Consider the following 69,718-nt stretch of genomic DNA (forward strand, 5'->3'; position numbering starts at 1 on the left):
GTTCCTCCACAACCGTGTTGGGATTATTTGTTCTGACTGGTGTTATTGATGCGGATTATAAAGGGGAAATACAAATCATGGTTTACACCCTTTATCCTCCGATTAAAATTACAAAAGGACAACGCATCGCACAATTGGTACCACTATCACAAATGACATCGGGAATACAATCATTTACTGGTCAAACACGGAATGAAAAAGGTTTTGGCTCTACTGATGTTACACTTTTGACTGTGGATTTACAAAAGAGACCAAAGCAAAAAGTTGAAATTACTTACGGGCATCAAAGCATAACCCTTTATGGATTATTGGATACAGGAGCAGATACCAGCATCATTTCTCCAGAAGCGTGGCCACAACATTGGCCTCCATTTCCATCATCAAACACAAGCATGTTTGGCTAAGGTTTTGTATGTGATTAATCATTTATGCATTTTTGGGGAAGAAGATCCCTCCTGCAATGAAACATCATCCGAGGTCAGGTCAGGAAAATACTAAGGAAACAGAGGTCTGGGTTAAGTATAAGAACCCGAGTACAGGATTATGGGAAAAACCTGCAAAAGTATTATATTGGGGTCGGGGGTATCTTTGTGTTTCCTCACCTACAGGGCCTTTGTGGGTGCCTGCTAAGTGGACTAAACCTGTTCTTGATGCAGCCTCTGGTGGATCGCCTTACGGAGGAGGACAGGGAGCGACTGGGGAAGAAACTGCTTCTAGTCCTACAACCACTACTGTTACAATTGAAGGGGTACTCAGAAGCATTGGACAGAGCACTGACACGTCACTATTGGACAGCCCAGAAGTTGATTGGTTTTATTGACTCATTATCAACTTTTCGCTTAACAAATCCAGCAAAAGAACATTGTCTTGACTGTCACAATCCACATTGTGCTGCCTGGATAGCTCTACGTTGTGGGGGTTGTGAAAGAACTTTTTGGATAGAACAATCATTATTGTGGGATTTGTGGTGTCACACTTGTGAGCACAAGCACACGTGGGGTAAAAGCTGGCAAGATGAATTAAGGAGACAAACAGGGCAAAACGCATATATAGCTTTAAATCTTTATGAGTCTCCTGAACAGAAAATTCTTGCTTATTATCGGTGGGAGGTACAATGTACTGTGAATAGAATTAAGGTTCAAAGTAAATCATGTATAGTTTCTATAAGGTGTAGGAAATTAGTGCCTTTAACACAGCATTCAATTGTAGGACCCTTCAAAGGGAATCCTGATAGAGCATTAGATTGTTGCATTGACAAGTTGCAAAAATTGAGTTTGCAAGTGGCAGGACCAGTAAAATCAGGAGCAGCAAGATTGAAGACAGATAAGAAAAAGAAGGTAAAAAGGGAACGGTCTCATTTGAATAAGGATATCAGTGATTGCTAATTAATTTTCTATGATTAGAACAATTTTACAGTTGTGGGACCCTCGGGAGGATATAGTTGTTGAGGAGGGTAATGAACAAGAACTACGATTACGAAATAAAATACGCCTTGTATTAAAGAAAGAGCTTGAACTATTAGCCTCATATAGTAAAAAAGCTGAAGAGGCTTTGCGATCACCACCATTGAATTGGTTGCTTTGGATTGAAGAACCAGACTTTTATACTGGTCCTTACTTATATTTACTTCCTTGTTATGTTTGCAAAAAGGATAAAGGTAAGTGCTATGCATGGGTAGCTTTGCATTGTGCAGATTGTAATCAGGTTTATTGGTATTCACAGAGGTCATTGGGATATTTATGGTGTGCACCTTGTTCTGGAAGGTGGATTCGAAATTTTTTCTGGGTTAGAGCTCTTGAACAAAGTACTGGCCTGCCAGGACGGACAGGCTTACAGCTTTTTGAGAGTGCAGAACAAGTGGTTATAGCATATCTTAGGTGGAAGTTGCAGGAAAACCTTAGAATATTTGAAATTAAAGCCTCACGCATCATAGCAGCTCACTGTAAAGCTGAATTGCCTTCAAACTTATCTCATGCTATACTTGTGAGCAAGGATGCTGATTTAGAATTAGATCAGTATATTCAAAAATTGACTCAGCCTTACAATAGACAATCTAGCAAACCAGGGAAAAGACAACGAAGAAAGGAAAAACAAAGCAAGCAGAAAGAAAGAAAGGAGAAGCAAAGCAAGCAGAAAGAAAAATGAGGTTTGTTCTTGTTATACTGTTCAATGCTGTAGCAAGTGAAGCAGTAGGAATAACACACTTTAGTCAACCAAGGGAAAATTTATGGGTGACACTTGCTAATCAAACTAACCAATCATCTCTTTGTCTTAGTCTTGGAGGAGTCACTAACCCATTTCGAACATGCCTGGTGGGACTTCCGGTGTGGTCTCCTGGAGAATTTTGCAGTTTGATAAACAATCAAACCTTATGTATGTCTAACATGTCAAACATCACATTGCCAGTATAACAAGGGTATACTGCAGGTCAGAGTGATGGCTATCGTCAATGCTTACTAATCCAATCACTTAACACCTCTTTGCATTCTCCTCCTGAGGAATTGGATCTTTTTGGAAGTACAAACGCCAGTATATCTAACACTACAGCTGGCGGATGGTTTAGCTTCAAATTTTCGGCTGCTCAGAATTTAAACCAACCTAAAGAAACATGGGCCACCTTAGATTCATCCCTGCATGTGAGTGAATTCTCTCCACAGCATTACAGTCAATGTAACGGCACAAATATCACAGCACCAGTGAAATTACCCACAGGAATATTTTTGATTTGTGGAGACAGGGCGTGGAATGGTATACCAGCTAAACCACAGGGTGGACCCTGTTTTTTGGGAAAATTGTCACTGTTTCACCCTAATGTATCCTTGCTAATGCAGCTGAGTCAAAATTCAAACAGGAAAAAACGTAGCATACATGACTTAGACTGCAGCCAGATAGGAGATCCACGGTTTTGGGGTACATTCAAACAAGTGGTGGTTTCAACTATCTTGCCAGGAGGATCTGCCAATAAAGCCATGAATTTAGCAAAACAATTAGGATGCTGGGCAAAGAATGAGCTGAACAAGACATCACAAATTCTAGACATGCTAACTGCAGATGTGCAAAGTGTTAACCACGCTGTTTTGCAAAATAGAGCTGCTGTAGATTTTTTGCTCTTAGCACAAGGGCATGGATGTGAAGAGTTTGAGGGAATGTGTTGCATGAATCTGTCTGATCATTCGGTGTCCATTCACACGAAGATAAAAGAATTGCAACAGGGACTTCACAAACTTAAGGAAGAAGACGGTTTAGGAATTGACGAATGGCTTAAAAGCTTAGGACTTGGACCGTGGCTGAGGAACCCTGTGATCTATGCTATAGGACTTCTGGGTGTAATTTTACAGTTTTTGCTTATTTTGCCTTGTATCTTTAACTGTATTCAAAACATGGTCAGCCGTACAATAGCAAAAACATGGCAAACTAATCTCCTTGCACAAGAAGAAAATGGGGGAAATGTGGAGAGTATTATTAAGAATTGGTTAACTGAGAAAGGCCATACTGAAATAATTCCGCTGGTTAAGCTGAAGGAGAAAAGTCAGCAGTCAGCAAGCTAAAAGGAAAGGTCAGCAGTGACCTTGCTGCAACATGAGGAGAGGGAGTAGAGATTAGTCCTGAATATATCCTGAGAATATGTGAAAAGTATCAAAAGTAGAACCATAGGAATGCAGAAGTAGGCGTAGGTGCTGATATGTAACTGACCAATCCTGAGCTCAACTTTTGCAATATGTATGAAGCTCATTATTAACTGTATTTAACCCGCCGTACTGATCAATAAAATTGGGCCTGTGATGATCAAATTGATGTCTGGGTCTCCTTCCGTCGACACTCAGGCGCTGTGCTCGCAACAGGCTCGTCTGATGCAAAGCTGTCGGAGCAATGTGAGGGCAGAGCCAGCCCAGCTGGGCCCAGGGCTGAGCCCAGCAGAGCCCTGGCAGAGCCCAGAGCAGCCTCAGCACCCGCAGAGCCCGGCTGCAAGGAGAGAAAGCAGAAAGTGCCTGTCAGCTGAGGGCTCCTGTGCCCTTGTGCCAAGGCCTGCGGTGCCCAGGCCATGCTGGCTGTGCCCAGAGCTGTGCCCAGAGCTGCCCATCCCTGCTGCCTTTGACAGCAGAGCAGGAGGGCAGGACATGTGCCCAGCCTGCAGCCAGCCACGGCACATCCAGCCCTCAGCAGCTGCCCAGAGCAGAATGCTCCTGTGCTCGCTGCCAGCTCCCAAAAGCTCTGATCCCACCCTGCCAAGCACACAGGGACCCACCTCACGCCACCCACGGCTGCAAGAAAAGCTGCTCCCAAACCATGGCCTCAGCCTTCTCCAAGGGCACGGCCCATCCACGCCACAGCTGCTCCCAAGCACTTCCCCATCCACACTGGACCACCTGAAACATTTCCTCTGGAAAAACAAACAACACATTATTGAAAAGAGGTTAGATGCAAAAAGGGAAAACAAGACAAATGGTAAAAACTCTTATCTCTGTCAGGGCCTTGAGGAAGGCCCAACCCCTGCATGCCAGGGAAAAACACACCCACTGGTGAGGGAAGCCCACACTTTCTCTCTTCCCCCCTGCACTGCCCCCCAAAATCACGGTGACCCCAAAGCAAATAAGGGCAGTGGAGAAACCCAAGCCCTTCCTTGCCTGCACAGCAAAGCAGCTGTGCACAGGTTCTGGAGTGCCACCTCTGCTCCCACCATGGGCTTTGTTTGTGTTGGGCTGGCTGCCCCAGCTAGGGGCACGGTGGGTGCTGGGGGCTGTTGGCAGGGCCAGGAGCCCACTCCCATTTTGTACCCACCCCAGCCCATCCTCCCAGCCCTGCCAAAAGCAGCTGGGCAGCGACTGAAGAATGAGTTGCATCTGCCCCAGCAAAGGGGGAGCCTTTGGTTCCCCGCCACGCTGGATCATGCCCACATCTGGCAGAATTTCCCCAGATGGGGACTCATCTGCAAATTCCCTGTGGAGTTTGGCTTTGAAGAAGGTGCCAGAATCAAAGTGCATCACCTTCAGCCTCCTGTGGCCAGGCTGAGGAAGAGCTTGTCATCCCTGATGTCACCCTCGCTGTCTCCAGCAGCAGCAGCAGCAGCAGCAGCAGCATCCCCACCTGGTACAGCTTCTCCAGGGGCTCCTTCTCCTTCCCTGGGGGCAGACCAGGCTCTCAGGGCTTTGCCCAGGGCCCCAGCTGTCAGGGAACCAGGACAAGCAAAACCAGCTGGGATGGTGGCCACCAGCGCTGGGCAGAGCAGCTCAGCTCCAGCACAAGGGCTGCGTGTTCCCATCCCATGACCCCGGTGAAGTGACACTGGCAGCACAAAAAGCTCTGGATCCCTTTGTTTCTGACTGCCAAGGCATATGTGGAGCAGGAACTTACCAGGGCTCTGGATCAAAGTGTGCCTGTGGCTCTCTCCCTTCTTCTATGGCAGAGGAATATCCCACATCCAAGGATCACAGAACAGGTCTTCCAGTGTGGGTCTGTCCAAGGAGTTCACGGATAAACACCACCTGATCAGGTCTTTGCACTCTGGGGAGAGAAAGCAGAAACTGCCGGTCGGCCAGAGAAGGCTCCTGTCTGCTTTACCCCACTATTCCCGTGCCCAGGCCATGCTGGATGTGCTCAGAGCTGGGCCTAAACTTTCCCATCAACTCCCTGTTTTGGAGGAGAGCAGGACATGTGCCACCTCCTCAGCAGCTGCCAGAGCGGGATGCCCATGACCCCGCTGCTGGCTCCCAGCACTGGCATTCCCCCCGTGCCCAGAGAAGAGGATCCACCTTGAGAGAGCCGTTGTGGCAGCGGGAGCTGGCCCCAGCTGAGGTTCTGGCCCCTCCTGAAAGGGTGCTCCCCGCAGACCATCTGGTGTTGCAGGATGCCCAGGGACCAGACCGTTGCTGCCTCGCCATGGTACCAGCCAAAGTCGTTCCATTCCGGGGGGCTGTACAACAGTGTTCCTATGGAATACAGATGGAATTCATCAGGGGGATGCTGCTGCTCCCAGAGCCTGGCCCCAGCATCCCTGGATGTGCGGGGGCTGCATCAGGGGCACACAGGGTGACCACTGCCCTCTCGCCAGCACCTGGGACTTGTGCACAAAGTTAGGGTTGGAAAAGAAGCCTCTGGTGCTGGAAGAGGGCAGCCCTGGCTAGGCCCGACCATGACATGCAAAGGAAAAACCCACTCCATGCTGAGGAAAAAACCTGCCCTTATCCTCCCTGCCTGCATTGCCCCAAAAATATTATGAAGCCAAGGGAAACAGGGCGAGTGGAGCAGCCCAAGCCCTCCCTCTTGTCTGCACACCAAAGTGGCTGGGGCACAGGTTCCGCCCTCCCTCTCTGCTACCCCCACCCATGGGGGTTTTGATCGGGCTGGCTGCCCCAGCCCTGCCCTAGTCCTGGGCAGAGTGGCTGGCAGAGTGTGCCAGCAGGGCTGGAAGATGGCTGCCCACCCAGCCCTGCTCTAAAGTAACTCAGCTGAAATCTCAGTGCCCTGACTGGCAGCAAAAGGGAGAACTCCGGCTGCCACAGCCAGCTTGGGCTGGGAGATGTTGGGCCATGAGATGTCAGCATTGGGAGCGCAGCCCTGGGTAGGCTCACCTGCAAAGTGAGTGTAGACTGTGTCCTGCAGGTAGGTGCCACAGCCAAAGTCAATCAGTTTGGCCTGCCCGGTGTCCAGGTCAACCAGGATGTTCTCTGGCTTGATGTCCCTGTGCAGGACCCCGCAGCTGGTGCAGTGCCGCATGGCCTGCAGCACCTGGCGAAACAGCTCCTGGGCCACTTCCTCGGGCAGGAACCGCCGTGCCCGAATGAAATGATGCAGGTCCTGACACTGCTCTGGCCGCTCCAGCACCATCACAATGCAGTTGGGGAGCTCGAGCCACTCCAGCAGCTGGACCACACCAGGGAAGCCAGTGCACACCTTGGCCAGCAGCACGACCTCCAGAGGTGCGCTGGTGCCGTCGGGCTGCGGGAGGAGCACGATGCCGTCAGTGGGGCCGATGCCGTGCCAGGCCTGGGGAAGCCCTCAGCCAGCCCGGGATGCTCTGCGCCCTGCGCTGGCCCCACGCTCGCTTTCCCTCGGGGCGTCCTGGTGGCTCCCACCCCGGCTGCTGGCCCCGCTCACTCACCAGCTCGCCCCAGTGCCGGACGCGGTTCCGTGGCACCCTTTTGATGGCCACCTGCAAGCCAAGGGCAGCAGCGGGGTGAGCTTGCCGCCCGCACTGCGAGCCCCATCCTCTGCCCTCCTCCTCCTGCATCCCCTCCTCCTGCGCCCGCCGCCGGCCCCGCCGCTCACCGGGGCGCCGTCCGAGAGCCGCGTGGCCGCGAAGACTCTTCCGAAGCCGCCGCGCCCCAGCAGCGATCCCAGCCGGTACCGCTCCTGCAGGGCCTCCTGCGCCGTCCCTGCGGGCGGGACGCGGCTGTCAGCGCTCGGCCCGGGGCCAGCCACGGCCCCCGAGCGCCCCTCACCCACCCCGGGCCGGCCATGCCCAGGCGTTCGCTCTTCGGAACGCGGCACGGGAGGCTCGGGGCCGGCGGCCGCGCTGCCGAGAGGCGGAGCTCGGGCCGGGGAAGCCGCACCGGAGGCGGCGGGAGCGGCCGCGCCGCGTGTGTCCTCCGCAGGCCCCGGGAGGAGCACAGGCCGGGGCCGGGGCCGGGGCCGGGGTCGGGACTGGACCCTGCGTCGGGTCTGGGGCCGGGCTCGGGCCAGGCGGAGCCGAAGGGCGGCGATGCCGCCCCCGCACCAGGCACTGATGCCCGCCCAGCAGCGCCACCGCCAGTACAGCCAGAGCCGGGCGGAGGCGAGACCGCGGCGGGACGGTCGGGGCCGGGCACGGGGCAGCCCCGCCCGGGGCCGGGGGCGGGCCGGGAGCATGGCCCGGCCCGGCAGGGGAGAGGGAGGCGGGGAGAGGAGAGGGACGCCGGGCAAGGACCCCGAGAGAAGGGTGCCCGACAGCGGGAAAGGGAGAGAGAGAGAAAGAAAGAGAGAAAAGAAAGAAAGAAAGAGATTATTCCAAATATCTCTTTGCTGCCGCTGCTTCTGCTGAAGCCGCTGCTGCTGCCGCCGCTGCTGCTGCTGCAACTGAAGCACCGGGGCCGTTCGTCCCCGTGTCCGTTCCCCGCTCGCCCCACGAGGCCCACGTTCGAGCCCCGCGCGCCCCGGGGACAGCCCCTCCGTCTGCCCAAACACGGGAACTTTGCAGTGCTGAGCCCAGATGCAGAGCCCTGACTCCTGCACACCGGCACAGCGATCCCCTCGCTTGCTGCTGGGCATTGTCCTTGCTGAGGGTCAGACACTGTCGGGCCACCTTCCCTTGGGGAAGGATTCCTACCTGACCCAAGCACTGCACCTACATCTCCAGTGTTGCTTTCCTGTAAAAACAGGGGAAGGAAAATGTGTGTGGCTCATGGTATTTTAGAGTGTCTAAAAATCCCTAAGTCAGCGATCTTAGAGGTGAGGTACATCTGGAATTACTGGGTTGCAACATGGAAAAGGGAAGCTCAGAAATAAATAAAGAGAAACATCTTTGATTGTTTCTTTAATTTTCATTTCACTTCTGGGAAGCTGTTTCAGTTTTCCAGGAATCTTCTCCTGTCTGCTCTTCCCAAGAACCTCTCATGGAGAACAAGGTCAAGCTTCTGTCACAAGAATTTCCATCAGGAAATTATGCCACTGGTGCAATTTTCATTGTGACTGTTTGTGCTGGTTTAGGGCAAATTTTGGGAGGAAATCTCCAAAAGGGGTCCGTCTAGAAAGCAAGTTCAAGCAGCCCCTCTTCCTACTAGTTCAGGAAAAGACTCGAGAAAAGTGGAAAAAAAACCAGTTTATTTAACAAGTAAAGTATTCACAAGCAAGAAAAATGAATAATATTAAATAAAACCTCTGACAGTGCTGAAGAGATGGCAAATTCAGAAAGTCCTTTTTGTGGGTTGTAGTTGACTCACTTCATCTCTTCTAAGTCCCTCTGCTGCTGGAATGCAGCGTCCCAGAGCTTGGGGGGGCCACAGGTGTGAGCTGCTGCCGGTGTTTTTCTGGGTTTTCAGTCCAGAGCAGGTGTAAACAGTTCCAAGAAAAAGGAAAGTCACAGTCGAAAGGAACTTCTCTGCCTAAGCTAGCTAAAACCAAATTGCTAGACCTAGGCTGTGAAGGCACCGGGAAATTTCCAAATCTGGGCACTGGCGGTCCCAGCAAACACTAGATCTGGATGGTGCTAGAGTCAGAACCTGCAAATTTCCAAAATTTTAGATTTCTGTGCCAGCAAATCACTGGACTTGGGCTGTGCAGGCACCAGGAAATTTCCAAATCTGGGTACTGGGGCAGCAAACACAAGATGTGGGAGGTGCCAGACCCAGTAGCAGGAAGTTGCCAGGTTTTGGATTTCTGTGCCAGCAAATGGCTGTACTTGGGCTGTGCCAGAATAGGGAAATTTTTGGATCAAGGCACTGGCAGTGCCAGAGAAGCCCACATTTCAGGAAGGATTGGATCTGGACCCTTCCCTTCCCTTCCCTTCCCTTCCCTTCCCTTCCCTTCCCTTCCCTTCCCTTCCCTTCCCTTCCCTTCCCTTCCCTTCCCTTCCCTTCCCTTCCCTTCCCTTCCCTTCCCTTCCCTTCCCTTCCCTTCCCTTCCCTTCCCTTCCCTTCCCTTCCCTTCCCTTCCCTCCCCTCCCCTCCCCTCCCCTCCCCTCCCCTCCCCTCCCCTCCCCTCCTGTTCAGAAGCTCCAGCAGCCCAGGTCCCTCAGCTTCTCCTGCCAGCCCCAAAGCCCATCCTGTCAGTCCTGCAGAGCCTCTGCAGCTCCTCCTCACTGCCCAGAACAGGGAGCCCCAGAGCCAGACACAGCAGCCCAGATGTGCCCCCCTGCCCTGGGGTGACTCTGGCAAGGGAGCAGCACCAGGCACTGCAGGAGCATGCAGACAATTCCTCCAGAACTTGTAGGATGATCCTGCTCCCTAAGGGACGTTCCCATGGTGCCGAGTCAGGAACTGCAATGGGGAGTGGGGCCAGAGAGGAAAGGGCAAGAAGGAATGGGCTGTTTGCAGGGAAGGGAACAGGGGTGGGCAATGGGAAGACATTTGTATCAGGAAGAGTAAAGAAAGCAAAGGTGAAGCCAAGGAAATGCTGAGGGCAGTTTGGGGGTGGCTGTCAGGCAGCCCTGGCCCTGAGCAACAGCGTCTGCAGTGGGACAGGAAACTCCCAGCTAATGCGAACAAACTTTCTGGCTGACTGCAGAGGCCAGGACAGAGCTGAGTAGTTTCCCTGGTCCCCCAGCCCTTGCTGGCTCCAGGGGCTGATTGCATTTGTGCTCCCTCAGGTTCAGGGGAAGCGGGGGCTCGGAGCCAAGAGAGTTCGGTGTTGAGACCCCTCGGCCCCAGGGGGTGTAGAAGAAATGGGGGGGACAAAGGTCCCAGAGATGAGGCTGTGCTCTGCTTGGAATGAGACGAGGCATCCTTAAAAAGGTCCACCCTGAAAGCAGGCCTCTGCCTCATCCCATGCCTGGTGGTGAGAGCACCTTGGCATGGAAAGAAGATGTCACGAGATAGCAGGACTCCGGGCGGTGCTAATTGTGACAAGAAGTCCGTGGCACAAGGAAGGACTCCATCTACTCTTCATGAGCTGAAGATTTGATTTTCTAAAGGGTGGTGCCAGACTGATTGTGGATAATTTTGGGAAATGTAAAGGAGGAGGGGGAAGTGTTTCTGTGTAGTTTTCATTTTCCTTGTGTTTTTTTTTTTTTCTTTGTGGTTTAGTTTTTTGTAGTTTAGTTAATAAAGTTTTTTTTCCTTTTTCTGTAAGCAGGAGCCTGCTTTGCTTATTTCCGGGTACCACCTCACAGCAGATGCCAGGGAGACAGAATTTTTCATGGAGGCACTGGCATTGTGCCAGTGTCAAACCATGTCAGTTATACAAGGCCCTGCAGTGTCACAATGACCCCTTGGTTCCAGTGGTCCTGAAGTGTCCTAATGGTCTCCATGGTTCAATGAGGCCCCACAATGTCACAATGGACTTTTGGTTCCATGAGCTTTCGTACTGCCAACAACAGTCTCCTTGGTTCCACAGTGTCACAATGGACCCTTTGCTCCATGAGGTTCATTGGTGTAACATGGACACCTTGATTCCATGAGGTTGTGTAGTGTCACAATGATCTCCTTGGTTCTGGGGCCCTGCTGTGGCTGCTGTGTAACAATGGACCTGTGGTACCATGAGGTTCCATAGTGTCACCATGGTCCCTTTGGTTCCACAAGGCCTTGCTGTGCCACAATGGCCCTTTGGTTCCATGAGGTTCTGTACTGTCAACAATGATCTCCTTGGTTCCGCAGTGTCTCAATGGATCCTTGGTTCCATGAGGAGCCTGTCGTCCCACACCCCCTCACAGCTCCCCATGGCCCCTCATAGCCCCTCGTGGCTCCCTCACAGCTCCCCATGGCCCTTCACAGCCCCTCATGGCTCACTCACAGTTCCCCATAGCCCCTCACAGACTCTTACAGACCCTCTCAGCTCCTTGTAGCCCTTCATGGCCCTTCACAGCCCCTCATGACTCCCTCACAGTTCCCCATGGTCCCTCACAGCTCCCCATGGCCCCTCATGGCCCCTCACAGCCTCCCACAGCTCATGGCTCCCTCACAGTCCCCAAGACCCCTCACAGCCCCTCACTGTGGATGCTCTGGAAGAGAGAGAGAAACAGCAAGTGTTTCTCACAGCAGCATGTGAGAATTCTTAGGGTATTGTAGGGATGTGATAACTTGTTAAGTATAAACAATCTGCAGGTGGTATTCTTCTACTTTGTCTTTCTGTTCTTCTCAAGGACAGTGTAATGCATTTTTGTTAACCAGCCAATCAAATAGAATAAATCATCTCATGCTATAAAAACCACAAGGTTCTCTTGAATAAAACCTTCTTTCACTCTCTCTACAAACTGCCTCCCGCCTGTTCCTGTGTCATTCTCGACTCAAGAGTGACACCTCACAGCCCCTCATGGCCCCTCACAACCCCTCACAGTTCCTCACAGCCCCTCACGGCCCCTCACAACCCCTCACAGTTCCCCATGGCCCCTCATGGTCCCTCACAGCCCCTCACACCCCCTCACAGCCCCAGACGCGGGGCGCCTCCCAGAGAAGGAGGGGTCGGGCCCTGCTTGTTCTCCCTTCATTTCATTCCCTTCATTACAGCGACAAGTAAAGAAAGGCTGAAATGGAGCCTTTCCCCAGCGTTTCCCTTGGGGTTAACTGCGGGCTGAAGCTCTGTGCTGGCCCCGGCCCCAGCGCCACCATCCCTGCAGCCGCCAGGCCTTTGCTGTCCCCCCGTGTCCGTTCCCTGTCCCCGAGTCCCGCCCGGCTCTGGCAGCAGCAGCAGCCACAGGGCAGGGGGCGCCGGCCCGGCCCAGCCGGGGCTCCCGGCCCGGAGCAGCAGCAGCGCCGGCCCCTTCCCGCCTGCTCCTGCCTCGGCTCCCAAGGGCTTTTTCCAGCTCAGTTCTGGAGCAGAGCAGCCAGCACCCACACACAGCCCTGACTGCTCAGGGCCTGACTGTGCTGCCCCAAGCCAGACCTCAGAGGAAGAAAGGATCGGATTCCAGAGCTGTTTACAGCACTGTTTTACTCACCCTGAGGTGGCAGCAGGAGGCTGCTGGTGCCTTTGCCTTGGGAATTGGGGATCATGGCTGCTCTTGGCCCTCTTCTGCTTGCCACCTGAATTTTATCCATGAAACTGCAAGTGCCGCTTTCAGTTGGTGCTACCCACGGTGCTTTCATGACAGTGAAGTCAGTATTTTTGTCGCAGGCATAAAGATCAATAGATACTGGAATGCTCACCAACCTCAAGCTCTAAGGTGAGGGGAATTAAAGCCTCACAGGCCACATTTGCAGTGGTCAAACACAGCCCTGTTGCTGGCACTGATGAAATAGAATAAGCTGACAGAGGCCATCACAAAAATTGCCTCTGCAGTGTGGAATTAAACTAAAAAATCCACCAGGAGAAACAGAAACCAGAACTTCTCGACTCGCTTCATGGCTCCTTCCCAGCAGCAGGAAACAGAGATGCCCAGAGGTGTTTTGCAGTGCTGCTGCCCCCAGTTTACAGCCAGGCTTGTATTCCCTAACAATTCCTGGTACCACCTCCTGTTTTCTTAGCCTGGAACAGTAACAATGAAAACCTCACCAATGGCACAACTCCCCAGTCCACCAGCAAAAGAAAGGATAAGTTGTCAAGTTCTCCAAACCTTTGTCCTGCTTTGCTGCAAGAGTTCTGCTGAAGGCACAGTGTGGAAAGCCAAGAGAAGCCGTAGTTGGTGGCACATCTTGTGACAGGAGCTTGACCTCATTCTCCAGGAAATGTTTTTGAAAAGAGCAGACAGGATTACAGAGAAGATTCCTGGGAAACTGAATCAGCTTTCTAGAAGTGAAATGAAAATGGAAAGAAATAATGTGAAATGTTTTCCTCAATTTATTTCTGTGCTCCCCTTTTCCATCTTACACTACTTCTCCATGCCATTAATTCCAAATGCATCTCACCTCTAAGATCAATGACTTAGTGAGTTTTAGACACTCTAAAATACCATGACCTGCACAGTTTGCCTTCCCCTGTTTTTGTTGGAAAGCAACGCTGGAGACACAAGTGCAGTGCTTGGGTCGGGCACGAATCCTGCAGGTAGGGAATGTGGCCCGGCAGTGTGTGACCCTCAGCAGGGACAATGCTCAGCAATGCTGCAGGCAGGGAATGTGCCCCGGCAGTGTGTGACCCTCAGCAGGGACAATGCTCAGCAGCGTTGCTGTGCTTGGTCCCCATGGAACCATGCCAGGAGCAGCTGCTGAGCTCAGAAGCCATCGCAGCCCCCGCCCTGCTCCAGAGCCCCTTGGCAGGGTGGGCTCCTGCCCTGGCTCTGTGTGCCAGGAGCCGGTAGCGCTGGGTGCAGGGAGCCCAGGGAGGGCACAGAAACGCTGGGTGAGAAATGCTGGGGCACAGCGAGATGGGTGAGTGCAGCTGGCCAGGGCAGAGGAGCAGCACGCACAGGGGGCACAGCCTGCAGGACAGATGACCAAGGAGAGAAAACAACAAACTTCTCAGGAGGGTGGAGAACAAACTTTTAGTGGCAAACTTCAGAGAATGAGGTACTTGGGAAATCTTAAACAGCATTGAATTACATTAAAGCACTTGACAAAGCACCGACTTCGCAAACTCTAACCCGTCCAGCTTCAAGTTATGCAGATTTTGAGAAGAGGAAGTCAGGAGAAGAGAGAGTGGGAGAGAGAGATCCACAGTCAGTCTTGGATCTCAGCTGCTGTGAGCTCCAGGGCCGTGGGATGTGTCAGTGTCACACCCGTGTCACTGCCTGACCTGCTCTGGTCCCTCTCTCAGGTGGGGTTTTTGGGGTGCCGGGTGCTTGGCAGCCACTTTGGGGCTGCACCAGAGGCTGCAGTGGCTGGGGTGTGGCAGTGACCGCCCCACCTATGCAGAACTCTCCCTGCCCCCAAACACACACTGGAGATGTCTGGGGCTGTTCATCATTTCTCTGCTCTCCAGCACCAAGGCAACGGACTCTGGCTACAGCTCTGAGCTCAAGCCCAAGGCAACCACCCCTGGCAATGGGACTCCATAGAGCCATTCCCAGGAACCCCCAAGAGCTGGGGAGTGCCCCAAAACTGCCTCAGAAACATGAGATACCTCAAAATCTCTTCAGGAATGTAGATTATTCAAAAACTCACTCAGTAATGGGCTCCCCCTCCCTTCATCATCCCCAAACTTTGGCTGTCTCACTCCAGACCCCAGCCCACCTCCCCAATCCCAACCCCAACTCATCCCACCACTCCTGGACATCATGACCCCCCCGGCCCCAAGCTGTACTTCCCCAATTTCCCACCTCCCAAACACCATCCCACCCTTTCTGCCCCACCCAATGCCCATGTCACCCCTCCTGATTTGCAACCCACTTCGCCCAATCCCTTTCCAACCCCATTCCACACCAAGGGGCTGTGGAATCAAGGAATTTTGGGTTGGGAGTGAGTAGTTTCAGTGCTATTGAGGTGACAGATAAAACCCTATTGTCTCTTTGAGTGCCAAGAAAGGGAGACAACTAAACCAAACACCTCCAAAACCCCCAAACTCCCCCAATAATTTCCCTGAATCCCAGATTCCTCTGAAGCACATGTAAAAAGTGAGGCTATAGATGCCTTTGATGAATTTATTGATTTTTACCCCAGTTTTCTGTGTTTTAAAGGGATGAAGATGAATACAAAGAAAATTAGGGTCAAAACAAAAGAATACCCAGCCATCTTCCCAATGCAGATCACCGGGAATGTGGATTGCCAGGGCTCTGACCAACATGGGTCCTCCCATGGGGGATGAAGCTGGAGCAGAGCATGAAGCTCCTCCTGCAGCTGGGGCACTCGCAGGGCTGCCCTTACCGGTGCCTCCATTGGTGTCGGGTAAAGAACGAGCGGTTTGAGAAGCTCTTCCCACACTGGGGACACTCGTAGGGCCTCTCCCCGGTGTGGATGCACCGGTGGGTGACGAGGCTGGAGTTGTGCCTGAAGCCCATCCTGCAGTCAGGGCAGCGGAAGGGCCTCTGCTCTTTGTGAATCCGCTCATGTACAAGGAGGTGGGTGCTGGTGTGAAACCTCTTCTGACACTTGGGACACTCTTAGGGCCCCTCCCCAGTGTGGAACCTCTGGTGGACAACCAGGTCAGACCTGTGGCTGAAGCTCATCCCACATTCCGAGCACTCGTAGGGCCGTTCCCCCGTGTGGATCCTCTGGTGGCAGATCAGGTTGAATCTCTTCCTGAAGCTCTTCCTACACTCCAAGCACTCATAGGGCCTCTTGCTGTCATAAAGCTGCTCATGCGCCACCAGCTCTGAGTTCTGGCTGAAGCTCTGTCCACCTTCCTGGCTCAGGCTGGGTCTTTCCTCCTCAGAGCACCATGGGCTGGGTTTGCAGCCCCTCTTCCTGTGGAATCTCTGGGGATTTTCCTCCCTGTTGGATTCCTGCACTGTGAAGCCACCCAAAATGGCCTCTTCCACGAGGTTCTGCTGTGGGGATTTTTCCTCCCTGGTCTCCATCCTGAGCTCCTTCCCTGGGGGAGGAAGGACAAGGAGAGGATGGGATTTGCCTCCGTGCCAGAGGGAAGGGGAAGGAGATCCCCCCGGTGCATCCCCAGCAGGACAGCGTTGGCAGAAGGGCTGTCCTGCAGCCAGGGGCTGTGCTGGGCTGGGAGATGGAGCAGGAGAGAGGGGGAAAGGGGCACTGACTTCCTCCTCACCTGCCTGGCTGTCCTGGTGCATCTTCCTCTTCCTCCAAGCCTTCTCCTCTTCCATCCAGCCAAGGTTTGGGAATGGGAAATCCTGGCATTGGGAAAAACAAGGTGTGAATGCCTTGGGTTGGGGATTCCTCCCACCCAAGTCTATCTCTAGAAGTCATCTGGTGTCCATAAAAACCTCCAAAAATCAAGAGTGAATAAAAAAAAGCCATCAGGAGTGTCCCATTTCCAGTCTTATCCCTCTGGAGTTCTGGTGGTCCCCTGTCTCAGGGCTGCTGAGGATCCCCCCTCTCCAGGGTCCTGCTTAGGGATGCTGGGGGGTTTTGGGGTTCCCCTCTCCAGCCTCCCTCTGGTCCAGCTACTTGGGGCTCCCCTCTCTTCCCACCACTCTCTCCTGGTTTAGGGCAAATTTGGGAGAAAATCTCCAAAAGATTTTCCTCTAGAAAGCAAATTCAAGTGGCCCCTCTCCCAACCAGATTAGGAAAATATTTTCTCAGATAAAAGGAGAAAAAACCTGTTTATTTAACAGGCAAAGTATTCAGCAGCACAAAAAAATTACCAATATTAAAAAAAAAAAACCTCTTGCCACTCCAAAATAGATGACAAACTCAAAAAGTCCCTCTGTAGGCAGTAGCTCGGCTCCCTCAGTCTGTTATCAGTCTCTTATCAGTCTGTTATCAGCTCCTCCAGCACTGGAAATGCCGCGGCCCAGGCCCGGCCAGGTGGGCCACAGTGGAAGCTGCCAGTGGTGTTCTGGGTGTTCAGTCCAGAGCGGGTTTAAACAGCTCCAAAGAAAAAGAAAAATCACAGTCCAGGGAACTTCTCTGCCTCAGAGAGCTAAAAACGAACTGAAAGCAAAGGAGAGCTCTGTCCTGCTGTCTGTCCATCCACAGACAACTGATACCTTAGGTTTTAAGTTTTTCTGTTCTGTTTTGATGTGCAGCTTTTAGCTTTATATTAAGTGTTACTGGGATCTTTTCTCAGGGTGGTGAAGACAAAACAATCCTGGAGACTCAAGGACAATCTCATCAAACTTCAGGCCCAAAGCATAAACAACATGGAAAGAAGATAGCAGGCAAGCAAGCAAGGAAGATGTAACTTCATAATTTGAAACTATTAATCGAGCAGTTAACTTCTATATACAAATGGACTAAAACTTATAAAAATGTGAGATCTCATGACCAAGCCCTCTTTTGCTCCCATCTTGGAGCCATCCAGGCAGAGCCACAGTTGTGGCTCCTGTGCTGCCAGGGTGTGGCCTTTGAAGGCATTTCAATAAAAATCAACTTTATTCCTCTTAGCTCCATCTGGCCACTGTTCCAGCTCCTTAAGGCACCACAACAGTCCAGGAGCTGGAATGTGCAGGATGAGTGCAGTTTCTGAAAACAAACTGCTGCTTCTCCCTCCTCCCCTTCACTCTCAGAACCAGCCTTAAAGGTGCAGAACTCATTTCTGTGCTAAACAGACCGATGGGGGTACGAGCATCATGAAGTCACCCCAGGACACGCCCCTGTCAGGGTCAGGGGGTCCCGTCCCTGCCTCATCTCCGGGCTGCCGGGGGTCCCCCAGCTCCGGTATCGCCCCTTCCCCTCTCCCCACCCCGGGGGTCCCCCGTTCCACAGCCCCGGCTCTCACGGGGATCCCCAAAACCAATGTCCCGCCCCGTCGGTACCGGGCCATCCCCACGTGGACCCCCGGGACCCTTCCGAGGGGCGATCGCGGCTCCTCTCCCCCCGAGAAAGCTCCTCTTAGGGAGCCCGGAGATATCCGGGGCTCGAGTCCGGGATCTGCCGGCTCCGAACACTCTCCAGAAAAATTCTCCTGGAGACCCCTGGCTGGAGCCGGGGCGAGCTCGGCCTCCGCCCTCACCTGCGGCTCGGGGCTGGGGGCGATGCTCCCGGGGCAGGGGGTGATGCAGGCTCGGCGTGCGGGCGCTGCGAGCGCCGCGATTCTCCCGCTCCTGCTCCTGCTCCTCCTCTCCCTCCTCTTCCTCCCGCATTTCCTCCGCTGCCAGCCCGGACCCCCTTTCCCACCGCTCTGCCCCGCGGCCCCGCAGCCCCGGCTGCTGGGTGGGGGAGCCCCCGATCGGCCCCGGGGCAGGGCAGGGGGCTCGGGGACCCCCCCGGGGCGGATCCGTCCCCCCGGCCCGGGCCCCAAATTCCGCTCCGGGGCTCTGAGGGCTCTGAGGGCCCGCCTGGCAACCGGTGAGTCATCGGCGAGAAAGGCTCTGGTTGGCTGAAAATTGTTTAGCGCCTCTTCTGATTGGCTGGAATTATGACAGATGCTGCGCCCTGCGGGTGTCCCTGGGAGCTGCGGAGTCCGGCCCAGAGCCTTTTCCTATTTCTATCTGTTCTCTGAGACCTCTTTCCTTTTTCTTTCTCCCTCTGAGACCTCTTCCCGATTTCTTTCTCTCCTTCTCTCTTCCCCATTTCCTGTTCAGTTCAATCCAAGTTCGAGCAGATCCGCAGGTTGCGTTCCCATGGTCTCATTCGCTCCTTCCCTGGGACAGAGGCGTCTCTCCCTCGCGAAATCGTAACCCATGGGCAGGGTCCTTTCGCAGCCCAATCCTTCCAGGATTTTGTTGGGGACTCGCTCCCATTTCCTATCTCTCTCTGCTTCCAGCGGGGAAGGTGCTGGAAAATGCCCGGCAAAACCACCTTTGATATGTGCTCTGGGAGCCCACAGAGCTGCTGGACCTTGTCCCCTGGCCCTGCACAGGTCCTTGGGAAACACGGCAGGAGCAGCACCCTGGGAGCCTCGGGAATGCCCCTCTGGCATCGATGGCACACACTCCCATGTGCTGGAATTCCAGTTCCCAGCCAGGAAAAGATGTTTCTGGCCTGGAAGGCAAAGCTCTCAAGAAGGGACCAAAGGCCAAGTGGAGCAAGATCTTACAGTGACATTTCACTGCCAGCCTTCCTGACTTCACCCATGGCTGCTGTAGCTCGTGGATTGGGAATGAAATCATGTCAGCGTCTTTGGTGGGAGCTGCCCTGGGTCAAGGGAGACACTGAGAGAGAAACAGAGCTGGGAAAGAGAGGCAGGAGAGAAAGGAGGGCACAAACACAATCAGCTGAGAAGGTGGCACTCTGAAAACAAACCAGAATTGATTGAAAATGAATGGGACAGAAAGTAATAACTTTGCACCTTTTATTTCCTATCAAAATACAATTTCTTCATTTTCTCACAAACCTCCTCCCCATGTCATTTAGCAGGGCTGTCAGAAAGTTCTTTGTTCTCTGTCAATGTTCCAGGCTGCAGGCACAAGCAAACAGGGAATGGGGATTTTCCTGCTCCAGGAGAGTTTGACATCCTCAGCTGAGGAGCAGAGGAGGCACCAGAAGGAAAGGGCAGCTGGGCTTCACCTTCCACAGGAAAGAGAGGGAGGGGAAATCTCCCATCCTGTCTGCAGCTGCTCCCACAGAAATGTGAGGGCTGATCCCAGAGCCCCAATGGTCACAGTCAGGGCTGCCCTCAGGGAATGCTTGCCTGATATTGAGGGGCAGTGTGGGAGCACCTGGATCTTGGGGCACCCAGCTGCCCCCCGTGTCTTGAGGTGCCTGAGGAGGGCTGGGATGATGCCAGGGACATCCTGCAGTGACATCCCACCTGTCCTGCCCTGGGTGAGCTCAGTCCCAAACCTGACCCTGATCCTGGTCTCAATCTCACTCCATGTTTAGACACACTCACAGTTCTGTATTTTATCTCATCCCAGTCCCAGACTCTTTAGCCCCAGACCCAATTCCAACCCAAGCCCTAAAGACAATCCCATGTCTAGCCTTAACCCCAATCCCAGCTCTAATCCAAATCTCAGCCCCAATTCCAAGCCCAGCCCCAATTCCAGCCCGTTCCTAAATACTCAGCCGCAGACCAAATCCCAGATTCAACCTTTCTGAGGGTTTGGGGGTGTCTCTGTCCCTCTGACCCCGATGATGTTTGGGTGGGGTCACACCAGTGCTGAGAGGGACAGAGACACCCCTGGCCTCTTCAGGTGTGAGAAGGTCGGAGAGCCCCCCAAGCCCTGAGCACCCTCAGCGGTGAGAGGGACACAGAGCCCCTGGTGCCCAGCCCTGCACAGGCATTGCCTGAGGCCAGAGGGATGGAGACCCCCCCAAGCATCGACCAGGGTGAGGGGACACAGACTGCCCCGAGCACCCCCTGGCACAGGGGTGAGAGGGAGAGAGACCCCCCAGCCATTCCCTGGGGTGAGAATGATGGAGACCCCCTGGGGAATGGCCTGGGGTGACAGGGACAGGGACAAACCTCCCAAGCATCACCCAGGGCGAGAGGCACAGAGACCCCTTGAGCATCCTCTGGGCACTGAACAAAATATACTAATTTCTGGTCAGAAATCAAACTTAACCCTACATAAAATGCCTTGAATTTGCTCTTCCAACAAGAGGCTTTTGATGGAAATGCAAAAAAAAACCCAAACTTTAATAAACTGACAAAAAAAGCAATTCTGTGGTAATTCCAAGTTTCATCAGTCCTGCACAGCTCCAGCTCAGCTGCTGGCACATTCTGATAAAAGAAATGTGGAAATTCGGCCAAATTCAGGTTATGAAAAGGAAGGTAAAGCTCTGTGTAGGTGTTCACAAAGGAGACAGAGACAAAGAGACAAAGTATTCTTATATTTGGCAAAGCCCCCCAATCTGTGAAAGAGAAAATGTGGCTGGAGAAGTGAGTGACAGGGACAGAGGCCTCCCCTGGGGAGGCAAGTGTGACATTGTCCCCTGTGTGTGTGGCCTTCCTAGAGTGGGGGTTTTACACCTGAGCCAGTTTGGGTAAGGGGGGTGGTGTTCACCCCCTGAGCAGGGATTACCCCACTGTTTCAGGTTGCCATGCAAGATGTAACCAAATGCATGTTTTCAATCCCCATCTTCATCAATGTCTATAAAAAGGCAGGGCAGTGCTCTTTATCTCTTCCATGACTCAGCCCTGATAACGCCCTCCAGGGGAGATATCTTCTGTGAATGGGCCATTGAGTGTCACTGCAGGACTGATAAAATTCCATCATCCCATTCCACAATGGGATGCTCCACCCAGGGGGAGGATCCAAGCATTCCTACCTGGATATAAGCTGAGGTTTTCAACACCAGGAGCAGCTTGCCTACTGGATTCCCAGAGGACAAGAGCTCCATAACCACCACTGGACCTTCAGAGGAAGACCAGACCCTTCTACAGGATTACTGCTCTGACAGAATCATGTTCATCACTCCAACAGAACTGCAGTCACCATTTAATGTGACTGCTGCCACCACCCTGACCAACAGGGTGTCAGGTTATATCCTGATTCAGTTTAAGGCAGTGTTTCTGTATCATTGCCTTGATCCTAATTTTCTTCTTAAATTGTAATTCTGGCTTAGACTCTCCCCCAGGATAGTCTTCAAACCAGTAGAAAACTCAATTTGGTCATCCCTTTTTTTCCCCCCAAAACAGAACTTCCCATCCCCAAACTTTCACCAGACGGAGGAGGAGGCTGCGAGGAAGAAGAAGACGCCCCGGGATACTCAGGCAGGTGAGGAGGAAGTCAGTGCCCCTTTCCCCCTCTCTCCTGCTCCATCTCTCAGGCCAGCATGGCCCCAGCTGCAGGACAGCCCTGCTGCCAATCCCATCCTGCCAGGGATGCACTGGAGGGATCTCCTTCCCTTCCCTCTGGCCTGGAGGCAAATCCCATCCTCTCCTTGTCCTTCCTACCCCAGGGAAGGAGCTGAGGATGGAGACCAGGGAGGACAAATCCCCAGGGCAGAACCTCATAGAAGAGGCTGTTTTGAGTGACTCCATGGCACAGGAATCCAACAGGGAGGAAAATTCCAGAGATCCCACAGGAAGAGGGGTTGCAAACCCAGCCTGGGGTGCTCTGAGGAGGAAAGACCCACCCTGTGCCAGGAAGGTGGGCAGAGCTTCTGCCAGAGCTCGGAGCTGGCGGTCCATAAGAAGCTTCATGATGGGGAGAAGCCCTACAAGTGCTTGGAGTGAGGGAAGAGCTTCAGGCAGAGCAGCACCCTGATCCAGCATCGGATGATCCACTCCAGGGAATGGGCCTACGAGTGTTGTGAGTGCCAGAAGAGGTTTCAGACCAGCTCCCATCTCCTCCTGCATGGGCGGATTCACAGAGAGGAGAGGCCCTTCCGCTGCCCTGAGTGTGGGTTGGGCTTCAAGCAAATCTCCCACCTCATCACCCACCAGCGGATCCACAGTGGGGATAGGCCCTTTATGAGTGTCTGGAATGTGGCAAGAGCTTCAGCTGCAGCTCCAGCCTGCTCCACCACCAGGGAATCCACACTGGGGAAAGGCCATACAGATGTGGAGAATGTGGGATGACCTTCATTTGGAGGTCACAGGTGATCATCCATCAATGCATCCACACTGGGGAGAGGCCCTACAGGTGTCCAGAGTGTCAGAAGAGGCTTCAGACTAGCTCCAATCTCCTCAAGCACCAGTGGATTCACACCGAGGAGAGGCTCTTCCACTCCCCTGACTGCAGGAAGGGCTTCAAGCACCAGTCTCACCTAATTACCCACTGGCACATCCACACTGGGGAGAGGCCCTACGAGTGTCCGCAGTGTGGGAAGAGCTTCTCCATGAGGTCTCAGCTGACAAAACACCAACGGACGCACGGGTAAGGGAAGCCCTGCGAGTGCCCCAACTGCTGGAAGAGATTCGTGCACCACTCCAGCTCCATCCCCCATGGGAGGATTCACATTGGGCAGAGCCCTAGTGACCCACATTCAGTGATCTGTGCTGGGAGGACACCTGGCTGGTTATCCTTTTGGTTTGGCCCGAATTTCCTCTTCATTTGTCGTTATCACTTAAAAACACCTGTAATAGGACAAAAATGAAGGAAATTGATCAGAGATGTCTAAAGTTCCATCACGTAACAGATACTTGAGCAGGAATTTATGGTTTTGGGACATATTCAGGAAGATTTGTGGGTTCTTGGGAGGTTTCAGGAAGTGTTCTCCATGTCTTTGCAGTCCAAAACTCAATATAGATTGATCTGTCACCTCAAAACCACTCAGTCCCACTGAAAATATCACAATCTTACCCCAAATGGATCAATCCCACCTCAAATATGCTTGTTCCAACATCAAAAAAAATCAGTCCCACATCAAGACTATTTAATTCCAAAGCCTTCAGGGTGAGATGGAGTTGGAAGGAGATTGGCAGAAGGGGCATCCAAATTCTCCAAGTGGAATCAGGATTGTGTGGGGCTGGGTGTTTATTTCATAGTAAATAAACTTTCAGAATTATTGATTTCTGTCCCATGCATTTTCCATCAGTTCTGGTTTGTTTTTCAGAGTGCCACCTTCTCAGCTGATTGTGTTTCTGTCCTCCTTTCTCTCCTGCCTCTCTTTCCCTGCTCTGTTTCTCTCTCAGGGTCTCCCTTGACCCAGGGCAGCACCCACCAAAGACCCTGACATGATTTCATTCCCAATCCACGGGCTACAACAACCATGGGTGAAGTTAGGAAGGCTGGCAGTGAAATGTCACTGTAAGATCTTGCTCCACTTGGCCTTTGGTCCCTTCTTGAGAGCTTTGCCTTCCAGGCAAGGAACATCTTTTCCTGGCTGGGAACTGGAATTCCAGACCCTGGGAGTGTGTGCCATCGATGCCAGAGGGGCATTCCTGAGGCTCCCAGGGTGCCGCTCCTGCCATGCCTCCCAAGGAACTGTGCAGGGCCAGGGGACAAGGTCCAGCAGCTCTGTTTTTTCTGCAGTGCCACAAGGGCCCTTGGTTCCATGAGTTTCCCTATTGACAGCAGCAGTTCCTTGGTTCCCATGATGCCCTGCTGTGTCACCATGGATATTTGGTGTCATGAAATTCTTCAGTGTCACAATGGCCTCCCTCCCTCCATGAGCTTCCACAGTATCAAAATGAACTCCTTGGATGAGCAGTGTCACCATGGACCATTGGCTCCATGCAGCCCCGCTGGGTCACCATGGCCCCTTGGTTCCATGGCACCCCAGGGTCACAATTGGCTCCTTGCTTCCAAGTCACCCCCTCAGTGCCAAAATGGTCCCTTCATTCCATGAGGAGCACAAAAGTTTTGTAGAAACATGGAAAAATCCTGCTTAATACACCTGGGAACATCTGCTTGCATTCAAGAGAGATCTTAATGGTGAGGGTGGAACCAGCAGGTTCTATCTGCAATAGAGATCCAGGGAAAGGACAGGGACAGAGAATTCAGCTGCAAGACTCAGAGAATTCTGCTCCCAGAGATCATTTCTGCTCACCCTGTCTCTTGTAGAAAGGTGAGACCATTCAAGGCAGCCTGGATGGAGCAGGTGGTTCCTGAGTGGGGCTTGTTCTTCAGGAAACCCATTCAGGCTTTTCCATTTGTTCTGTTTTGAAAGCAAAACCGGTGAGAGACTCCAAGTCAGAAATACAATTTATTAGGAAAAGAAAAAAGTAATAAAACAAAATGCATGCAATAAGACAAAAGAGAAACCACTGACAAAGTCAGAATACAACCGGACACCCTGTTGGTCAGGGTGTTGGTAGCAGTCCAATTGGAATGGTGGCTGCAGTCCTCCTAGAGTGGCAGATCTGTTTATGTTGGAATAGTGATCCTGTAGTAGGGTGTAGCCTTCCTCTGAAGATCCAGTGGAAAAGGCAGTTGTTCCTCTGGGAAATCCAGTGAAAAGGCAGCTTGTTCTATCTGAAACCCCAGATAATATCCATGTTGGGATGCTTAGCTCCTCCCCTCTGGGCAGAGCATCTCACAATGGGCTGATATCATTCTATGAGTCATAAGGTGGGTCCATGAAACAGAAATGGCTCCCAAAGGAAGGTCTCTCTGAGTCATGTGGCAAGGCATTGATAGGCCCATTACCAGCAGATAAGGAATAAAACAATGCCCCTCCTGCTTTCAACTGCTCTTGAGGATGGAAATAGAATACATCTTTATATTTTAACCTAGGACATCTATCACCGATGGAAGGGTGGGACGAAATAACTTCATCTTCGGTGTCATTTTCTGCTCTGCTCGGAGTTTCCCGAGGGCTCGTAGTGCTGTTGGCTTCAGGAACAGTTTGGGCAATAGCTGTAGGACTGAGGGCTTGGTGGGAAACGAGAACTGTTGTTATTCTTGTATTTACAGTCTTTTGCTACATGTCCAGTTTTCCTGCAGTTATAACAGTTTCCACTGCCTTTATTACATTCTGTATTGTGGGGAAGCACGTTTACTGCAACCAGTGCTTCCATTGTACCCTGGCCTGTGGCCTTGGCTAGGCTGGAGTCACAGTCTGAGACCGCTTGGTGGGCGCAAGCATCAACCATCTGAGTGATGGTCAGCTCAGGGTCAAGGGGGAATGTGTGCAGAACCTTTCTGAAGTCAATACTGGCATTACAGAAAACTAATTTTTTAATAAGATAGTCCCAGACCTTTTGATTGTTTGCCTGTTTTTCCAGTGCTTTCATAAGGTGCTTTAAAAACTTGATATAGCTCCTGTCCAGGCATTGGCAATAGTCAGTCAAGTCAGTGTGGGATGCAGAAGCCTCAGATGTTTGGAGGGAGGTAGACCATGCAGCATGTTTGAGATCTTACAGTATTGACTGGGGGAGGACTTCAGCCTGATATTGCAGTCTAGTACAGTCTCCTTCCCTGGTAATGCGGTCCATCATGAGGTGTTGTTGCCCTTCTTCCTTAACATAGCCTTTTGGTAACTCGTTAAATTTATTTATCCAAACTCCTTTCCACAAAATAAATTTGTCAGGTGACAATATGAATTTCATGCACTGTTTTAAATTTTATAGCACCATTGTGTGGGCAGTAAATGGCACATCCAGCAAATTGTTAAAATAGGGAGAAGCCCTCCCATAATCCTTTGCAGCCTTTACTAAGTCCTTCATTTCTCTGTGGGGAATAGATTCCAATTTAGGTTTTGGCCCCTGCTTATACTGCACAGGTGCCACCTGAATCTTGGATGCCACCTCCCAGTCCCCCTCCTTTGCAGCTTTTCTCCGCATCCTCTGCCAAGAATCCTCCGGCTCATCCTCACTCTCAGATAAGCTATCGCTCTCTTCCTCTGTGGAGGAAGCAGGTCTGCTGGCAGAGGTGCGGGCCTTTCTGCTGATTGGCAATGCCCGGTGTTAAAAGCCTTTGGTAGCCGAAATGGCTTCTTTGCGGTTGGCCCCACATCCAGTTCCGGTGATGTGGGAACTGGAAGAGGCTGGACTGGAGAAGGGGCCTGGAAGTGGAGAGGTGGAGCCCGCACTGGGGAGGAGCTTTCCCATGACAGGGGGGGACCCAACATGGGGGCAAAACTTGACGTCAAGGTGGGACCCATCACAGAGGAAGCACCCAGACCAAAGGCGGGAAATGGGGATGAGGGCAGGAAAGTATCTAAAATGGCGGTCTCTCTCACAGGAGTATTGCCATCTTGTGATTTATAGGAAGGGCGATTAGGACTAGAGGGTGAAGGAATGTGGGCGAGGGAATATCTCAGGGTAGACTGGCCACTACCACCCTGAGGAGAGGACAGAAAAGGAGGGGGGATGGCAGACAGCAGATGGCTTGTCTGTTCCAAAGGCCAGGCTCCATCTCCCGTCCTGTTCTCAGGGCACGTGGGTTCGGGAACATGGGGGGAGGATTGAATAAACCAGGACAAAGGGTTGGAACCATGAACTTGTAAAATGATCCTATAAATTAAATGAAACAACAGATAAAATTTCCCAACTTTTAAAACCCCTTGTGTTTGTAAAATATAAAGCTTTTTCCCAACAGCATCCACAAATGGTAACTGATAGATAGAAAAAACAGAGATATCAGGAAGCTCCTCAAATAACCATGAACAATGCCTTTTAAACTCCCCTCAAAAAATGAACTCCCCTCTAAATTTAAAACTCTCCAAAACTTAACAAAAACATCCTTTTCAGCTTGGGACTGATTATTTCCCAGAGTTGCCCCCAATGGAAGAGGGAATTCCCACCCACTGGAACAGAAAATCAAAAGCCCAAACCCCTGGGAGCTCTCTGCCACTCAGTCAGTCACTCAGTCTCACAGGCACAATCTTCAGCCAAAGTGGTCCTGTGGGGCTGTCAGTGAAGTTGGTCCCACAGATGTTGAAGGGTGTGGGATCTCAGCACCTCAGGATGGAGGTGCAGAGTGGCCGAGACCACCCTTGGGGGGCTCGGGAGTCCTGGAATGTTGCCAGAAGTGTCTGGTGGCAGGGCTTTGATCCTACACAGGAAATGACACCTGTATGAGGACTGGGAGGAATTCACTGGGTGAATGGTGAAGGGATAAGTTAGTTAAAGTGTAAAACATAGGGTTTAGGATTTTGGTACAGGGGGGTCTAAAGAAGTAAGATGGTGGAATTGGGGCGTGTCCTGTTCTTCTTCTTCTTCTTCTTGGCCTCCATCTTCTGTGGTGATGGTGGCACTTTGGGATTGGTTATTACTAGAAGTGCACCGGTTAATAAGGGTAGAAGGTATTGGGGAAAAATTATAAATATTGTACATGTAACTTCGGGTATAAAGATAAGTGACCGCCCCGGGGGCTTGCGGAGTGTGCCCATGGCTGACTTGCTGTGCAGACCTCTGTCGGGCTGAAAGAAAATCTTTTAGATAAACAATTAATAAACACCGAGACCAAGACAAGATCAGGAGTCTCTCCTCGTCCTTTGAAGCGTCGGGCTCTTCAAGGCCATCCCTGGGCCTTTCCAGGCCACCTAGACAGCACAGAAAACTTACAAGTGGCGTCCCTGAGCTATCTCCGGTCATAAAACAGCAAAGAGAAACATGAAATCTACAGAAGGGATTGTGAACTTCTTCTTCAGTGAGATTTGATAAAACTCGAGTCTCATTTCAGTGTTGCGGCTGACCCACAGGGGTACAGCTTCCAGTGGTGTCTGACTGGCAGGATCACCACTGGAGAAACTCACAGGGACCTCAATGAATCAGGTCCCTGTTTGGGTGCCAGGTGTGGTGTTGTGGCACTACTGAGGCTCTTGGAGTGTCCAGCACTCATGAGCCCAAAGCTCACTGCTACCTTAGAAAGCCGAGAGAATAGGCAGGATGGGTCTTCATATGATCTCCTGCAAAGTGGGTTTATTGGTACAGGAACAGGGTACACAGCTGAACAGGCCCCAGGGACGAAGACAGAATGTAGGCTGAGGGAAAAGGGCCTTATATGGGGTAGTGAGGGTGGAGCTGAGGGTCAGGGCACAATGGATATGGGGGAAAATGGTGCAGAGGAGAGGTCAGAGGTCAGGTCAACCAATAGGGAAACAAGGGTGAAGGAACACAGCAAACTAGGGCCAATGGAGGGACAGAGAGAAAAGAGCATTCTAGGGCTAAACAAATGTAGGCAATAGGAGTTGAACTAGGGTAATTAGGCCAATGGGCCAATGGGGTAACATAACGTGACATAGATCATATGTCTGCAAAGATCTATGGGAGAAGAAAGTGTCTCACCCTAACCTGAAAGCCTATTCCTCTTATCTGGAACCAGTCCTCCATGTTTGGGAGATTGAGACTCTGATGGCAGGGCTCTGGGCCTCCACACATCCTCACAGCTGGCCCAGGGCAGGTCTGGAGTGGTCTTGGTGGCAGATTGGACTTGGCACAAACTTGAGGAGGGAGTCTGTTTTCAACAGGGAGCTTAGGAGTTTCAGATTACTAAAATAAATAAAGAAAACCCCCTCTTTGCCTGGCTGCAGCCAGTTCTCCAAGCTAAGCTGACCCCAGGTGAGTGAGGAGAGACAGGATGGGGTTTGGAAATGTCGAGCAAGGCTCTCCACACTGGGTCAGATCTCAAGACACAGCTTCTCAGAGCAGGCCAGACCTCCTTAGGAAAGCCCCTGGGTCTATCAGTCACAGAATGCTGCTAGCATTTCTTCTCTAAAGAGAACATACACCCTTAAAACAGGAATGTGGATTTATTAGAAGCTATTTGAAATATTTCTCTGTAACAATAGAAAAAGAACTTCCTAGTGAACTGCACTACAGTTGAGGGAAATCAAAGCAAAACCATGATTTGTCAGGAGTGCTTGATCATAATGATCCCCATGGTGCATTAGGAGCTGAGCCCTGGAACCTCAGGGCCTGAGAGGAGATTGCACAAACCTTTCCAGGAGTCAAAGATGGACAAAAACCCCAAAGTTTCTTGAGGCATGAATGGGTCCCTCTGAGGTCCATCCCCAACACAGGCTCCTCATGGACTCCTTGGAGAAGAGAATTGGAGGCCAGGATTGCATGAAATCCTCTAAGAGACTCCGTGCAGAAAGGAAAATCCAAAGTACCTTAAAAACCTTGAGTATCTCAAAGTATTAATGAGCACTACTGGGTGTCAGTACAAAGCTCTCAAGGGACTCATTAAAGAAGAAAATTGGGGACATGATTGCACAAAACTCTCACAGAGTTTGTATCAAAAGGGAAACACCAAGTACCTTAAAAAATCTGAAGTACCCTGAAGTATTAATGAGCCCCACTGAGTTTTGTTACTGACAAAGCCTCTCCAGGGACTACTTACAGCAGATAATTGGAGGCTGTAACTGCACAAACCTCTCAGAGACTCCAAGGCAAAAGCAAAACCCAAAGTCCTTTGAAAAACCTGCACAGAGGCTCCTGGCCCAGAGGCAGCTCCTGGCAAGGGCAGCGCTGCAGAGAGACGGCTCTGCCCAGGGGCAGCTCCTGTGCACAGCCCAGCAGGGCTGGGGCACTGCCTGCAGCTCCCCTGTGCACAGCACAGGGGCACACAGGGGTTAAACTCAGCCTGGGCTGGGAGCACAGAGCAGAGCTCACCCAGGGCTCACTAGAGCAGAAATCAGCCCAGGTTTGAAACAGTCATTCCCTGGCTGTGGGAAGAGAAGCTGCAGTTCCTGCAGGGATCTCCTGGAGCTGGCACATCCCACAGCTTTGAGGACCTTTCAGGAGGACTCTCAGGGCTGCTCCAGGGCAGGGCTGTGGCCCTAGGGCAGGGCTGGCTTTCCCTGCTGCCCCAGCCCAGGCACAGCACAAGGCAGCTCCTGTTGCCAGGCTCTGCTGCAGGGCTGAGCAGCCGGGGCTGCAGCCAGGGGTGCCCAGGGCTGTCCTGCAGAGCAGGGTCCTGCAGCCCAGGGTGCTGTGCTGGGGCAGGGACTCTGCTGCCTGCCAGGGACAGCTCTCAGCCAGCCCTGGCAGCTGCTCCCAGCGCTGGGGAGAAGCTGTGGGGGGAAGGAGCCACCTTGAGGAAGGCAGGGGCTGCTGATGAGAGGGGCTGGGTGGGGCAGGGCTGCTCCCAGCTCCAGACCAGCCTGGGTACATCTCCAGAGGACACTTCCCAAAGAAGGTAAGCCTGGGATTGCTGTAAAGATCAGGAGCTTTCCTGAGAGTGTTTCAATTTTCTTCTTGGAGAAGGATGGGAAATTTGGGGTGATGACAAAAAGATTTTTGCTTTTTATACATTTTGAATGTATCCATAGTTCTGTAAATTACTATTATATAGTTATAAAACTATAATCCTTACTCTAGTAAACTCTTAACCAACTCTGTTAAATCACTATTATATACTTATATAACCATAATCCTTAATTACCATTAGTATGTTTCCTAACCTTTCTCTTAGATTTTAGAAAAATAGACATTTTAGACTGTCTAAATATATTCCTGAAATACTGTGTAGTCTTATTATCAGGAAGAGGATCTATAGGAGCATTTTTTTAATTGACCAGAATGTGAGCAGTCACAACAAATATTTTTGGCAAAGAAGCCTTTGGACCTAATCCAACAGGTTGTACCAGGGGTGTGTAACTAGGGAAACTGAATCTCCTATTAGATGTTACTGTTAAATTTTCTTTATCAATCAACCTTAATAAAGTGTGTAAATCAGGGCCCAGGTGTGCCCCATCCCCACTGCGATGCCTGGAAGCTTCCAATAAATGTGTGGTTTTTACTTTACTGTTCTAACACTGTTGCAAGTGGGTTTTTTTTCTCTTTGGGTTATGGACAACAGAGTGATGAGAGAAGCAGAACAGGAATTATAATCCCAGATTCACAGAACATTCTGAGTTGAAAGGGACACACAGGATCATCAAAGGAATGTTTGGACATTTACACAGACTCCAGAACTGTAACTTTGGGTGGTCAGTCTCTCTGCTGGGAGCCTCCCAAAGGGCCCTCAGCCACTTCTCAGCCCTGGGCAGCAGCAGCATCACCTCTGCAGGGCCCAGCAGGGCACTCCTGAGCTGCCCTTGCCCAGCTGCATACAGAGTCTGCCCCAGCCAGGGCCCTGCACACAGGCAGGTTTCTGTAGGGCCCCGGCCAGGGCACACGGGCTGGGATGGGCTCTGTGAGCACTGGCAGGGACAAGGCTCCTCTCAAGAGGGAATGTGCAGGCCCAGGGAGATGCTCAGGGAAGGAGAGGGGGCTGAAGAGAGCAGTGCTGGGGGCAGGATGAGGGCACTGTTGGTGTGAGGGAGGTCCCAGGCACAGCTGGGCAGGGGAACAGTGTCCTGAGTGCCCAGCTGTCTCTGCCCTGCCCTCTCAGGCACAGCACCACAACATCTTCTCTTGGTTCTGCCCTGCCCTGATATTGTCACTCTTATCTGCTGCTCTCAGGGAGGTTCTGGCATTTGCAGCAGCTGAGTCAGGCACTGCCCTTGGCATTCCTGCCAGGCAGGGCTGTCCATGGGAATGGGGTGTCCAAGCTTCCCTGGCACCTGTGAGGCTGTGGGCAAAGCAGTCCATGGGAAAGGGGAATGAGCTGAGCCCCCTCCCTGAGATCCCACCATAGGCACAGCCAGGGATCTCCTTGCTGTGCCCTTCCAAGCTCTGAGCTGCCCTCCTGGGTGCAAATCTGTGCCAGAGCCTCTGGGACTTCCCTGAATGTCCCATGGGGAACTGCAGAGGTGCCAGAGCTGAGGAAATACTGCTGGGTTTGCCAAGGGAGCCGTGAGTGTCCTTGGCACAAAGGGGTGCTGAGACCTTGCCCAGAGACCTTGAGAGAGGGTGAGACATTCAGGGATCCCTCTGCTCTGGGCAGGGTCTGGTTTATCCCAGGGTGATCCAGGAGTGTGATTGTGCTCTGATTGCAGCCAAAGGTGCAAAGGCAGTTGGGAACAAGCCCATCCATCCCCTCACCTTCCCTCAGCCACAGGGAATCCTTTGCCTCTCCCATCTCTCAGTGGCAAACTCTGAGTGCAGCAGGAATGCTGGGGATTTCTGACCTCAGAGAGCCAGAAATTATGTGTGGGGAGGAAAACAATTCCTAAAAAAACCTTCTGCTATTCATATCTTATGGGACTGTGAATGCAGATGCTACCAAGCCTGTCTGCTTTAGAAGCTATTCCCCTGTCAAATCTTGAACATCCAGCCTTGTCCCTCTGCCACATGGCCACAAACCCAGGGCAGTGGGGCAGAGATGGCTCCTCGAGAGCCCCCAAGCACAGGCCTGGCTGCTCCTGGCACACTCAGCCAGCACAACTGGAGCTCAGGCAGGGACCTGGGTGAAGGTTTTCCCAGAGCAGGAACAAGGCTACAGGGACAGTCTGCGGGGAATGGCCCAGGCTTGGCTCAAAGCAGCCGCTCCTGACTTGTCACTGTCCTTTCTCCATTATCAGATCCCCAAGTGCAGCCCCAGCAAATGTCCAACAGCAGCTCCATCAGCCACTTCCTCCTGCTGGCATTGGCAGACACGCGGCAGCTGCAGCTCCTGCACTTCTGCCTCTAGCTGGGCATCTCCCTGGCTGCCCTCCTGGGCAACGGCCTCATCATCAGCGCCGTAGCCTGTGGCCACCACCTGCACACGCCCATGTTCTTCTTCCTGCTCAACCTGGCCCTCAGCGACCTGGGCTCCATCTGCACCACTGTCCCCAAAGCCATGCACAATTCTCTCTGGGACACCAGGAACATCTCCTACACAGGATGTGCTGCTCAGCTCTTTTTCTTTATGTTCTTCATCTCAGCAGAGCTTTTCCTCCTGACCATCCCGTGCTACGACCGCTATGTGTCCATCTGCAAACCCCTGCATTACGGGACCCTCCTGGGCAGCAGAGCTTGTGCCCACATGGCAGCAGCTGCCTGGGCCAGTGCCTTTCTCTACTCACTGCTGCACACGGCCAATACATTTTCCCTGCCCCTGTGCCATGGTAATGTCCTGGGCCAGTTCTTCTGTGAAATTCCCCAGATCCTCAAGCTCTCCTGCTCCAAATCCTACCTCAGGGAACTTGGGCTCATTGCAGTTAGTGTCGTTTTTGGTTTTGGCTTTTTTGTGTTCATTGTTTTCTCCTATGTGCAGATCTTCAGGGTTGTGCTGAGGATCCCCTCTGAGCAGGGGCGGCACAAAGCCTTTTCCACCTGCCTCCCTCACCTGGCTGTGGTCTCTCTGTTCCTCAGCACTGGCACATTTGCACATCTGAAGCCCCCCTCCATGTCCTCCCTATCCCTGGATCTGGCCCTGTCAGTTCTGTACTCAGTGGTGCCTCCAGCCCTGAACCTCTTCATCTACAGCCTGAGGAACCAGGAGCTCAAGGCTGCAGTGAGGAGACTGATCACTGGATGGTTCCAGGAACATTAAACTGCTGGCCAATTTCTGCCAATCACTTGTACTAAAAGACATCTTTCATACTTCTTGTTGCTTTGGTTGTGGTTTGTTCTTTTTTCCTTTGTATTAGTTTTCGTATTGTCCACAAAGAAATGTCACTGTTTGTGCCATTTCTCATTTTGTTTCTCTCCAACTTCCATGTGGCCAGAGACTGTGTCAATGAGGGGCTGCACTCCTGGTGGCTTTAAAGGAGCTAAAGGATCTCCCAGCAAAGTTTTTTCCAGAGATGCCCTTTTGTTGCGTTCCCTGGAGCTGCAGCAGCAATATCTGTGTGCAGAGCAGGGGGCAGATCAGTGCTGAGTACATCAACTTTGGTCCTGCTGGCCACACCATTCCTGATCCAGGCCAGGAGCCATTGGCCTTCTTGGCCACCTGGGCACACTGCTGCCAAAAGCCCAGCCTGCTGTCCATCAGTCCCTGCAGGTCCCTTTCTGCCTGGCTGCTCTCCAGCCACTCTGTCCCCAGCCTGTAGCACTGCAGGGGTTGTTGTGGCCAAAGTGCAGGACCCGGCCCTTGGACTTTTTAAACCTGACCTTGTTGGATTCATCCCGTGGATCCAGCCTGTCCAGGTCACTGTGCAGAGCCTTCCTATGCTTCCACAGAATCAACACTCAGATCCAGCTTGGTGTCATCTGCAAAGATGTCCTTGGTTTCGTTGGGGCCCCTCAGTGTCACAATGGCCTCCTTGTTACACCAGGCCCTGCACTGTCACACTGGTCTCCTTGGTTCCATGAGACCATGTGTCGCAGACATTTCTCCACAGAATTCCTCTCTTTCAGATTTCTGCATCTTCGGGAGGCCAGAGGCCCCCGAAGAGAAGGTAAACAATTATTATCAGCTGCTGGGGAATGCAACAGGAACACCTTGATTGGCTCATTTTCTATGTTTATAATTAAGGGCCAATCACCAGTGCAAGCCAGGGGACTGAGTCCTTGGCCACAGCTTTGTTGTGGATTCTTTTCTATCTATTCTTAGCTTAGCTAGCAGCTCTGCAAACCTCTCTCTATATTCTTATTAGTATAACTATAATGTATTATATCATATATTAATAAATTCAGCCTTCTGATTCAAGAAACAAGATTCACCGTCTCTCTATCACCAGCTGCGCCCACATATCTGGTGACCCCTCGTGTAAGAGCAAAGATTAATAAGACCAGAGGAGCAAAATTGCTGCACTGGGTAAAAATCCTGTATGTGTGGCATTTGATGGTTGCTTTGAAGTGACCACACAAGTGGATTCAAGCCAGGAGCTGAAGAACCGAAGATCCTGATTTGGACAGAATTCACAGCCAAGGCTGACCACAACAGAACTTTCATCTGGAAAACCATCAGGAAAAATGATGGAAAAGAGCAGCAGACCTATGGAGCTGGCCAGAGCAAGCTGGACTCTTTCAAAATGGACTGTTCACTTCTCTATCCCTGATGAACCAGCCCTTCGTAGCTTGTGGCTGTTCGTATGGCAAACACATGCCTTGTCAGAAGAGATTCAATTCTCCCCTTCAGAGGAAAAGCTCATAGCCCTCTGGAAATATTGGTGCAGAGAAGATGGTTTCTTTTTGTGAGAAACAGATATCTATGAATTCTTTAGATGGGCAAAGCTTTTTGGGTTCTTTGCTGATATTCTGTATGCTTTGGATGCTTTTGTCTGGGAGTGCATGGACTCCATTATCCAGCGCGTCTACATTGAGGGACGTGTCCTGCCTTCTATCTACCCAGCATTTATAAAGCTTTTCCCTGTCCTGAAATGCAGAGCAGCTCTTTTTCCATGGATCTCTAATTGTTATGGCCAAGCTCCGTTTCCACCGCCCTTGGCAGAAGACCCCGTGGGTGATGACTTTGGGCTTTCCGCCCCACCTTGCTTCGCGGCGGGGGGGGCTGAAACTTCGCAGCGCGAAGAAGTTTTTTTTACTCTTTCTCCGGAGCATGCTCAGATGGAGTGTTCTCCTTCCCCCCCTTCTCTCTCTCCGGGGGGATGGGAGCGGCCGCTCAAGCCAGTGCCGGCCTCTCAGACTCCGCCTTCAGACATGGGGGCGGCACCGGTCTATGAGGTTTCCTCCATGGCCCTGCTAGAGCTGTCACTCCAGGAGATCCCGTCTCCACCTCTCCAGGCGGTCCCACCCGCGGTTGCACTGGCCTCCCTGCCCCCGCAAGAGCCTGCGTCGGAGAAGGCAGAAGAGACAGCACTTCCGGCGATTGACCTGTTGCTAAGCAACAGCAACGCTCCGCCGCTTCTCCCTGCTCCGCTGCTGCCGTGCCTGCCGCCGCTTTCAGAGCCAAGGGATGCAGCAACGGCGTGTTCCCGCGCGTCCCCGCCTCCTCCAGCCGAGACAGTTCAGGATGGGGCTGAAAACGGAGCTGAACCTGCGGGACTCTCGGAGCAGCCCGCGGCTGATCCCACGATCAGCGTGATTCCCTCCTCAGCCGGCTCCTCCGCGGCCAGAGTCACTGCCGCGTTCCAGGCCAGCCCCAGCGTCACCCACAGCCCCGCGGGCCCCCACCCCGGCCCGGCGCCCCCCATGGCCGGCCCGCCAGCCCCGGGCCCGCCCCAGGAAGCGGCCCCGGAGGCTGGTCTCTCCTTCAGTGGAGCGGGGGCTGCCCACCAGCTGACTCTTGCGGCAGTCCGGCTGCCAGCTTTCAAGCTCGGCGGTTTGGGGGGTGGTGTTTCGGTTGCTGTCCCATGGAGGCTGCCATCTCTGCCGCCCCTCTTGTGCCCTAGCGGCGAGGGGGAGGGGGCTCCCGAAAGTTCTGCCTTTGGTCCCCAGCCCGGTGGGGGTGGTGCCGTGATGCTGTGGGAAACAAACATTCCCAGACCTGAGATGAAGATTCTCGGAGCAGCTTCTATTTCCCTGCTGCTGGCATGCCTCAGTGGTTTAGGGGAAAGGAAGCGTCTCACTACCCGTGCTGCCATTGTGCTGGCAGCAGGGTTCAGGACTGCGGGAATGCAGAACCTGCCTCATGGGTTTGGCCTGGGCCGTTTGGCTGAGGAAATTCCTGGGCCGGGCCCACTGCGAGGCCTCCTTATGTTTTTGGGGATTCTGGTTTGTCCTACCGGTCCGGGTCCCCCCTGTGTGAGCCAGTTTTGGGGTACCTGGTCCAGCATGGGCCAGGGCCCCCAGCGCCTTTCCTTCTCTGGCACTGCTCTGCTCGACTGCTGCTTCTTGTGCTTTTCGATTAAAAAAAAAAAAAAAAATTTAAAAATTAAATAAAAAATATTGAAAATACTGGGCAGCAGCTCTGAAGCATTGAAGCACTGAAAGGCCAGAAAGGACATTTCAAAATTGTACAAATTGTTTAAAATTGTATTAAGACTGTCAATGGTTTTTGATAACTATTGATGGAACTCTTTTTCAGAAGTCTGTTTCAGGACCAAAAGGACTCTCAGATATTCCAAGGGAAACAACTTCGGCTCTTGGACTGTTCCTGAAACTCAGCTGCATGGACTTGAATTCTCATTGCATTGTTTCTTGCAATTTTCTTATATTGTAGGATTGTTTTAGTGATTTATTAGTATTCTATATTTTATAGGTGAAGGAATTTCCTGTTCATTCCACATCAGCATTTTTCTTTTATTTTATACAATTTAGAAAGGTGAGATGTCGCAGACATTTCTCCACAGAAATACTCTCTTTCAGATTTCTGCGTCTTCGGGAGGCCAGAGGCCCCCGAAGAGAAGGTAAACAATTATTATCAGCTGCTGGGGAATGCAACAGGAACACCTTGATTGGCTCATTTTCTATGTTTATAATTAAGGGCCAATCACCAGTGCAAGCCAGGGGACTGAGTCCTTGGCCACAGCTTTGTTGTGGATTCTTTTCTATCTATTCTTAGCTTAGCTAGCAGCTCTGCAAACCTCTCTCTATATTCTTATTAGTATAACTATAATGTATTATATCATATATTAATAAATTCAGCCTTCTGATTCAAGAAACAAGATTCACCGTCTCTCTCTCACCAGCTGCGCCCACTCAGGTCGCAGTAATAACCATGCAGAGCAACAATGGTGTCCTTGGTTCCATTGGGCCCCAAAATGTGACAGTTGACCCCTCGGTTCTGTGGGGATTCACAGTGTCACAATGTTCTCGTTGGTGCTGCAGTTTCACAGTGGCCCCTTCGTTCCATGGGGCCTCAGAGTGTCACAATGGCCCCATGGTTACATGAGGTCCCACACTGTCACCATGGTCTGTGGGGTTCCACAAGTCACTTCAGCATCACAATGGACTCTTGATTCCATCCCGCAGTGTCAGAAGGCCCCTCGGCTCCTCTGGGCCCCGGAGTCTCCCAATGGTCTCCTTGGTTTTGCAGTGTCAAAATGGTGAAACCCCTTGGTTACATGAGGCCCTGCAGTGTCACAATGGCCTCTGTGGTTCCACGAGGACCCAGAGTGTCACAGTGCACTCCCTGGTTCCATTTGGCCCCACAGCACCACACTGGACCCCTGGTTCTCTGGGGCTGCATGGTGTCACCATGGTCCAATTAGTTCCATGAGGCCCTGCAGTGTCACAATGGCCCCAGAGTGTCCCAATCATCACAGAATGACAGAATCAAATAGGCTGGAAAAGACCTTTGGGATCATCAAGTCCAACCAATGCCCTCATACTGCCTTGTCACCCAGACCATGCCACTAAGTCCCACTGGAGAGGGACAGTGACTCTGCCACTTCTCCCCTGGCCAGCCCATTCCAATGCCCACTCACCCTTTCTGTGAAGAACAACTTCTTATTATCCAGCCTGAACCTCTCCAGGTGCAGCTTAAGGCTGTGTCTTCTTTACCTGCCCTCCAGCAGATCCACACTCACACCCAGCTTGGTGCCATCTGCAATTTTTGAATGGTGGACTGGATCCCCTCAGCCAGATCACCAGTGAAAATATTAAACAGGACTGGGCCCAACACAGATCCCTGGGGGACAGCACCAGTGCCTGGACACCAGCTGGGTGCAGCACCATCCCCACCACTCTCTGGGACCAGCCTCCAGCCAGCTCTTTACCCTGGGAAGGGTGAACATGTCCAAGCCATGGGCTGCAGTTTTTCCAGGGAATTCTGTGGCTCATGGTTTTAAAGACTTTGAAGTCCAGGCACACAACACCCACAGCCTTTCCTGCATCCACAGGCGGGTCACCTGGTCATAAAAGGAGACCAGGTTGGTCAGGCAGGACCTGCCACCCCTAAATCCACGCTGGCTGTCTCTGATCCCTCAGCCATCCTGTGGGTGCCCTGTGATGGCACTCAGGGTGATCTGTTCCATAACCTTGCTGGGCACCCAGGTCAGGTTGGCAGGCCTGGAGTTCCCCAACTCCTCCTTCCAGTCCTTCTTGGGGATGGGCTCACACTGGCACCTCCAGTCCTCTGGAACCTCCCTGCTGAGCCAGGACTGATGGTAAATGATGGAGAGCAGCTTGGGGAGCTCATCCACCAGCTTCCTCATCTCCCTGGGATGGATCCCATCTGATCCCACACACCTGTGAGCATCTGAGTGGCTAAGCAGGTCAGCAACTGCTTCCTCCTGGATTACAGGGGGCTGTTCTGCTCCCTGTGCCCATCCACCAGCTCAGGAGAACACTACTCCTGAGGGCAACCTGTCCTAATATTGAAATTTGTGGCAAACAAGGTGTTAAGTAGCTCAACCTTGTCTTTATCTTTAGTTACTGTATTTCCTACTGCATCCAATAAATAGTAGAGGTTCTGTTTGTCTGGTGTTTTGCTATAATTTTATTTATAGAAACATTTCCTATTATTTTTCACAGAAGTGGCCAGGTTAAGCTCTAGTTGAGCTTTCACCTCCTTCCTTTTCTTTTTGCATAACTTAACAACTTTCTTAAACACTTTCTGAGTTACCTGTTCTTCTCTCCAAAAGTGATGCACCCTCCTTTTACCCCTGAGTTCCCACAAAGGCTCCAGGGGCAGCCAGGACAGTAATTTTCCTCACTAGATCATATTTTGCCACACTGACAGAAGCTCCTCCATCCCCTTAAGAGTACTTTCATGAAGTGTGTCCATCCTCCCTGGACCCCCTATTTTTTAAGGGCTGTTTCCCTTTAAAGAATCAGTACCTGAATTGGTACTCCCCAAATCTGCATCCTAAATAAGCCAAAGTCTGCCCTTCCTAATTCCAGTGTAGAAGTTTTGTTGCTGCCCCTTCTTCTTTCACAGAACATTGAAAACTTGATTATTTCATGGTCACTGTGCCCGAGGCAGCCTCCGAGCCCCACATCTGCCACCAGCCCTTCTCTGTTTGTGAACAGCAGCAGACAAAGCTTTCCTTGGCAGTGGGAGTGTTACCAAAATTTTGGTTAAACAAAAAACTCCCTAACCCCAATGTATCATTAAGAAGCAGCATTTTTTATTCAAGTGGATTTATGGGGGCATAGCTCCTCCCAAAGCTGTGTGTACTAAGAACAGGAAAGTTTCTGTTTATTTTCTTATTTAGCACACATATTCATTGACTATTCTGAACTAAACACAAATATGATAATAATTATCCAAAAATCATTAACATATTTTCCCCGCTATTTACCCATGAGTTCTTCTGTCCTGGAGGTCTCTCTGGTGGTCTCTGGTGGTTGTGGACCCCAATGTTCCTGTGGGCCTGGCTGAGCTGGCAGGACACTGAGGCTGCTGAACTTCCAGTTCCCCTTCTCACACAATGGGCATTTTGTGGTCTCCATAGGCCTGGGGTTTGGAGAACAAGCTCCAGGTGTGAGCTCACATGGTGGAGACAATTTATCATCTGATAACATGAGGTCACAGAGTGGGTTATGACATCACAGAGTGGATTATGTGAGGTCATTGAGAATCTATGACATCACAGACTCTCTGTGACATCACAGAGCCAGAAATGACATCACGGAGAAGATTATGACATCAGAGATTTGGTAGTGACATTAGAGTCCAGTTCCATGACATTAGAGAATGGGCTGTGACATCACAAAACAGGCTGTGTGACATCCCAGCAGGGCCGTGTCAGGTCACTGGGTTGGTCACTCTGCCTCAGCTCCCCCTCACAGTTTCTCCAAACAAGTCCAATGCTGTTCATGCCCAGCAGGGTCCCTGTCCCCCGGGATCCCCCTGGCCCACCTGGAGCCACAGCCTCCACCAAAGGATGTTCCACAGGATCCACCCCCGAGACTGACAGGGAACAAGGGGCCAGGGCTGTGTGACCAGGACATCAAGGACATGGATTATCCAGGTCACTGTGGCCTGGGTTGGGTTGGCCAGGGCAGGAAAGATGTCTGGCAGCTGGAGCAGGGTCTGGGAAGGGCCTCCAAGGTGGGGCTGGAGCCCTTGGGCTGTGAGCAGAGGCTGAGGGAGCTGGGCTGGTCCAGCCTGGAGCAGGGAAGGCTGAGGGGCTCCTCATCCCAGCCTGGCAGTGCCAGTGAGGAGGGGATGGAGAACACAGAGCCAGGCTCTTCACCAGGGGCTGGTGGGAGACAAAAGCCAAAGAGGGGAGATCAGCCAGGACAGGAGGAGATGAAATGAATCAGGCTGGCTTCAGCATTTCCTCAACACCAAGAGCAGCCTGACTCCCTTCTCCATCCACCACTGACAGCTTTGCAAATCAGGATTTGTTGGAGCTGTTCTGTCTTCAGTCCAAGACAAGAATCCTGATACAAAACCTTAATTGTGTTTATATCTATCACAGAACCATGTTTGTCAAAAATTAATTGTAGTATGCAAATCAGTTGTGAATGTTGGACTCATCAGACACTGCTGGGACATTCCACATGGCTCAGGGAAGAGTTAGTAATTGTGTGACTGTTATTTTAATTGCGTAATTTTTATTAAGTTTTATCCTGTTCAACTGTGGTGTGTTGGGTAGGTCCAGTGTGGGCTGGAGGGAGCTCAGATTTGCACAAGGCTGCTCTGAGTGCCAGGGCTTGGATGGGGGAAATGGTGGGGTGGGGGTAGGGACAGAGTCTGATTGATTGTCAGCCATGAAGGGTTTGATTTTCATGCCCAGTCAAACTGCATGAGGAGATACTTGGATTCAATGTCAATTGGAGATTGCACATGTCAATGAATTACTAGTAAAAAAAAAAAAAAAATTACAGGACCTAAAAAAAAAAATTTCTTGCTGTTTTTTTAAATTCAGGGTATGCACATTGAATTGGCTTCTGAAATCTGACTAATCAGCCACAAAAGATTTGAACACTTTAATCAAACTATCCCCAGAGGCTTGGCTTGTTAAGGTGTTCTGAATATCAATGAGTCCTGGGACACTGAATTCCTGCACTGAAGAGCTGAAGGCTGAACAAGCCTCTGCAGCAGGAAAATTCAGCAGCAGCCTCCAAGTTGCTGAGGATGTCAGCAGCCCCCACTGAGGCCATCCCTGCCCAGAGACCGTGGGGGAATGGGCAGACAAGGAGAGCGTCCCTGGGGCTGGGGCAGCACAACTCAGAGGCACCAGGGGCTCCAGCTGGGAAATGGAGTGTGGAATGTGGCTGGGAAAGCCCTGCCAGGGCTGTGCCAGGCAGGACAGACAAGACCTGACTTCCATCCAGTAGAAAACTCTGTCAAGGAGATATTTAAAAGGAGTTACAATTGTTTGTGTATTCTGAGTTGGACTCCCTGGAAAAATACCAACAAGAGATCCTCAGGAGCTCAAAACACAAAACGGCCTTTACTGGTAACTTTAGAAAATCAGAGAATTTTTGGCAAAAGATTTAATATGACATTCAATCAACAAAAATCACTTCTCAAAGCATTGACTTGGCCCATTCAACGTCACAAACTCTAAGCTATTTGAATTTTACATTACTCAAATTTGCAAAAGGACCAAAATAGAAGAAAAGCACAGAAAGAGAGAGAGGCAAAAAAGATACAGAGAAGCACACACACAGTGACCAACTCCTGGATTCCAGCACTGTTCAGATGGAAATTCCAAGAGGAGGCAGGGTCAAGATGGGTGCTTGCCTTGGAGTCAGCTTTAACTACCCATTGGTCTTCCTGGGCCCTTCCCCCAGATGGGACTTCAGGTCACTTGGTCCCTCAGGAGCTGGGCTGGGGGCAGCAGAGGAGGCTGTGGAGCATTGCCTGTGCTGTGCCAGGGACTGGCAGACACTGCTGGGCTGGGATAGAGGCTCTGGGGGGATTGGGGTTCCAGGGCAGGGCAGGGCTGGGGTTCCAGGGCAGGGCTGGGGTTCCAGGGCAGGGCAAGGCTGGACCTGCCCCTTCCTCCCCTGCACACAAAATGTTTTGAGCCAACAATCTCCTTGAGACTGTCACAATAGGGAATGTTGGAGGTGAATCCCCAATTCTGGCCATGGGCACCTGGATGAGGAGGACAGTTCTTTTCCATAGGAAGGAAAGCACAGAGCCCCAGTGTTTGGAGAGCCTCACTAGGCCAAGGCCTGGCAGACTTGCCAGTAATGGCAGATTTTGTCTAGGACCAGTCTTTGGATGTAGAGAATTTTTGAGGTGGAATCCAATTTCAACCATGGGCACCTGGAGAAGCAGGACAGTTCTTTCCCATAGGAAGAAGAACACAGAGCCTAACCCAGGGTTTTGGGGACAGATGAGGGTGATTCTTGTGAAACCATTGCCAGCCAGACTTGTCCTGGCAATATTCCTATCAGAACAATCTCTGTATATAAGGAAATTTGGAAGTGAAATCCCAATTCTGGCTATGGGTGCCTGGAGGAGAAGGACAATTCTTTTCCATTGGGAAGGAAAGCACAGAGCCCCAGTGTTTCAGCAGCAGATGAGAAGAGACCCTCAACATGCCAAGGTCATCTGGACAAGTCAGGCAGCCAACGAGAAGCCAAACCAGCCAGATCTGTTTCATGTTCCCTTGCTTTTATGAGGCCTTGCAGTATCACCATGGTCCCTTTGGTTCCATGGGGCCCTGCAGTGTCACAATGGTGCTTTGATTCCATGGAGTCCAGCAGTGTCACAATGGCGCCCAGGTTCAATGGGGTCCCAGAGTGTCACAATGGTCCCAACAATTCCATGAGGCCTTGCAGTGTCACAGTGATCTCCATTGTTCCACAGGCCCCACAATGTCACGTGACTCCTCTGTTCCATGAGCTCTGCAATATCACAGTGGACCTTTGGACCCTGGGGGTTTGCTCAATGTGTCACAATGGTCTCCTTTGGCTCCACAGTGTCACAATGGACCACTGATGACACGAGGCCCTGCAATGTCACAATGGTTGGTTCCATGCAGCCCTGCAGTGTCACAAAGGCCTCTTGGTTTCACAAGGCCTCACAGCATCACAATGGTCCTCTTGGTTCTGTAGGGACCTCCAGGGTCACAATGGCCTCACTGGTTCCATGGAGCCTCATACTGTCACAATGGTCTCTATGATTCCATGAGGTCCTGCAATGTCACACTGGACCTTTGGCTCCATGGCATCTCACAGTGTCACAATGGCCCCTTGGTCTCATGACACCCCAAAGTTTCACAATGGTCTCCACGGTTCCATGAAGCTCTGCAGTGTCACAATGGACCCTTGGTTTGATGCGGCCTCTCAGTGTCACAATGATCCGTGCATTCCATGGAGCCACACAGCATCAGTACACTCCCCTTGGTTCCATAAGGCCCAGCAATGTCACAGTGCTCTCCATGATTCCATGAGGCTCCACAGTGTCACAATGGTCCCTTGGTCTCACAGAGCTCCACATTGTCACAATTGTCCCTTGGTTCCATGGGCCCTGTACTGCTGCATTCCCCCCTCCCCTTCTCAGGCCACCCTGCCAGCTGAGAAATGCTCCTTGGGCCTCTGCCTTGGCCAACAGCCCCTGGGCTCAGCTCCTCTGCAGCTCATCACAAACACTGTCTGCTCCAGGCACTGCTGCTGCCCAACCAGCTCCTGGTTTCTCTAGGAGCAGCCCTGGGAACTGTTTTTGTTCCCTCAGTGGCACAACATCCCTGTTCACACAATGCCAAAGAAAGATGCTGATGCCAAGTGCGGCCAGGATGAGCCATTGCTGGGACTGAAGCGCCTCTCTTGGGGCCCTGCAAACAGCGCCCCAAAAGGAGCCCTTGGAGCTCTCCTGGGCCAGCGACTCCCTCTGAGTGGGGCCTCTCCCAGCCGGGAACTCTCCCGTTTGCTGCACTTGGGGATCCTGAACAACCACAGAGCCTGGGCCAATCCCCCTACTCCTCCAGGCTCAACCCTTCACCCGCTGGGGAGATGGCAAAGGATCCACAGGGAGCATTCCCTGCCCTCAGGGAAATTGCTCACAGGTGCCTTGCACTGACTCTTTGTGTCTGTGTGCACACAGGAGTGCCTGTGCTCGAGAAATGTGGCAGAAATGCTGCACTCTGAGGGGTTTGAGTGCCTTGGATAGCTTAGTCAGTCAGGCCTGTAAGTGAGATTAAGTCATGAGGCCTAAGCAAAGTTAAATGCTGATAAGAGTTGTTCCTTTGCTAAGCTGTTATGTTTAATAAAAGTTATTGGCTAAGTTAAGTACTGTTAAGTGTTATATCACTGTTAAATCATTAAGTCATAGGTCTTAAGTTAGATTAAATACCATTAAGTGCTATTATTTACTAAATTGTGAAGTTGAAGGTATCAATTAAGGTTAAGGTCTTAGTTCAGTTCTGTTAAGTTTGGGCTCTGGTAAATATCCTTGTGTCACACACACACACAGGGACAGTTCTTGATTCTTTTCTGGTTTGGTTGCCTGGATTTTGTTTGGTTTTGTTGTTGCTTTGTTTCCATGCTGTGCCTGAAGTGTCCAGTCAGGAGCAGAGTGACTCTTGCCAATGAACTTTGTGCTGCTGTCCCTTAATATTAAATCTGGTTTTTGCTGATCCCTTGCTAGGGATTTTTTCAGCGCTCTCAAGCCCTCCTTGGTAACAGGGTGAAGGAGCCCTGGCCCATGCTTTGGCCCTGGGGAACACGGGGACGCTGCCAGGGGGTCCCTGTCCCCCTGTGCCACCCCCAGGGCCCCGTCCCCCTGTCCCCGTGTCAGGCTCTGGGGTCGATCTCGTGGAACATCCTCTGGGGGAGGCTGCGGGGCCGGGGGGACCCGGGGGGACAGGGGACCCCGCTGTGCACGAGCAGGGTTGGACTGCTCTGGGGGGAGCTGTGAGGGGGGCCGGGGCAGAGTGACCTCGCCAGTGACCTCACACAGCCCCCGTGATGTCACACTGCCTATGTGATATCACACAGCCCCTGTGATGTCACACAGCATCTTGTGATGTCACAACACCTCTGTGATGTCACACAGCCCCTGTGAGGTCACACAGCCATCTCTGTGATTTCACAGGGCCCCCATGATGTCACACAGCCCCTGTGTGATGTCACACAGTCCCCTGTGATGTCACACAGTCCCCTGTGCTGTTACACAGTTGCTCTGGGATGTCACAGAAGGTGCTGTGATGTCAAAGAATCACACTGCATTGTCACAGTTTGTTCTGTGATGTCACAGCCTGCGCTACGATGTTACACAACCACCCAGTGATGTCACAACCCATTCTCTCATGTCACAGAGCCACCCTCTATGATGGCAAGGTTCTGTGGCCTCACACTGTGATGTCAGTGATGTCACAATCCCGTCAGTGATGTAACAAAACCCTCTCTGTGATGCCATACTGCCACTCTGTAATGTCACAGCACACATTTTGATGTCACATCTCGCTCCATGATGTCATACAGCCATGTCTTGATGTCACAGCCTGCTCTGTGATGTCACACAGTCCCCTCTATGTTGCTGTAGCTGCTCAGTGACCTCACTCAATAAACTCTGTGATGTCACCATCCAACCTGTGGCCCTGGCACACAGCCCACTCTGTGCTGTCACACAGCCCCTTGCTGACATCACAGCTGCTCCGTGCCTCTATGACACAGCCCCAGAGGTGCTGCTGTGACACAGCCCCCTCGGGGACATCCCACAGCCCCTGCCAGTGCTGAGCCCCTGTGAGCTCTGTCTGTGCCCTGCTGGTGTCCCTGAGGAGCCCTGGCAGTGCCCCAGCCCTGCTGGGCTGTGCACAGGAGCTGCTCCTGGCCAGAGCTGTCTCTCTGCAGCGCTGCCCTTGCCAGGAACTGCCTCCGGGCCAGGAGCTCAGCAGCACAGACACAGCACAGGGACTTTACTGACCCTCTGGGGCTTTTGTGCTCTTTGCATCAGACTCAGTCCCTCACAGTGTGCTCAAAGAACTTCGCAGGGACTCAAAAAGAGGGGGAAACACTGAAGTTTCTCATACTTTAAATAGATCTTTCTGAGGGACAGGACTGAGAAAATGTCCCCAAATTCCAGGTAGAGCAGAACACTGGTGGCAGTGATGACAGATGGGGACAAGCAAGGGAAAGGTGTCTCTGATCCTGAGCAAACCTGTGTCTCTGTCCCTGCAGGCTGTCGGCATCCCCGGCTGCCCCACCTGGCTGGGCCCTTCCTTTGCTGACAGCTCTGCCTCCTGCCTGCCTCTGCCTGCCCACACAGAGCCTTGGGCTGACCCAGGCTCCTGCTGGGGACGTGCTACACCACAGCCCTGCCCTGGCAGGGAAACTCCTTTCTCCTGGTGTCCAGTCTGGACTTCCCCAGCTGCACTTGGTGCTAATATGTCTTCTTCAGGCTCATTCCTACTTATGAAGAAAAGTTCCAGCCACTCTAAAACCACCCTGTCATCCCTCCATGGTTACTCCTGTTCTTTTCCCAGTCTCCACACCACTGACCCCAGAGCCATTAGCCTCTACCTGCTGGTTTTGTGATGAGGCCTCCAAACCCCATCTTGGGAGACTTTTGTGTTTTCTCCAAGGTCTGTGAAAAGGGAAAAATAGTGGTCAAAGGTATTTTCTCCCAAATGTTGCCTTGACAGTACAAGGATCACTATCTCTAAACTAAACAAGGGTGGATTTACATTTGTTAGAAGTAGGAAATATTTTATAGCTATGAGAGGGGCACAAAACCACAGCTCTTTTTCCAGAGAAGTGGATTCCCCATCACAGGAATTGTCCAAGATCAGGAGCATTGCGCAGCCTGACCCAGTGAAACCCTCTCCTCCCCAAGGACAGAATTCCTGTTGTGTGGGTTCTCTGATGTGCTGGGTGCCCTCACAAGGCTTCTGGCCAGAATGTCTGCTGAGAGGAGCCAGGCTGTTGCAGGGGCTGTGACCTCACAGCCATGACCATGGCAGCCCTGTCCCCTGGGCCTGGCTCTGCGGGCATGAAGAGTTTTGTCATTAATGTCTTGTCCCCAAGGTGCTGGGGCCAATGGCTTCCCAGTCAGGCTCCTGGGGCAGAAGTGGCTTTTCAGAGCCCAGCCAGGAATGAGCCCTGAGGAAGCAGCTCTGCAGGCTGGGCTGCCAAGGGAGGCTCCTGGCCATGGCCTGCAAGCAGCTGCTGCTGCCAAGGTGCCTTTGGGGCCTCAGGCTCTCCCTGGCACAGCTCCCAGCATGGCACTCTGCCCTTGTGCCCGAGCCATTCCCTGTGCTGGGGCTGGCCTGGGGCTTTTCCTGCAGCGGGACCTGCCCTGCTCATGGCACAGGAAAGGCAGATCCTGCTGGAGCAGGAGGCTCTGCCTGCAATGGGCTCCAGCAACTCCAGCAAGGCCCTGCTGATCTCAAAATTGCTTCATAGAACATTATATTCTAATAATTGTTATGGCACCTGTACTGTGGAGTAAATAACTCTGGTTAAGATCTTCCTGTAAAATCATGATCACAATCAATCAGAGCGGTATTTGTATAAATGTATCTGGTATTCTGTCATTAATCCTGTGGGACAAATTGGGTTAAAGTTCAATTCTACCTGTCCAATCTTGTACACCTTTGACAAGTCTGGGGCTGGGATTGGATACAGCCACTCCCATTCTCCTCTCTTAGAAGGAATTGTAGAAGTTGAGGGATCCTGCAGGGGTTTGAGGATCCATGGTGACTGTTCAGTGTCATTTTTCCACCTCATAATTTAGCAGGAGGTTTTCCAATAAAGAAATAAAGCTTTTGCCTGAAGCTCCCACTGTGCCCATGACAGGAACCCTGTGAGTGTCTGGGACATCCCGGCTCTTTGGCAGCCTGGGGACTCCTGGGATGTCACTGTGGAGCCCCCCATGAGTGGCTGTGACAGATCGGTGCTTTTGCAGCCCAAGGTCCCCTGGCATGTCACCATGGAATGGCTGTGACTGCCTCTGGCCACAGGGCTCCTCACCATCCCCAGAAAGCCCTGGGAGGTGTCCATGGAGCCCCTGTCTGTGCCTGTGACATTCCAGCTCTGGAACAGCCTGGAGACTCTTAGAAAGTCCCCATGGAATCTCTCTGAGAGCCTGTGACAAATCTGATCCTTTGCAGGTAACCATCACCAGCATCCTGTTGTTATGGTCAGTTTCCATGGCAACCATCATGTGCCCCCTGTTGCTATGGTCAGTTTCCATGGCAACCATCACCAGCCCCTGTTGCTATGGTCAGTTTCCATGGCAACCATCACCAGCCCCTGTTGCTATGGTCAGTTTCCACGGCAACCATCACGTGCCCCCTGTTGCTATGGTCAGTTTCCATGGCAACCATCACCAGCCCCCTGTTGCTATGGTCAGTTTCCATGGCAGTTCCATGGAGACCCCATGCCGGGGTGGTTGCCATGGACACCAGCTCAGGCCTGCAGCCACAGCCATTGCCATGGCAACCACTGACAGCCCCATCCCCAGGCTCATGGGATCCCAGAACCACAGAATTGGCTGAGCTGGGAGGGACCCATCAGGATCCTCCAGTCCAACTGCTGGCCCTGCACAGGACACCCCAACAATGCCAGCCTGGGCCTGGCAGCACTGTCCAAATGCTGCTGCAGCTCAGAGAGCCCTGGAGCTGGGACCCTTCCCTGGGGAGCCTGGGCAGGGCCCCAGCAGCCTCTGGGCAAAAACCTTTTCCTGACATCCAACCTGAGCCTGCCCCGACTCAGCTGCAGCCGTTCCCTCCACTCCTGTCCCTGGGCACCAGAGGGAAGAGGTTCCCACAGCCCCAGCCAGGGACCCGCTCCCAAGGCTGCTGCCATGGCCACCAGGGCTGGGACCAGCTGGGATGCTCGGTTTCCATGGGCCAGGATTTAGGAATGGGATTCCCCAATTTCCTGCTTTTGCTAAAACTGCACTGCCCTCACTGCCCTCCCGCCTCCCCTGGAAAGCGCAAAAGGCAAAGATCCCAGGCTGGGATAAGAACAATTCATTGGGAACAGCAACAAGATAAGGAAGAAGCCGAACAGAAACAATATTGCTAACAGAAGGGATAAATGAAACTGTTTACAGGGAAAACTACAACACAGCCGCCTGGCTCTTCCCAGAAACATATATCCCCCACCTGGAAAGGACACCCTTCTCCTGAGGGAGACAGTCCCTTTCCTGCCCCTGGCAGTGACCTGATGTGGGAGTGAATGTAATGACATGCCAATGGCCAGACCCTCATGTTCGTCAGTTCCACACGATGTCATTGACAGCGGAAGGAATAGGCAATAGGTGTCTTCCCAGCATGGATCACAGGGAACCTGGATCACCCAAGCTCTTCCCAACACAGTTTTCTCATGGGGGATGAAGCTCTTCCTGCAGCTGGGGCATTTCCAGCTTCCCTTACTGGTGCCTGCGTTGGTGTCTGGTCAAGTCAGTGCTGCTGGTGAACCTCTTCCCACATGTGGCGCCCTGGTAGGGCCTCTCCTCAGTGTGGGTGTGTAGGTGGGTGACAAGGTGGGAGTTTTGCTTGAGGCCCTTCCCGCAGTTGGGGCAGCAGAAGGGCCTCTCATCTGTGTGAATCTGCTCATGCAGGAGGAGATTGGAGCTGCTCTGAAACCTCTTCCCACAGGTGGAGCACTCGTAGGGCTTCTCCCCACTGTGGATGCACTGGTGCCTGATGAGGTTGGAGTTGTGCTTGAAGCCCTTCCCACACTCAGGGCAGCGGAAGGGCTTCTCCTCTGTTTGAATCCGCTGGTGCTGGAGGAGATTCCAGCTGGTGTGAAACCTCTTCTGACACTCAGGACACTCGTAGGGCCTCTCCCCAGTGTGGATGCATTGGTGCCTGATGAGGGCGGATCTGTAGCTGAAGCCCTTCCCACACTCCTCACACTCATAGGGCCATTCCCCAGTGTGGATCATGTCATGACAAATCAGGGTGCTGCTCTGCCTGAAGCTCTTCCGACACTACCAATAATTGTGGGGCTTCTCCCTATCATGAAGCTGCTCATGAACCACCAGCTCTGAGTTCTGGCTGAAGCTCTGCCCACCTTCCTGGCTCAGGCTGGGTCTTTCCTACTCAGAGCACTCTGGGCTGGGTTTGCAGCCCATCCTTGTGCGGAATTGCTGGGGCTTTTCCTCCCTATTGGATTCCTCTGCCCTGGAGTCACTCATAACAGCTTCTTCCACGAGGTTCTGCTGTGGGGATTTGTCCTCCCTGGTCTCAATCCTCATCTCTTTGTCTGGGGGCAGAAGGACAAGGAGAGGATGGGATTTCCCTCCGTGCCAGAGGGAAGGGGAAGGAGATCCCCCCAGGCAATCCCTGGCGGTAGGACAGTGTTGGCAGCAGGGTTGTGCTGCAGCCAGGGGCTGTGCTGGGAGATGGAGCAGGAGAGAGGGGAAAGGGGCACTGACTTCCTCTTCACCTGCCTGGGTATCCCGGGGCATCTTCCTCTTCCTCGCAGCCTCCTTCTCCATCTGACAAAGGTTTCGGGATGGGAAATCCTGTTTTGGGAGAATAACAAGGGCTGAGCACTTTGAGTTTTTTTTCTGGTTTGAAGGCAAACCTGGGAGACAGTCTTTCACAGACTGGGGGGCTTTGCCAAATCTAAGAATATTTTGTCTTTTTGTCCCTATCAACCTTGTTAACACCTGCATAGAGCTTTACCTTCCTTTTCAAAATGTGAATTCGGCCAAATTTCCACATTTCTTTTTTCAGAATGTGCCAGCATCTAAACTGGAGCTGAGCAGGACTAATGGAACTTGGAATTGCCAGGAATTTGCTTCTTTTGTCATTTCATTAAAGTTTGGGGTTTTTTTTTGCATTTCCATCAAAAGTGTCTTGTGGGAAAAGCAAATTCAAGTCATTTTTTGGAGGGTTAAGTTTGATTTCTGAGCAGAAACAATTTTACTTTGTTTCTGTCACCCCAGAGAGGGATAGAGACCCCCCCAGCCTCCCCAGGTGTGAGAAGGTCGGAGAGCCCCCCAGCCCCAAGCACCCTCAGCGGTGAGAGGGACACAGAGCCCCTGGCGCCCAGCCCTGCACAGGCATTGCCTGAGGCCAGAGGGATGGAGACCCACCGAGCATCCCCCAGGGTGAGGGTACAGAGAGCCCCGAGCATCCCCTGGGCTGAGAGAGACAGAGACCCCCCTGAGCACCCCCTGGCACAGGGGTGAGAGGGAGGGAGACCCTCCAGGCATTCTCTGGGGTGAGAATGATGGAGACCCCCTGGGGAATGGCCTGGGGTGATTGGCCCTGTGGACAGGGACAATAGCAACAAATTCCTCCTGAGCGTTCCCGAGGGTAAGAGGCACAGAGACCCCTTGAGCATCCCCAGGGCACTGGACAAAATAAATTAGGCAGAAATCAAACTTAATCCTACATAAAATACTTTCATGAATATTTGATTTTCCCAAGAGTCACATGTGATGAAAATGCAAACAACTCCCAAACAGGAATAAACTGACAATAGAAGAAATTCTGTGGCAATTCCAAGTTTCATTGGTTCCTGCACAGCTCCAGCTCAGCTGCTGGCAGGTTCCAATAAAAGAAAAGTGGAAATTAGGCCCAATACAGATTATTAAAAGGAAGGGAAAACTTTGTGTAGCTGTCACAAAGGTGACAGGGATGAAGAGAATACTGATTCTCACATTTGGCAAAGAACCCAAGCCTGTGAATTCCAGAGTTATTTTTGAATTTAGCTACTTGAGCTGGGCTTTTTGTGGGATTTATAGCAGCCTTGTGCTCCTCATTATGGGGTGAATGAACCTTGTCAGTCTCGCTGGTATCATTTGCTCCCTTTCCTCCAGTGATTTTAACAAACATTTCAAAGAAGGACAAAAAAATATTTTATTTTTCACTGGCCACCTACAACAGCCATTTTCCTCATCAGTTCTCCCATAAGTTGCTCAGAGGAAGCTGTGTCCATGTTTCCAAGAGTTCCTCCAGAGAGAACCACAACCTCCTCATAGGAGGGAACCATGCTGTTGTCAAAGGCACTTGGGGTCAGAGAACAGTGCCCTGAACCCACTATGGCAAAATAATGTTGCAATCTGGCTAAGAAAATTGCTGGAGAGATGCCTCTGCCCCAATGAAGGTGCTAAAAAGACCAAATCCAAGGTGGATTTTATTGAACACTAAATGTGAGGTAGAGAGAGAGATGGAAAGACAGAGAAAAGGGGGGAGAGTAAGGGAGGGACAGGAACAGAGACCTCACCTGGAGCAGGGCAAGTGTGACATTGTCCCCTGTGTGTGTGGCCTTCCCGGGGTGGGGGATTTACACTTGAGCCAGTTTGGGTAAGGGGGGTGGTGTTCACCCCCTGAGCAGGGATTACCCCACCGTTTCAGGTTGCCATGCAAGATGTAACCAAATGCAGGTTTTCAATCCCCATCTTCATCAACTGCTATAAACAGGTGGGGCAGTGTTCTTTATCTCTTCCATGACTCAGCCCTGATAACACCCTCCAGGGGAGATATCTTCTGCTAATGGGCCATTGAGTGTCACTGCAGGACTGATAAAATTCCATCATCCCATTGTGGGATGCTCCACCCAGGGGGAGGATCCAAGCATTCCTACCTGGATATAAGCTGAGGCTGGAAATACCAGGAGCAGCTTGCCTAATGGATTGCCAGAGGACGAGAGCTCCATAACCAGCACTGGACCTTCAGAGGAAGACCAGACCCTTCTACAGGATCACTGTTTTGACAGAATCACCTTCGTCACTCCAACAGGACTGCAGCCTCCATTTAATGGGACTGCAGCCACCACCGTGACCAACAGGGTGTCAGGTTATATCCTGACTCTGTCAGTTTAAGGCAGGGTTTCTGTATCATTCCCTTGATCCTAATTTTGTTTTTGAATTGGAATTCTGGCTTAGACTCTCCCTCAGGTTTGCCTTCAATCCGGTGCAAAATTTAGTGTGCTCATTCCTTGTTTTCCTCCCAAAACAGGATTTCCCATTCCTAAAACTTAGCCAGATGGAGGGAGAGACTGCGAGGAAGATGCCCCGGGATACCCAGGCAGGTGAGGAGGAAGTCAGTGCCCCTTTCCCCCTCTCTCATGCTCCATCTCCCAGCCCAGCACAGCCCCCAGCTGCAGGACAACCCTGCTGCCAACGCTGTCCTACCAGGGATGCACTGGGGGGATCTCCTTCCCCTTCCCTCTGGCACGGAGGCAAATCCCATCCTCTCCTTGTCTTTCCTCCCCCAGAGAAGAAGCTGAGGATGGAGACCAAGAAGGACAAATTCCCCCAACAGAACCTTGTGGAAGAGGCCGTTTTGAGCAGTGCCACGGTGCAGAATTCCAACTGGGAGGAAATGCCTCAGAGATCCCAAAGGAAGAGGGGCTCCAAAGCCAGTCCAGGGTACTCTCAGGAGGAAAGACCCACCCTGAGCCATGAAGGTGGACAGAGCTTCAGCCAAAGCTCAGAGCTGGTGGTCCATGAGCAGCCTCATGATTAGAAGAAGCCCTACAAGTGCTCAGAGTGTGAGAAGAGCTTCAGGCACAGCAGCACCCTGATCAGCCACCAGATGATCCACACTGGGGAGAAGCCCCACAAGTGCCCTGAGTGTCAGAAGAAGTTTCACACCAGTTCTCATCTCGTCCAGCACCAGCGGATTCACACGGTTGAGAGGCCCTTCCGCTGCCCTGACTGCGGGAAGGGCTTCAAGCACAACTCCACCCTCATCACCCACCGGCGCATCCACACTGGGGAGAGGCCCTACGAGTGTCCCCAGTGTGGGAAGAGCTTCACCAGCAGCTCTCACTTGACCAGACACCAACGGAGTCACCAGTAAAATAAACCCTGCACATGCCCCAACTGCAGGAAGAGTTCATGCACTGCTCCAGCTTTATCCCCCATAGGAGAACCCACGTTGGGAAGAGCTCTGGGGACCCATTTTCCCTGTGATCCATGCTGGGAAGACAGCTGTACCTTTTCTTGCCCCTGCCAATGATATGATGTGGGATGGAAGAACATGAGGGTCTGGCTATGGCCCTGTCATTACATTTACTCCCACCTCAGGTCATTGCCAGGGGCAGGAAAGGGACTCTCTCTCTCCCTGAAGAGAAGGGTGAAATTTCCAGGCAGGGGAAATTGTGGCCAGGCAGACCCAGTGAATTGTGTTTAGTTTTCCCTGTAAATAGTTTTTCTTATCCTTTCAGTTATCAATATAATTTCTGTTCCATTTGTTCCTTATCTCATTGCTTTTCCCAATAAATTGTTTTTATCCCAGCCCGGGATCTTTGCCGTTTGTGCTTTCCATGGGAGGCGGGAGGGCAGCGAAGGCAGGGCGGTTTTAGCGGGAGCAGGAAATATGGGAATCCCATTCCTGAACCCCAGCCCATGGAAACCGAGCATCCTAGCTGGTCCCAGCCCTGGTGGCCATGGCAACAGCCTTGGGAGCGGGTCCCTGGCTGTGGCTGTGGGAACCTCTTCCCTCTGGTGCCCAGGGACAGGAGTGGAGGGAACAGCTGCAGCTGAGTCAGTACAGGCTCAGGTTGGATGTCAGGAAAAGGTTTTTGCCCAGAGGCTGCTGGGGCCCTGCCCAGGCTCCCCAGGGAAGGGTCCCAGCTCCAGGGCTCTCTGAGCTCCAGCAGCGTTTGGACAGCGCTGCCAGGCTCAGGCTGGCATTGTTGGGGTGTCCTGTGCAGGGCCAGCAGTTGGACTGGAGGATCCTGATGGGTCCCTCCCAGCTCAGCCAATTCTGTGGTTCTGGGATCCCATGAGCCTGGGGATGGGGCTGCCAATGGTTGCCATGGCAACGGGATGTGGCTGCAGGCCTGAGCTGGTGTCCATGGCAACCACCCCTGGCATGGAGTCTCCATGGAGCTGCCAAGGGACTGAGCATAGCAACAGGGGCTGGTGATGGTTGCCATGGAAACTGACCATAGCAACAGGGGGCTGGTGATGGTCGCCTGCTAAGGATCGGGTTTCTCACCGGCCCTCAGAGGGGTTCCTTAGGGACTTTCCAGGAGTCTCCAGGCTGTTCCAGAGCTGGAATGTCACACACAGAGACTGGGGCTCCGTGGACACCTCCCAGGGCTTTCTGGGGATGGTGAAGAGCCCTGTGGTCAGAGGCAGTCTCAGCCATTCCATGGTGACATCCCAGGAGATCTTGGGCTGCAAAGGCATCGGTCTGTCACAGGCACTCACGGGGGCTCCACGGTGACATCCCAGGAGTCCCCAGGCTGCCAAAGAGCCGGGATGTCCCAGACACTCACAGGGTTCCTGTCATGGGCAGATATATTTATATAAATATGTATTCTCTATTATGGTAATGATTAGACAAAACTGCCTTAATCAGAAATATTTATGCCAGGATGTAAGAGACGTAAAATATATTATACAGAGCACTAGGAAATTATTTCAAAGCAACTGTATTAAGCAAAACCTGTAATTAAGCAGAGATTGATGTCACTCCCCCAGACCAATGACCATGGGCAATTCCCTTTGGCTCAGCCTGGAGCAGTGACCTTGAGGGTGTCCCCACTGCTGGGAGGAATCCCCACACCCCTCAAGAAGGGAAATGTCAGGAGATGCTGCCATTAAAATTTGGGACAGGGCTTTTCTCGTCTGAGGTGCTGCCCTGTCAGTCAGATGTGCCCAGGCTGGGCCAGCTCAGCAGCTCTGCAGAATCTCTCAGTGGTGTCACTTGGTTGTTCCTTTCTCTGGGGATTTTTCCAGCTCTGCCACAGCTTCAGCTCCCTCTGAGGATGTTGAACTTTGGGATGGAGGAGTCAGGCTGGTGTCAGCATTATTCACCCCCAAAGCAGTGTGACCCCCCCCCCCCCCTTCATTTCCCACTGGGGGCTTTGCAAACAGGGCCTTGCTGGAGTTGTTGGAGCCCATTGCAGGCAGAGCCTCCTGCTCCAGCAGGAACTGCCTTTCCTGTGCCATCATCAGGGCAGGTCCCACTGCAGGAAAAGCCCTAGGCCAGCCCCAGCACAGGCAAGGGCTCGGGCACAAGGGCAGAGTGCCATGCTGGGAGCTGTGCCAGGGAGAGCCTGAGGCACCAAAGGCACCCTGGCAGCAGCAGCTGCTTGCAGGCCATGGCCAGAAGCCTCCCTTGGCAGCCCGGCCTGGTGGCCACCATTGCAGAGCTGCTGCCTCAGGGCTCATTCCTGGCTGGGCTCTGAAAAGCCACTTCTGCCTCAGGAGCCTGACTGGGAAGCCATTGGCCTCAGCACCTTGGGGACAAGATATTAATGACAAAACTCTTCATGGCAGCAGAGCCAAGGCAGGGGCAGAGGAAAGGGCAGAGCCAGGCCCAGGGGACAGGGCTGCCGTGGTGATGGCTGTGAGGTTACTGCCCCAGCAGCGGCCTGGCTGCCCTCAGCAGAAATTCTGGCCAGAAGCCTTGTGAGGGCACCCAGCCTATCAGAGAACCCTCAATGCAGGAATTCTGTCACTGGAGATGAGAGGGTTTCAATGGGCAATGCTGCACAAAGCTCCTGGTCTTGGACAATTCCAGGGATGGGGAATCCACTTCTCTGGAAAAACAGCTGCAGTTTCCTGCCACTTTATTAATTGTAAAATATTTCCTCCTTCTAACAAATGTTTATTTGTCCCCATTCAGTTTAAAGATACTGACCCGTTTTCTGTCACTGTAGGATTTAGGAGAAAAAAACTTCGAATGCTACTTTTCCCTTTTCACAGACCTTGGAGAGGACTCAAAAATCTCCCAGAATGGGGTTTGGAGGACTCATCACAAAACCAGCAGGGAGAGTCTGCGGCCTCTGTGGTCAGTGGTGTAGAGACTGAGGACTGAAAGGGAATAACCTGGGAGGGATGGATGGGTGGTTTCAGAGAGGCTGGAGGTTTTCATCATAGTAGGAATAAGCCTGAAGAAGACCTAATAGCACCAAGTGCAGCTTGAGAGGTCCAGACTGAACACCAGGAGAAGGGAATTTCCCTGTCAGAGCAGGGCTGTGGTGCAGCACGTCCCTAGCAGGAGTCTGGAGCAGCCCAAGGCTCTGTGAGGGCAGGCAGAGGCAGGCAGGAGGCAGAGCTGTCAGCAAAGGAAGGGCCCAGCCAGGTGGGGCAGCCGGGGATGCCGACAGCCTGCAGGGACAGAGGCGCAGGTTTGCTCAGCAGCAGAAACACCTTTCCCTCACTTGTCCCCAGCTGTCATCACTGCCACCAGTGTTCTGCTCTACCTGAAACCGGGGGACACTTTCTCAGTCCTGTCCCTCAGATGGATCTATTTAAAGTATGAGAAACTTCAGTGTTTCACCCTCTTTTTGAGTCCCTGAGAAGGTTTTTAGAGCACACTGTGAGGGACTGAGTCTGATGCAAAGAGCACCAAAGCCCCAGAGGGTCAGTAAAGTCCCTGTGCTGTGTCTGTGCTGCTGAGCTGGGCCGGGCTCCTGGCCCAGAGGCAGCTCCTGGCAAGGGCAGCACTGCAGAGAGACAGCTCTGGCCAGGAGCAGCTCCTGTGCACAGCCCAGCAGGGCTGGGGCACTGCCAGGGCCCCTCAGGGACACCAGCAGGGCACAGACAGAGCTCACAGGGGCTCAGCACTGGCAGGGGCTGTGGGACATCCCAGAGGGGGCTGTGTCACAGCAGCACCTCTGGGGCTGTGTCACAGAGGCACAGAGCAGCTGGGATGTCGGCAAGGGACTATGTGACAGCACAGAGTGGGCTGTGTGGAGTCACAGATTGGACTGTGACATCACAGAGTTTTTTTGTGTGAGGTCATTGAGCAGCTACAGCATCATAGAGGGGACTGTGTGATATCACAGAGCAGGTTGTGACATCATGGCGCAGCTGTGTGACATCATAGAACTGGTTGTGAGGTCAAAGTGTGTGCTGTGACATTACAGAGTGTCAGTATGACATAACGGAGAGGATTTTGTGACAACACAGGAAGGGGTTGTGACATCACACAGCTGTCTGTGACATCATAGAGTAGGGTGTGTGGCCATATAGCAGATCCTGCCATCATAGAGGGTGGCTCTGTGACATCAGAGAGTGGGTTGTGACATCACTGGCTGGGTGTGAAATATCATAGAGCAGGCTGTGACATCACAGAACAGACAGTGACATCACAGGGTGATTTTCTGACATCACCGAGTCTTCTGTGACATCAGAGAGGGTGTGTGACCTCACAGAGATGGCTGTGTTACATCCCAGGGGCTGTGTGAAATCACGGGGGCTGTATGACATCACAGGGGCTGTGTGAGGTCACTGGGGCTGTGTGACATCATGGGGGCTGTGTGAGGTCACTGGGGAGGTCACTCTGCCCCAGCCCCCCTCACAGTTCCCCCCAGAGCAGTCCAACCCTGCTCGTGCACAGCGGGGTCCCCTGTCCCCCCGGGTCCCCCTGCCCCCGGCCCCGCAGCCTCCCCCAGAGAATGTTCCACGAGATCAACCCCAGAGCCTGACACGGGGACGGGGGGCTAGGGCCCTGGGGGTGGCACAGGGGGACAGGGACCCCCCGGCAGTGTCCCCGTGTCCCCCGGGGCCAGAGCCTGGGCCAGGGCTCCTTTACCCTGGTACCAACGAGGCCTTGACAGCACTGAAAAAATCGCCAGCAAGACAGCAGCAAAAACCAGATTTAATACTAAGGGAAAGCAGCACAAAGTTCCTTGCAAGAGTCACTCTGCTCCTGACTGGACACTTCAGGCACACCAATGAAACAAAGCAACAACAAAACCAAATCCAGTCAATCAAACCAGAAATGAACCAAGAACTGTCCCTCTGTGTGTGTGTGTGTGTGTGTGTATGTGTGTGTGCGTGTGTGTGTGTGTTTGTGACACAAGGACAGTGAGGGCAAGGATAAAAAGAATACGGCCTGAAAGCTTAACAGAGCCCAAACTTAACAGGACTTAACATAACCTTGACTGATATTTTAAACTTGACATTTAACAAAAGAACAGCACTTAACTATGTAAGTATTAACTTTTTAACCTAACTTATAACCTATGACTTTGCAATTCAACAGAGGAATGACATTTATCAGTATTTAACTTAGCTAATAACCTAAACCTAAAAACTTAGCAAAAGAACAACTCTTAGCAGCATTTAACTTAACTTAGACCTTGTGACTTAACCCTCCTTACAGGCATGACTGACTCAGCTATCCAAGGCACTCAAGCCCCTCAGAGAGCAGCATTTCTGCCACATTTCCCCAGCACAGGCACTCCTGTGTGCACGCAGACACCAAGAGTCAGTGCAAGGCACCTGTGAGAAATTCCCCTGAGGGCAGGAAATGCTCCCTGTGGATCCTTTGGCATCTTCCCAGAGGGTGAAGGGCTGAGCCTGGAGGAGTGGGGGGATCGGCCCAGGCTCCATCGTTTTTGGGGATCCCTGAGTGCAGCAAACGGGAGAGTTCCCGGCTGGGAGAGGCCCCACTCAGAGGGAGTCACTGGCCCAGGAGTGTCACTATAGGACACGAAAGAACACAAGCTCGCATCGTTGTTGCCAAGGTGAAGAAAAAAGGGGAAGTTTATTTTCTGACTCCAACATTTACAGTTTTCCAAAAGTGATAGTGGATTGGAGGGTCACAGTCCCACCTCTCCAATGACACTGGACAAACCAACAGTCCATCAACTTTCTCCTCCTCCATAAAGGAATGCAAAACAATGAATTATTTACAGAAAGTGTGTGAGAAAGTTCACTTCAAGAATGTCAACATCAGAAGGCTTAGAAAATCTTAAAATACCAGGGCGACACATCACCCTTTTCCGTTTAAAAAAGAAAAAAAAGAAAATGAACAATATGAAAAAGAAAACATGAACACTGTTCAGTGTCCACTTGCCGAGGAATCATCGGAGTGATCACTCTCATCATCTGCATCCGAATCATCACTCAATGATTCACCCACTTGATGCCTTTCAGGTTGGTCACGGTTTCCATCTTGCTCATCGGCTGGATTCTGTCTCTGCAGTCACAGGTCAGGGCGAAAACATTTGGAAGGTACCCAGCGTACCCCAGTATCTGTGGATACACAAGCATACCCGCACCCCGAAGCAATAAGGTCATAGGGACCTTCCCACTTGTTTGGTGACTAAATTCCGCACCCGAACCTTCGCTCGAGGCTGATGTGCCTCGTCCGCAGCCTGCAGTGAGAGATGGTGATTCAAAATGACAGGGTTATTTGAGTTCTGCGGCACTGTGAGATGACTGATTGTACACAAAGCTTTTGCGAACCGACTGTGCGGGGTTTCACCCTGCATTCCCCATTTTTGTTTTTGAAAAACCTGCTTCAGAGTACCATGAGTGTGTTCTACAATACCTTGACCAGCTGGAAAATGAGGGATACCAAACTTGGGTGAGACACCCCACAACTGCAGGAACTGCCGCACCTTTTGCAATGCGTAAGCAGGACCATTGTCGGTTTTCACAGCAGAATGTATGCCCAGAACGGCACAGGCCTGCCTCCAGTGGGCAAGGACATCACGGGCCTTCTCCCCTGTGTGAGCCGAAGCCCATATCGCAGAGGAGAACATGTCCACAGTGACATGCACATACTTGAGCCGACCAAACTCAGCAATCTGGGTGACATCGGTCTGCCAAAGCTCCAAGGCCCTAAGGCCTCTGGGGTTTACCCCTGCCGGCAAAAGGCAGAGCAAGTGCATGGCAGTTGTCACATGTCTCAACAATGTCATGAGCCTCAGTTGGTGTCAGCTGAAACTGCTTCTGCAGGGTATGTGCATTTTGGTGGAAAACCCCATGGGATGCCTTGGCCTGCGCGAGTGTATCAGGCTGAGGTGCTACCCATGCTGGGTTAGCCAGCTTGTCAGCCCTCGCGTTACCTTCCACTATAAAGCCTGGTAAATTGGTGTGACTCCTCACATGCAGAACATAGAATGGATGAACTCGGGCCTGAATGGCACACCACAAGGTCTTCAGTAAATGAAACAAGGCAGGATTACTGACCTCCTTCAAAACAGAATGACCCAACCTCTGTGCGGTATTGGCCACATAGGCGGAATCCGTGACCAAGTTGAAAGGTTCCTGGGAAAATTTCTCAAATGCCATGACAGCAGCCCTCAGTTGCAACCAATTGGGCTGACCCATCCTCATGACCTTCCAGAATCTGCCACTCAGATACGTCACTCCAGGTAACAATGGCCTTTCCTGTTTTCTCTGAAGACGGTGGGTCCTTGCACAGGTTCCTAGCTATTTTTGGGCCGCAAAGAGATTTGTGTGAATTTTGCCATATGCAGTAGCCTATGACTGGGCAGATGATAAATGATCTGCCCTGAAAAGTTTTCCAGAGCACTCTGCAGGGACACACTGTTTGCAAAGCTCCAGTCAAAATCCTCCCGTTGCACCGGGAGTATGATCTTTGCAGGATCTGCACCCATCAATTGCAAACACCGTTGCCAGCATTTGAGTTTCAAGCAAGCAATCAGCTCAAACAATGCAGTTGCCGTCTTCTGCAACTGATGGGGCAGAAAAACCCATTCCAACACGTGCAAGGAATCAGACCATTTGTCACTCCATTGGCCAATGATACCTGTGGGATGCGAATCTGGAGTGGTGATGAACACAGTGACATCAACGGAGGGATCAATGCAATAAACCTGACAAGCCGAAACAGCTTGCTGAACCACCTGCAACACCTTATACGCCTCAGGGGTCAGTGTGCGAGGCGACTTTAGATCAGAGTCTCCTTTCAACAAATCATACAGAGGAGACAGCTGTGCATCGGTTAGTCCCAAGTATGGATGTTACCAAGTGATGACACCTACATATTTCTGAGCATCATTCAGTGTCTTCACAGAATGCACAAATTGCACCTTCTGGTGACGGATCGTCCGTTCCAGAATTTTGACTCCTAAGTACTTCCAAGGTGGTTTTTGTTGAACCATTTCTGGAGCCACCTGCAGTCCATGAGCATGCAAAGCATCGAGCAACTGAGGCTGAATCCTCAGCAGCTCATCCTGGGTGGACGCGGCCACCAAAATGTCGTCCATATAATGCTACAGACGCGCATCAGGAAACTGCTTGCGAACTCCAGACAAGGCACAGGCCACATACCACTGGCATATGGCAGGAGAATTGTGCATGCCCTGGGGCAATGTCCTCCATTGATATCTCTGTGCAGGTTCAGCCTCGTTAATCGCTGGTACTGAGAAGGCAAATTTCGGTCTGTCATCGGGATGCAAAGGAATCATAAAGAAACAATCCTTCAGATCCACAATGAGGATCGGCCAGCCTGCAGGAAGCATGGTAGGCGATGGCATGCCCGCCTGCAATGGTCCCATGCTTTCCATCACGGTATTGACCTTCCGGAGGTCTTCCAACAACCTCCATTTCCCAGATTTCTTTTTGATGCAGAAGATAGGAGTGTTCCAGGGAATGGTAGAAGGCTCCAGATGACCCTGGTCCAATTGCTCCTGCACCAGATTCTGAAGGGCGACCAATTTATCTTGAGGGAGGGGCCACTGCTTCTCTGAGATAGGTCTGTCCACCAGCCACCAAAAAGGAGAAGAAGAACACTCTGCGCCCTTCATCGCAGTGGCCCCCATCAAAAATCCATCCCGATGCACACCCCCCAGACAGACAGAACATCCCTCCCCCAGAGATTGGCCGGAGTAGAAGTAACATGAGGCCTAACCCAGGCTGTCTGTCCCTCTGGGTTCGCAACCAGCACAGGACACTGGCTCACATAGCATTGCGCTGTCCCTCCCAGGCCCACAACAGACATCTCCACTGGATCCAGGGGCCAGTCTGGGGGCCAGGCAGCAAGGGAGAGAACCATGATGTCAGCACCACTGTCAAGAAGCTCGTGGAGGTGGATTTCCAACGGTGTCGCACCAGGAACTGTGGAGAGATTTATTAATAGTTGGTTAGCTGAGAAAGGCCACGCTGAAATAATGCCGCTGGTTAAGCTGAAGGAGAAAAGTCAGAAGTCAGCAAGCTAAAAGGAAAGGTCAGCAGTGACCTTGCTGCAACATGAGGAAAGGGAGTAGAGATTAGTCCTGAATATATCCTGAGAATATGTGAAAAGTATCAAAAGTAGAACCATAGGAATGCAGAAGTAGGCGTAGGTGCTGATATGTAACTGACCAATCCTGAGCTCAACTTTTGCAATATGTATGAAGCTCATTATTAACTGTATTTAACCCGCCGTACTGATCAATAAAATTGGGCCTTTGATGATCAAATTGATGTCTGGGTCTCCTTCCGTCGACAAGGAACAGACAGGGTACACAGCATCTTGGGATGGTCCTTGGTCAGGACAGCAGTTCAGCGAACTTGAGGTGGCCCAGTGGATCCAAAGCCACCAGCTCCATGCGACCGGTTAGCTGTTCCTGTGAACAGACGACTTAAAAGGCACAAGTTGAGCAAGTCGCATCCCTTTTGGGATCGTGACGGGACGGGGTAGGTATGGAGACCATGGCACAAATCTGCCTTGTGAAATCTGCATCAATGAGCCCCAGGTGCACAGTGATGCCCTGAAGGGTGGCACAAGACCTCCCCATAAGGAGAGCACTCATGCCCCCACCCAAGGGACCAAAGGCATCCAGGAGAACCTTGTGTATTTTACAAGATTCTAAGACAACTGTTCCTGCAGTGCAGACATCCACACCTGCTGACCCGCAGGTGCTGGCTGCACGCCAGCAAAGGACATCTCCATCGGCTCCTGGGTATGGAGAGAAGCTTGTGTCTGGGCGCATCCCTACTGTGCGCTCTGCTTCACGTTTCCCGAGTCCGGTAAACCCTGGCCATTAACATGAACAGTTGCCTTGCAGATATTGGACGTGTGATTTGACCTACCACACTGACCGTGGAAGAACATGGGGAATTTGACCTTCTGTGCTTTCTTCCCCTGCTTCTTGCCAGCCTGCGCAGTCCCTGCTGTGGCCGCCTGCCCTGCGGTGCCGCCCAAACTGGCAGCCACAGCAGCCAACTTCTGACCCCAGGGGATGATGTCCGCACAGGCCTCCGCCATCTGGGAGACAGTAGGAAAACCAGGCACAGCCGCTATGACCCTCTTATAAGCAGCATTGCAATTACACCTCACAAGGTTTGCAATCACAATCCTCCTTGGCCCGGGATCAGGCACCTGCCTCTCCACATATGCAGTCAGCCTTGCCGCAAATGCCATGAAAGACTCATCAAATCAACCCCCTGGACAATGGTCGCAAGCGGCAGCCATTTCCAGGGTCTGAACAATCACTGCAAAGCCCAACATGTGACATTGGTCAAGCACAAGGGGATTGAATCCAGCCTGCCCCTGAGCATTTTCATAAAGCCCCGTGCCCAACAGCTTGTCAGCAATAACCCCACACCTGGGGTCCTGCGGTGCCAGTGCAGCATTCTGCACCACCGCATGGGCCACCAAAAGAGACCACTTGGTCTCAAAAACACCAAATTGCACAGGGTCAAAAAGAGAATGTGCCACACGATGGATGTCATGAGGTGCCAGCACGTCTGAAGAAACCCTCTGGAGAGTCTGCATAATCTCAGCAGACCCCAAACCATCCTGTGAGATGCAAAGCTGTGTTTCATGTCAGGTACAAACAGGTGACGTGTACTTGTGAATGCAAAATCTGTGGACACCGACAATGAGATAGTTGCGAATTCTAATAATAACTGAGGAAAATAAAGCATGGAAAAAGGCCTTTGAACCTATCTTTTGTTTGCAATTAACCCTGGTTGATTTAGGAGCATTGGAATTAAGGTGTTAAGGATGTTGCTTTTTGCTTGCATTTAATCCATAAAAAGATCTGCAATAATAACCTTTTGAAGTATAATGTTAGAATATTACTTGTATCATTGAAACTATAGCTTTGGAATATATATAAAGGAAATATGCTTATCTCTCGCCTTATTGAAGCAGAGAAAAACAGCTTGAGAAAGGAAGATGAACATCACCTCAATGATTTAGGGTTTTGACCAAAGGGAAGCTGGACATCACTGTTATGAGATTTATAGTCTCTGCAATTAAAAGGTGGACCCACATCTGGGGAGCTCGACCCCACCAGATGGGATTCGTCTTTCTTCTTTCGGAAACTGGACCGTCACCATCTGGGGATACTCCTTTGAGATACATCCTGAGAAATTAAAATCACAATAATGTATAGAATTGTGATGTAATATTGTGGGATCTCAGCACCTCAGGATGGAGGTGCAGAGGGGCCGAGACCACCCTTGGGGGGCTCGGGAATCCTGGAATGTTGCCAGAAGTGTCTGGTGGCAGGATTTTGATCCTACATAGGAGATGAGACCTGTATGAGGACTGGGAGGAATTCACTGGGTGAATGGTGAAGGGATAAGTTAGTTAAAGTGTAAAACACAGGATTTAGGATTTTGGTACAGGGGGGTCTAAAGAAGTAAGATGGAGGAATTGGGGCGTGTCCTGCTCTTCTTCTTCTTGGCCTCCATCTTCTATGGTGGTGGTGGCACTTTGGGATTGGTTATTACTAGAAGTGCACCGGTTAATAAGGGTAGAAGGTATTGGGGAGAAATGATAAATATTGTACACGTAACTTCGGGTATAAAGATAAGTGACTGCCCAGGGGTTTGAGGAGTGTGCCCATGGCTGACTTGCTGTGCAGACCTCTGTCGGGCTGAAAGAAAATCTTTTAGATAAACAATTAATAAACACCAAGACCGAGACAAGATCATAAGTCTCTCCTCGTCCTTTGAAATGCTGGGCTCTTCAAGGCCATCTCTGGGCCTTTCCAGGCCACTTAAACAGCACAGAAAACCTTACAAGTGGCGTCCCTGAGAAATCACCAGGACATAAATCAGCCGGGAGAAAAATGAAATCTACATAATATTTTGGAATAAAATTTGCTGATGAGTAAAAAACTGGAAATAGAAATTGCTGAAATAAAACCGATAAGTACCCCTATAAATACCTTTAACCATCAACTATAGGTGTGCAGTTGGAGGGAAAACTTCCCCCACTGTACCCAGGGCTGTATTGCTCATACTTTACCATATTAAATAATAAATTGATTGCTGCTTGAATATTGGCCTAGTCAAGCTTCTTATTCATAACAATGCTGAGCAACCACATCACAGACTTCTCTCTCCAGCTTATATGAAAGGGGTTCATGGGTGTTATGAGTAACACCCCTGAGCATAGGGAAAGCCTGAGAACCCCATGGCAAAGCCACCACACCTGCTGTGTCCCGGTCCTTGGGCCCCACATGGACAAAAGGAGATGACTGACTTGGAGCCAGGTCAACACCACTCGCCCCTGCATCCCCTGCAGCACCGGCAGAGCCAGAGGAGCCCACTCTGTGATCCTGCGCATGCCACAAGGACACAGGCTCATTCATCTCGTCGGTCTTAGTTTTGGCTTCTCGCCAGAAACACACAGGGTTCCTCAGATGCACGGTCACCTGGCACGAGGGAAGCGTCCACAAAATTGACGAGGAGGGGTCCACGGCCCCGAGCACCCACCGGCCTCCCGCCGGCCGTGTCGGCATTTGCACTAAAGGTAAGTACCTCAGCACCCTGTCATGCTGCAGCCCTGGCAGGGGGCACCTTGGCAGGCACAGGTGCCAGCACGCCCTGCAAACCTGGCGTGGGCTGGGACGAGACCGGCGTGGGCCCCCCGGCCCTCAACATGGGGGAGGAGCAGGATGCCGAGAGAGGTGGGGCCCGCGGAGCCACATCACTGCAGGGCAGCACAAGGGAGCCCGGCACAGCCCCTATGAGCGTCCATCCTGAGCCGCAAGACTCCACAGCGGGCACCACCCCGACCGAGAGGAGTGGGGTGGCTTTCTGCCCAATGGAGGGGGGCCGGACGGAACACCGGCCACGGCCTCACACCCGGCAGCTTCCACCGACTGTGCATCCCCGGCAGACTGCACAGACTCAGAGATAGGCGAAGCAACGCCCCCCACCAACGAGCCCAACTCGAAGGCGGTTGAACTTGCCCCTGCTGTGCTCAGGGGGAATGTCGTGGAAACACCGCAGTTCGAACACAGAGTCGTCACCGAATCAGACTCAATCTGAAGTGGAGGCTGATCCTCAAGTGCTGGGAGACACAAAGAGAGGGCAGCACACCCCCTGCCCCGCTGCCCGCATGGGGCGGGGCAGGGCGAGGACAGCCCACTGAATCCACAGACCCCCCCAGAAGCCCATGGGGCTCCTCCCCCCAGACTCAGCACCAGCTGGCCAGGAGCCCAATCCACCCCGGGGGAACAATCGGCATCCCCCCATTTGGACCCATAACCCAGCACACCGTCCCAGGGCGGGGGAGAGAGCTCCACATTGCACAGAAACTCAAACTCCCCCTCGTCCACGTCTGAGACAGAAGGGCTCCTCTGGGAACTCCAAGAGGTACAAGAACCAGACCCTCGCCAAAGCTCCTCACACTTTTTCCACTGCACCAGCAGCGATCCCACATCTACGGTGCAATCATCAAAGAGGGCCTCCATGAGGCGGACCCCCACGAGAGACCACTCCTCCCTGGAGAACACCTTCGCAGGGTCTGAAAAGAGCTCTTGCTCTCGGGCCCACAGAAACAATCTCTCAAAATCATCCCAGGAAATAGAAACCTGTTTCCACTCCAGGACCCCCTTCCAAAGATCCAAAATGAGGGAATCCTCCTTGAAACCCATAGAGGTACCATTACCCCAAGAACAGCAGGCAAAGCACCAAAGAGGGGGGACAATACAAACTCACCGGCAATCCAGACTCTGTCTCAGCCTAGGCTGCAGTACACTCAGGCAGTCACCAGACGTCACTAGAGGATAGGAAAGAACAGAAGCGCACCCCGCTGTTCTCAAGGTGAAGGAAAAAAGGGAAATTTATTTTCTGACTCCAACATTTATAGTTTTCCAAAAGTGACAGCGGATTGGACAGTGACCGTGCCACCTCTCCGATGACACTGGTCAAACCAACAGTCCATCAACTCTCTCCTCCTCCATAAAGGAATGCAAACCAATGAGTTATTTAGAGAAAGTGAGAAAGTTCACTATAAGAATGTCAACATCAGAAGGCTTAGAAAGTCTTAAAAAAACAGTGTGACAGAGGGGTCAATTAAAACAGGGCAGGGGTCAATTAAATCAAGGGAGGGTCTTTGGTGGTCACTGGGGCAATTAAATCAAAGGAGGGTATCTGGTGGTCCCTGGGTTAAGGGAGACACTGAGAGAGAAACAGAGCAGGCAAAGAGAGGTGGAGAGAAAGGGGGACACAAACACAATGAGCTAAGAAGGAGGCACTCTGCAAACAGGACTGCAATGAACTGAAAATGAACAGGAAAGAAATCAATAAGTCTGAGAGTTTTATTTGCTATCAAATACATCCCACACACCCTGATCCATAGAATCCCCATCCCACCAATCTAATTGAGATCCCACTACTCCAAATCACCTCCAAACCCCATCTCACCCTGGTGGCTGTGGAATCGAGTAAGTTTCTGAAGAGGCAGAGTTTTTTTGAGGTGGGAAAAAGCCCTTTTGATGTAGGCCTGAGTTCTCTTAGTGTAAGACTGAGCTGTTTTCAGTGGGATTTGAGGTGACAGATCCATCCCTCTCAGCTTTTAGACTGCAGAGAGGGGGAGAAGATAAAAAACTTAATTCAAAACGAAAAGGAGAAGCAGCCAGGTGTGTTCCCAACATGGATCACAGGGAATGTGAGTGACCAGGGCTGTGCCCAAAGTGCCTCCTCCAGCGGGGGATGGAGTTGGAGCAGTGCACGAAGCTCTTCCCACACTCGGGGCACTCACAGGGCTTCCCTTAGTGGTGCCTCCGTTGGTGTTGGGTCAAGTGAGAGCTGCTGGAGAAGCTCTTCCCACACTGGGGACACTCGTAGCGCCTCTCCCCAGTGTGGATGCGCTGGTGGGTGATGAGGATGGAATTGTACTTGAATCCCTTCCCGCAGTCTGAGCATTGGAAGGCCCTCTCCTCTATGTGAATCTGATAGTGCAGGAAGAGACAGGAGCTGGTCTGAAACCTCTTCCTGCATTTATCA

The 69,718-nt window shown here is 52.0% G+C and overlaps 4 protein-coding genes and 1 pseudogene across 4 annotated transcripts; 2 read left to right on the forward strand and 3 right to left on the reverse strand.

Moving 5' to 3' along the window:
* Positions 1–5,395: 5,395 nt before the first annotated feature.
* LOC132077254 (serine/threonine-protein kinase pim-1-like) lies at positions 5,396–7,854 on the reverse strand (the record flags this gene model as incomplete). Its single annotated transcript, XM_059478797.1, has 5 exons — positions 5,396–5,502; positions 5,751–5,927; positions 6,570–6,936; positions 7,100–7,150; positions 7,267–7,854. Coding segments are annotated over 5 exons (1,290 nt in total), but the record flags the coding sequence as incomplete, so codon positions are not given.
* Positions 7,855–15,125: 7,271 nt separating this feature from the next.
* Positions 15,126–24,538, reverse strand: LOC132076983 (zinc finger protein 134-like). The gene is made up of 5 exons (XM_059478420.1): positions 24,450–24,538; positions 22,387–22,497; positions 18,082–18,394; positions 16,216–16,297; positions 15,126–16,029 (listed from the first exon to the last, which is right to left on the reverse strand). The coding sequence occupies exons 1-5, from the start codon at positions 24,536–24,538 to the stop codon at positions 15,599–15,601; spliced, it is 1,026 nt and encodes a 341-aa protein (XP_059334403.1). The 3' UTR covers positions 15,126–15,598.
* Positions 24,539–32,779: 8,241 nt separating this feature from the next.
* Positions 32,780–33,712, forward strand: LOC132076984 (olfactory receptor 14A16-like; annotated as a pseudogene).
* A 16,518-nt stretch (positions 33,713–50,230) lies between these two features.
* On the reverse strand, positions 50,231–50,749 carry LOC132076986 (zinc finger protein 3-like). Its single transcript, XM_059478421.1, has one exon. The coding sequence runs from the start codon at positions 50,747–50,749 to the stop codon at positions 50,231–50,233; it is 519 nt and encodes a 172-aa protein (XP_059334404.1).
* Positions 50,750–53,804: 3,055 nt separating this feature from the next.
* LOC132076987 (zinc finger protein 22-like) lies at positions 53,805–54,623 on the forward strand. The gene is made up of 3 exons (XM_059478422.1): positions 53,805–53,850; positions 54,037–54,119; positions 54,288–54,623. The coding sequence occupies exons 1-3, from the start codon at positions 53,805–53,807 to the stop codon at positions 54,621–54,623; spliced, it is 465 nt and encodes a 154-aa protein (XP_059334405.1).
* Positions 54,624–69,718: the final 15,095 nt, after the last annotated feature.

Source organism: Ammospiza nelsoni, chromosome 9 (assembly GCF_027579445.1).
Source record: "Ammospiza nelsoni isolate bAmmNel1 chromosome 9, bAmmNel1.pri, whole genome shotgun sequence".
NCBI classification, from domain to species: domain Eukaryota; kingdom Metazoa; phylum Chordata; class Aves; order Passeriformes; family Passerellidae; genus Ammospiza; species Ammospiza nelsoni.

What these genes read in the sequence shown, in the direction of transcription:
- LOC132076986 (XM_059478421.1), bottom strand. Translation starts at nt 50,749, where the DNA reads ATGATCCACACTGGGGAATGGCCCTATGAGTGTGAGGAGTGTGGGAAG.
- LOC132076983 (XM_059478420.1), bottom strand. Translation starts at nt 24,538, where the DNA reads ATGGGTTTCCTGAAGAACAAGCCCCACTCAGGAACCACCTGCTCCATC. An exon ending in CCCCCAGCCCCGAGCCGCAG is followed by an intron (nt 16,298 to 18,081) that starts GTGAGGGCGGAG and finishes TCCCAATGCCAG; the next exon opens with GATTTCCCATTCCCAAACCT. An exon ending in GCACCAGGACAGCCAGGCAG is followed by an intron (nt 16,030 to 16,215) that starts GTGAGGAGGAAG and finishes TTCCTCCCCCAG; the next exon opens with GGAAGGAGCTCAGGATGGAG.
- LOC132076987 (XM_059478422.1), top strand. Translation starts at nt 53,805, where the DNA reads ATGGAGGGAGAGACTGCGAGGAAGATGCCCCGGGATACCCAGGCAG. An exon ending in GCCCCGGGATACCCAGGCAG is followed by an intron (nt 53,851 to 54,036) that starts GTGAGGAGGAAG and finishes TTCCTCCCCCAG; the next exon opens with AGAAGAAGCTGAGGATGGAG. An exon ending in CCGTTTTGAGCAGTGCCACG is followed by an intron (nt 54,120 to 54,287) that starts GTGCAGAATTCC and finishes CCTCATGATTAG; the next exon opens with AAGAAGCCCTACAAGTGCTC.